General features: G+C 40.6%; 1 protein-coding gene across 1 annotated transcript; it reads left to right on the forward strand.

Moving 5' to 3' along the window:
- Window positions 1-5,015: 5,015 nt before the first annotated feature.
- On the forward strand, window positions 5,016-42,638 carry LOC100553195 (interleukin-1 receptor type 2). The gene is made up of 9 exons (XM_003224291.4): window positions 5,016-15,835; window positions 20,073-20,203; window positions 20,315-20,573; window positions 31,221-31,395; window positions 33,050-33,224; window positions 36,291-36,356; window positions 39,257-39,392; window positions 40,974-41,119; window positions 41,667-42,638. The coding sequence occupies exons 1-9, from the start codon at window positions 15,822-15,824 to the stop codon at window positions 41,798-41,800; spliced, it is 1,236 nt and encodes a 411-aa protein (XP_003224339.2). The 5' UTR covers window positions 5,016-15,821; the 3' UTR covers window positions 41,801-42,638.
- The last annotated feature ends 18,033 nt before the right edge of the window (window positions 42,639-60,671 follow it).

Genomic DNA, 60,671 nt, shown 5'->3' on the forward strand with positions numbered 1-60,671 from the left:
AGAAAAATTGAGGGGCCTATGGTTCTCCAGATGTTGGACTCCTGTTCCTATCATCCCCAACCAGAAAGAAAGTAGGGAACGATGAGAGGAGAAAAAGGAGAGGTTCATATTTGGAGGATCAGATTCCTTGCTTTTAACATCTGAGATATTTTTACTTCTACACTTAGGTATTTTTTTCTGTGATAAGTTGGGGTTCTAATGCTAACGTAACTTTACCCTTGACTCCATGACTATTTATGGTTCAATATATCTGTTTCTTGGCAATTCTACCCATTTAAATGTATTTTAGAAAGAAAATTTAAAATCGGATCTTTATTCGTTTTTTTGGTGTTTCTAATCTCCTCACACCTCCTAAGTTACCTTTCATTCACTGAAAATGGTATTTTTTGTGGTAGGGAACTGATTGTAAGATTGTGTAAAAAGTTGTTTCTTAACTGTCTGAGTAACAGTACACAACATAGACATGTTGTTCCATTACAACATTTCAGGGTTTTGAAACTCCTTTGTTTGGAGTTTGGTCTGCATGGAAAGAAATGAACATTTTGCTTCATCTACTGCTTTCAGAAGTCAAAGCCAGTCTTCCTTTTTTAAAAAAAAAATCTGATTAAATGGGGCCAGTGAAAGCTTAGAAACTATGTGATGATAACTGATTAGTACAATAAAAATGATAGAAAGGAAGTACTAATACTACAACCAACAATATTGCAATTGTAGAATCATTTGGAGTTTTTACTCCTTGCAAGCTTTTTTTTTTTTTAACAGACAGTTGCATTGAGAAAATCATATTGAATTCTATAGGATCTCAGCAAACAATGTAATGTTTGGATTGCAGAAGTGGATTCTATGAATAAGAAATGCAACAAATGCTACATCTATGATGCCCTTAGAGCTGTGGAAAAAAGCATCAGCCTTGCATTCAACTATTTAGATTTACTTGTGTGTGTTCAACAGATTTTGGAATAGGACTACAGATTTTTTTAAAGCATGAAAAATAAATACAGTAGAGTCTCACTTATCCAACACTCACCCAACGTTCTGGATTATCTAACGCATTTTTGTAGTCAATGTTTTCAATATATCGTGATATTTTGGTACTAAATTCACAAATACAGTAATTACTACATAGCATTATTGTGTATTGAACTACTTTTTCTGTAAAATTTGTTGTATAACATGATGTTTTGGTGCTTCATTTGTAAAATAATAACCTAATTTGATGTTTAATAGGCTTTTCCTTAATCCTTATTATCCAACATATTAGCTTATCCAACGTTCTGCCAACCCGTTTATGTTGGATAAGCGAGACTCTACTGAATAGCCATACTTCTGAGGCTGCATTTGTTGTAGGCTGACTCTACACTTCGGAATTAATGCAGTTTGTCACGACTTTTAACTGTAATGCCTCAATGCAACAGAATGTGGGATTTTGTAGTTTGGTGAATGAAGCACTCTGGCAGAGAAGGCTAAACCACAGATCCCATGAATCCATAGCATTGAGCCATGGCAATTAAAGTGATGCCAAATTTCATTCTATAATGTGTAGATGCATCTCACACTCAGGGAACAAAAAACAATGAAGAGCTGGCTTCCACTTCTGAAGACAGGAAGTTAGCTTGAGCATACTCTTATCTAGCCTGCTTCTCTGCTAGACAGAAAAAGTAAGGAGAAGCACAACATTCATGTATTAGCTAAGCTAAAAATTTCAGCTGTGTTCCAGATAGGAACATCAGAAGCCAAATGGGGTGCAGTTATCTAGCATCTGGAGGAAACAGTCCTTCCAGTCCTTCAGGTGATAAAAAATAAAATTAACTGAACAGTAGATTCTGCCCTGAACTAAATAATTTCCCAAGACACCTAGGCCCATCTAGACTGCCGTATAATGCATTTCAATGCAGTTAAACTGCATTGTGAAATTGCATTATATGGCAGTTCAGATGGGGCCTTACATGCAAAAATAACCAAATACTGGTCTGCAAGGAATTAACCACTGAACAATTTGTTTCCAATTTTTTTTTTTTTTTGGCATGTGTGTGTGTGTGGGGGGGGGGGGGGTCATATCACATGCGACTTGCAAAATTGCAAGTAGCTTCTGGTGTGAGAGAAATGGCTGTCTGCAAGGACGTTACCCAGGGGGGTGCCCGGATGTATGATGTTTTTACCATCCTTTTGGGCGGCTTCTCTCATGTCCCTGCATGGGGAGCTGGAGCTGACAGAGGGAGCTCACCCACTCCCTGGATTCAAACTGCCAACCTGTCGGTCAGCAGTCCTGCCGGCACAAGGATTTAACCCATTATGCCACCAGGGGCTCTGGGGGGAGGGGAGTAGGAAAGGTAGAAAAACACCACAAATTAATCTCCATCTTTACCAGTAAGATACTCCTTTAGGAAGCCAAGACCCAACTACTGGAGGATTCTAAGCTGAAGGTAATGCCGATCTCTTAGGACTTCATCCCATGCAATTAAATAAGTGTTTCTACACACTTCAAAAAACTGCCACCAATGATGCCATTTACGTGACGCAAGCTTCAAAAGGCTAGCAGAGAGAGTCAAATAAGAGAAATAATAATAATAATAATAATAATAATAATAATAATAATAATAATATAATTTTACCCCTCCTGTTTTGAATTCTTCAATGTAAGAATAACCACTTGTGAGTTTTTTGGGTTGCAAGTTGGACTCCCAAGATTAGAGAGAAGACTTTTTTAAAAAAATGGGGGAGGGACAGTGGGGGAAACAAAGTCTTTACTGTGTGATGGCAAATCAAACAGATAAATCTTAAAGCAGAGAGAAGGATTAGTATGATGGGGGTAGGAAACTCTCCCATTTAATTTTTAAACGACGTGGCGAAGCTTAAGGGAAAACCAACTCTCTGAGATGCTTAATGTATACTGTGGGATGAAGTCTTTAGATCAGCATTTCTCAACCTGTGTGTCGGGGCCCCTAAGGGGGCTGCGAGGGGGTGTCAGCGGGGTCGCCAAAGACCATCGGAAAACATATTCACATTTGGACATATTGAGTATTCGTGCCAAGTTTGATCCAGTTCCATCACTGTTTGAACTCTGGATGTAGGTGAACTACAACTCCCAAACTCAAGGTCAATGCCCACCAAACTGTTCCAGTATTTTCTGTTGGTCATGGGAATTTTGTGTGCCAAGTTTGGTTCTATTCCATCATTGGTGGAGTTCAGATTGCTCTTCGATTGTAAGTGAACTATAAATAAATCCCACCAACTACAACTCCCAAATGACAAAATCAATCCCCCTCAACCCCACCAGTATTCAAATTTGGATGTATTGGGTATTTGTTCCAAATTTAGTCCAGTGAATGAAAATATATCTTGCATATCAGATATTTACATTACGATTCATAACAGTAGCAAAATGACAGTTATGAAGTAGCAACAAAAATAATTTTATGGTTGGGGTCATCACAACATGAGGAACTATATCAAGGGGTCATGGCATTAGGAAGGGCGAGAACCACTGCTTTAGACAATTCTAGTTACATTCTCTTTAACTGGAATTTTTGGTTTTTCACATAAAGCACATTATATTAATCAGGACCAGATGTTCCCTTCCTCTTCCTCATATTTATATCCCACTTTCCCCCAAAATTGGAACTCAAAGCAGGTCACAATTTAAAAGAACATAATTAAAACATATAAATAGTAAACATTAAAATATAATTAAACTAATTACAATACTGAAACGATTCAGATCTGAATAAAAGAATGTCATGTAATTTTGAAAAAATAAACAGCTATTTAAAACAGCTCAGTTAAAACATTACAGCCCACTGTTACACAGATCTACTGTTACACAGAATAAGAGAATTCTCTCAGGCGGCAGGTGCTGAATGATGGTGTTAGGACAGCCAATGACACCAACAGGAGAAATGTCATTGGCTGTTTCTCCTTATTGGTAAAACAGACTGTATATGTCCCAGACCATCAGATTTGCAAGCCCTAAACTAGTGCCCTTTCACACCACATTATTACAGCACCATAGTTTCAATTGAACTGTCAGGAGGACTGCATCTTATGGAATCCAGAGATCTCTGGAAAACTTCAAATCCTAGGATTCAATACAACGTTGCCATGACACTTAAAGTGAAATCAGAGTTCTATAATCTGTAGTGTGAACGCCTGTAGGCTGCTTCCCGCAAGTGAAATGTAGGAATCTATCCAATTACCAAATGTTGGAGTCATCAATTACTAATCTGGCCAGCTTCTGGATTCTTTTTATTTCTGACAGCAAAATATCTTGGCCTGATCATGATGGCAATCCAATGAGAGATTACCAAAACGTCAGTGATGGGGTTGTTTGTAAGAGAGGAAATACAAAGCCAGCAAACAGCTCCATGCTAGGAACCTTCTCTTTAAGACCAAATTAGTTCAGCCAACATAGCCAATAATTCTCAATTTGTTGACATTGTCTGACTTTATGTTGTTTCCAGCTTATAATAACACTAAGGTAACCTATCATGAGAACTTCTGGGGCTGGGAATATGTGAGTCACCCAGAGTATACCGGTGGTTTCAAGAGCCTGTTGGGGCCTTCCTCAGTTGCTTTATGTGGGGGAACAAAAAGGCAACCTTGCAACATCTCAGGTGGAGCAACAATCCCTCATGTTCACCTTCTGGGAATTTACTTGAAAGGTGCAGCAATGATGCCAGATTTGAAATAGGTCTTCAGACAGTCCTGGAACCTTTAACTTAAATGATGGTATCTGAAACCACAAGAATCAACTGCTAAGTTGATGGAAAGTAATAGAATCATGGACCTTCTGTAAATCTTCCAGTGAAGGTCACTCTAGTTTAACAAGGGCAGATTTTCTGCCTCAGACACTGAAACATGATACCCTATCTGGTTTATCTGCATGGACAGAAAGAATAAAGTGGAGTCTGCAAATGCCTGAGAAAATCATTAAGAGATTTTCAGGACTGCTGGTTTTATCACTATGCTTCTTGTTTCCCCCCCCCCCCCCCCCTTGGGAAAAAATATGCTGTTCCAGCATTGTGAGCAAAATGTCTTAGGCCAACGCTGGGTATTAGATAATGCAAAAGAAAATGGTGGTTGATCCTATGGGACAGCTTCTGAGACGTTGCCTTTCAAATAGTCCAGATGCTGTTATTTGTGTTAATCCACTGTAATCTTTGAAAAGATTGACCAAGTCCACTCTTAATTATTTTTGTGATTCTGTCAAGGTTTCCATCCTCTAGGTCAAAAGAGGTTATCAGACTACATAGCTTTAAAGCCCAGTGTTCTCCAGTAAATCCAGCTGCACGAAAGTCTCACCAAAGAAAAGAAACAGCAAGAGACTGTAGGAAACCTAATTTTTGACCACTCTGGCAGAGCTGTCCATTTTTTCTTCCTCATTCAGTCTAAAAATATCACACAGTAGAACTTGTTTATGTATGAAGGAAAATATCAAGGGATTTCTTAAAGGTCATGAGGACATTCTGCTTCTGGTATCCTTATGGTTAAGACTGGTTTAGATAGGTAACATATTTAAAAGTTTCCAAAAAATTCCCATGACAGCATCTACATATACAAGGAGAGAAGGGAGATGAAACAAACCGCACAGAAAATGGGCTGGTTATATAAATGTATCAGACACTGTCAAATAAAAAAACAAACCAACAGCAGATTGGAGGCAACAGCTTTTTATTATTATATCTGTCTACCAATCATCTATCTGAGTATTTATATTTTCTACTTTAGTCAATAGAGTATCAAACCAGCTCACAAATTGTTAAATTGACAATTCTTTGCCCTCAGATTTACGATTAGATTCTTCCTTGTGGTCTCTGTGAATGCACACATGTGGAGTTTACTGTGCCTGCGCATGCTGTGTTCTTTCAAATTTTAGTGGTAACCCTGCCCACTCCTCCCCAGGGCATAAAATGCATCCTGGCTCTGTATGACCCAGTTCCTTTCTTCCGCCGCTGTCACAGCTCTCTCGGAACTTTGTCAGACTGTCGACAACTCACTTCAAGCACTGTATCCAGTGTGCACTGAAGATACCAGACTGATATCCATGTCAAGTGCCTCTGCCTGGGACAAAGCCATGTGATTTGCTCGTGTGGCCATTGCCAGGCCTTCACGGCCCAGGCAAGACAAAATAGAGCTCCTAGGCTGAAAGCCTTGCTCTATCAGCATCCTAGTGACACCAGCCTGACCAAAGCCAGGCTGGTACCCAACCCTTCTCAGCATCTCCAGTTCCTGCCCCTCCCACATCTCCTCTTGATGGAAGAAGGGGGGACTCTGCACCTAGACATGTCCTCCGTACACCTGTTGGCCCAGAAAATATGCCTGTAAGCCAGCTATCACCAGGCAGTGCACAAACCCTCGACAGCGAAGGCCTACACCTACAAGATTTCCCAGTTCCAAGCATTCCTTTGAACCCAAGAAGTCCCATCGAATGTCCTCGACTTCTTACTCACCTTGTCCAAAGGCCTTGTGCTCTCGTCCATCAAGGCCTACTTAGCTGCCATCTCATGCTCCTTACAGAAACAGGGACACCCGTTCCTCTTTATCGACTACCTGGTCAAGACCTTCTTAAAGGGGTACAACAATCTCCACCCTCCAGACTGACCCACACGTCAGGCTGGAGTCTCGAATTTATACTCTCCCAGCTCTCTAGGGTCCCATTTGAGTCCCTGGCCATGATTGACCTCCGGCTCCTTGGTGGCCATTACTTCAGCTCACCACCCCTCCGAATTGGTAGCGCTAAGGGTCGATGAGCCCTACCTCATCTCAATGGCTTTTTTAGTGGAATTCCACTGGACTCCATTTGCAAGGCAGCTATCTGGGCCAATCCTCTGACATTTGTCTATAGGCTGGACTCCAGGTCCCACTCAAATACTGCCTTCGGCAGGTCCATTCTGGCCTCCATATCTTGACTGAGATTCTGTTCAGACTCACAAACATATGTGTGTGTGTGTGTTTCCCCCCCGTATAAACAGACACAAAAGATAATATACACTGTTTATGTCAATTTCAAGCTCTTTATTGTTGGAAAGACAGAATGAGTCAGTAACCTGTATTATCACTATGCTTAAACAATTCTGGTCATGGTAGTCCCAAGGTGATGTTTCTTCTCAAAAGGTCCTCTTAAGGTTATGGCTCTGCCTACTAGGTCTAGCTGGACAATGTTGATTTTCTCTGTCCTCTTAGGTAAACAATTGGCTCATAAGCCCAATGCTAATGTACCTTTCTGTTCTATCAGAATAAGTTTGCTATGTGTTTATTTGCACTTCCATGCCCTTGCCTTGTCCAAGCAATATGCCTAATGTAATTTGTTGTCCCATGTAAAGGATCGTTACCTTGACGCGATGCTGGGGCTTGCATGCCTTGATGATGCCATGAGCTATATCGTGCAGGGCCACCCAAGATGGGAAAGTCATGGAAGAGAGGTCAGACTAAATACAATCCCTGGAGAAAGTAATGGCAACCCACCCCAGTATTCTTGTCATGAAAACTAAATGGATCAGTACAATCAGAGAAATGTCGGTATACCATCGGAAGATAGGACTCCTAGGTCAGAAGATGGTCAAAATGCTACTGGGGAGGAACAGAGGACTAGTCCAACTAGCCCCAGAGGTGATGACGCAGTTAGCTCAAAGCTTGAGGTGAACGACAAATCCGAAGTTCTAAAGATCAACAACACAATTTGTTGCACCTTGAACTTTCTTGCACTATAGGTACTGATATGTGCAATAAATGCTTCTTGATTTACTTAACTGGTGTCAGTTTGAAATGTCGGTTACCACCAAAATTTGAAAGAACACAGCTTGGGAAGTTTCCCTTAGAGCCCGTGCAGGTGCAGTAAACTTCATATGTGTGAATTCACAGAAGACCATTCAAAGAAACATGGTTACAGGTAAGCAACCTGTCCTCAAGACACATAAGAAAAATGTAATGTCAGTGTGGGAGGAGATTAATTCCAGCAGACACTGCCTCATCTCTCCCTCCAAGGGCAGGACAGTGAAAGTTGGGATGGAGGGACAGCCTTTTCTCTGCTTCTGGGTCTGCACTATGGAGTTGTGTCTGCGTCTTCTTCAGTTCCTCAAAGGTCAAGGCAGTGGCAGTTAGGAGCATGAAACTTTTTTTCATCTGTTCCTGGGCCTAATGGAAAATACCCATACAGTATAATTATTATCCAGATCGAAATAGGTTAACATGAAAGGGAAGAATATACTACAGGAAGTATTAATTCAGTTTCTGTACATGTGGAGGTCAAAGCTCCCCACCTGCAAAACTTATGACTTGCATGTGGGAGTTCTGCAAAAATCTGGAATATACTCCTGTAATGAAACCTACCTTCAGCTAATACTAATGATCTGTCCTAGTGATTCACAACTTTTGAGGTTCTTTGATAGTTTCAGAATAGAATTCTTTCTATTGTTCATGCTGGAAGAAGTGTAAAAATAACTGGAGAGCCAAGGTTGGGAGCTACTGATCAGCTTCAGATTTTAAAACCAAGAAAAAAGTGAAAAGCTATTGCTTAAAAAGAAGGCGGTACTTCAGATAAGGAGAACCAGCATGGTGTAGTGGTTTGCATGTTGTACATATACAACCTTGTCACACGGCTGCCAGTGTCGCTCCACTTCATTGGGGATGTGGGAAATCCAGCGCCTAACACCCTGCATCACCCAGCTTCCGCTGAGGGCAATCACATGGGGGGAAGCGTGGCAACATGTGGTGGCTGCATGTGCCGACTCTGCCCTCCCCACGAAGCTGTGCCAGTTTTGTCCGATGGGAGCTGGCCAGCTCGATGGGTGACCTGGGCTAAATTGGTACATGCTGCCGAATTTAGCCCTATGTGAAGAGGTCATAGGACCCTGTTCCTCCATAGATGCCCTCTGGGTGTCCTTCAGCAAGTGTCATCCTCATAGTCTTAGAAAGAGACAGTGGCAAACCTCTAAATAATTCTTGCCAAGATAATCACTATCTGTCAGAACTGATTTGTTGTTATGTGCCAACAATTTTACGTAATGTGAACTGAGTAGGGATCATGTGATTCTCCAGTTAACAGTAGATTACAACTCCCATCTGCCATATCCAGCATAGCCAATGAAGAAAATGCTGGAGCTGCATTGCACAACATCTGGAGGGACATATAATTTCCACCCTCAAAGCAATTAATGTAAAGAGTTTTTCTATTAAAAAGCAATGAAGAGAAATCATGTTTGACATTCTTAAAAAATGAAGGAGGGCAAAGCTGTCTTTGTGTTTTATCAGTCACCTTCTAGTAGATGAGCACCGTGCTGCCTGGCCATGAACATGAAATACTCCACACCGAGTAATCAACACATCACATATTTCACTTTTAATTCTTTTCTCATACGTTTAAGCAATATCCCTGCATCCTGTCTTTCTAGTGTAGTAACTCTGAACTGAATAATGTAAGAAACTTTCTGGATCAGATCTCAGAAGAATGGCATGAACTCAATAACCCTCTTCTGAGGCTGTTCCCCAGCAGCTGGTGTTCAGGGACATGTTGCATCTGAGTATGCTAGTAGGATAAATTGGAAATGAGACAGTATTACTCAACTCAACTTGATGCATGGGGACAAGAGGGAGAAGACCTACCGACCTTAGATTTCCTAGATTAGCCTTTACCTGGCCTACTATGACCACCTTTCCAATTCTAGACCGATACTTCTAACATTGCTGAGAACACTTCCTCCCTGTCCATTACTCCAGCTTCCTCATATATAGAGACATGTCTTTCATTTCCTCCTGAGAGGCTGGAGACAACTATGACACCCTTAGATAGCTAGAACTAGGATAGCTATCTTCTTTCTCATTTATTTATATTTACTACAATACATACTTGTCTTTTCTTTTTACAATACATAACTGATGTATCATATTTCACTTACCAACCACTGTACACACCCATACTTTGCTGCAACAGACTATATAGCTACCAGACGTTAATAACTATATATTAATTCTGAAGTTGTATCTTGCTAATAATACAAAACTATCTCAAATGACAGAAGACCATAACTGTAGTTCTACACTATATAAAGATAGATACCCAACATGTGTCTTGACAGCCTCAATCAAAGGGTAATATTGCTTTCAAAATGCATGTGAAAGTTGGTGAAGAGCAGTGACTTGTTCAAATTCTTCCTTGGCCATGTACTCCTGGGATGCCATAAAGGTAAATCATTATTCTTTAGTACGCCATGGGCAATACTGTCTGATATACTTACAAGTGCCTCTAAGAACAGCTGAGTTAAATTTTATTATTTATTTGTTTATTTAAGATTTATCTATCTAACTGGATGTTAAAGACAAAATAATGGGTACATGTTTTCCATAGAACTATTCCAAATCTTTAATGTCTTCTGCTAAGTATGATGTCATGATGTTAAATTGTTGATTTTCCTTCCTCCAGTTTTCATGCCTCCTTCCTTGGAGTATAATCCTGATTTATGGATGATACATTCAATGTAACTATTAAACAGGATGGAAAAATTCAGCCTTGCCTGACCCTTTTGTCCCCCTGCATACCATTGGAGTTACTGGAGCTACTGCTATCTCTGGTGTCCCTTTCTTGGAGACTGGAATATATACTGAGTGTTTCCAGTCTGCGGGCCAGTATTTTGTTTTCCATATTTATTGATGGATTTTACCAGTAGTTTGAACTAGAGTGGATTCTTCTGTGTAGCTTGAAGCAGCTCCAGCGGTATGTGAGAGAACAAGGGACCCCATCTGTTTCTCCTAATTCTGTCCTAATGTGTCAGGGATTCCTCTTCTTCAGAAGAGGAAGGGGAGCAGGTTCTTGAATCTGAGGGTGAGTTGGAGTCTGAGGAGGAGACTTTGCTAGTACCCTTATTCCAGGAGAGGCGAAAGGAAACAGAGCAGAGACATTGTTCAGCTAGATTAGCTGCCAGAAATGCAACTGAGTAATTAGGAACTGCCCTAGCAGCTGTGTGGGGACCCAGGGCTATAAAAGCCGAAGCTGGTGCAGCCAGCTCTTGCTGGTAACCAACTGACTCTAATGCCTCCACTCTCTGTGTGCCTGTTCCAAGTCTGCATCTGGATTTATGCCTGTTTCTTTGTCTGAAGTAAGACTTCCAGGCTTTCTTTTGCATTATCTCACTGAGTGTACTGTACTTTACATTTTGCTGAAGTAAAGCAGTTTTCATTTACTTACCACAGTGTTTTAAGGCTTTTCTTGAAAGATAAAACAGGACATAATGATAGCCTCTTGTCCTCACTACTGGTTATGCATAATAATAATAAAATGTGATGGCGCAGTAATTTCTTTGCATCATCTACAAAATATGCCTATCTTTTAAGGCAGGGTTGGTGAGGAGAACTGTGGCAGGGAGGAATCCCTTTTGATCCCACCGCTGCCACCAATTGAAGAGAGCCCAATTTGTGGTACTCAACTCAGGCAGGGGAAATCCTTTTTCTAAATCCCACTGCTGCCTCCAATTGAGGAGATGTGCGCGCGTGTGAGAGGGAGGGATGGAGGATGTGTGAATGTATGACAGGGATGATTTAGTGGATAAGGAAGGATAACGGAACTGATTGGGTTTAAATGAGTAAAGATGGTAACTTATATAGAAAAGTACGGTAACTGCCACCAACGTGAGGTAACAGGCTTACAGAGAGGCAAGGAGACTTATCTTTATGAACAATAACAAAATGCAAGTTTATTTTGGTACATAAGCATGTGTGGTTTCAATCAGTAAACGTTCCGGATCTTAAGTTACAATGCCGTCTTGTTTGAATGGATATTTCTTAAATAACTTCTCTTAAAACAGTATACTAAACTCCCGGTCAACTTGTATTCCCAGCCTTTCCCCTGAGTGACCATAAGCTGCCGTCCTTAGCCAGAGCCGGCCCTAGGTATTTTTCAAGTGTAGGCGAACAGAATTTTGGTGCCCCCCCCCCCAAACCAATCACTGAAAAATAAAAGCGTTGGATAAGCGAAAATGTTTGATAATAAGGAGGGATTAAGGAAAAGCCTATTAAACATCAAATTACATTAAGATTTTACAAATTAAGCACTAAAACATCATGTTTTACAACAAATCAACAGAAAAAGCAGTTCAATACCTTGCGGAGGCAGGCCGCAGGAGACAGGAGTTGCCTCGATGGCGCCCCCAACAAGATGGCGCCACAGGCAACTGCCTAGTTGGCCTGGTGGTTGAACCGCCTCTGTCCTTAGCTGATTTCCCCAGCTCCTTATCTTTCCAAAACCTAACCGCAACACTTCTTCTCAAACCCCTAACAGCCACTCCTTTTTAAACCCTCACAGCAACTGAACTTTTATAAAGGAATATGCTCCAACTGTCATCTTAGCCACGCCCCTTTTCTCCCAAGGGAAGCTGTGTTACCATGGCAACCTACCAAATGCTGCTTCCAGCTAGTTTCCATGTTAGGCTTTTCCTTGCTAATATATAACTCTTTTTTTCCCTTAACAAACAAATAAATAAAATCATATCAATAATCTCTGTTTAACACATAACATCCTTACAGTTGGGAATTCTGAAATTCTCTGGTGCACTTCATTTTTCAATATATGTTTGTAATATGATCCCTAGTGGCTCTTGCTTTCCTGAATCCTGCTTGGACATCTGGCAGTTAAAGTATATAATCACAATAAAATACATTCAATAAAAACCATATTAAAACACATTTCTATCAAATACATTAAAATACATGGGATAAACATAAAAATATAATGGACATAGAATGTGAATTTAAAATTAATAATTAAGAACAAACTGGATAAAGGGTATTCATTGTTTCTTAAATTCTGACAGCTGGTTTAGTTGTTGAAGCTCTTCTGACAGATCATTCCACAGTTGTGGGCAGCCAATGAAAAGGTCCTCTGAGTGATGGTTGCCAGTCAGATTCTGGCTGGATGAAGTAGCCTCCCTCCTCTCAGAGGACCTCAGTGTCCAGGGCTGATTATACAGGAGAAGGCGATCCTGTAGGTAACCTAGACCCAAAACAGTAGAGCTTTGAATGTCAAAAACCACACTTTGTACTAATTGGAAACCAGTGGAGTGATTGTTTACTCCTAGATCTTCCCGTAATTAATATTTAGACATCTAATGCTCCGCGTTTCATCATTTCTGTTTCTATGTTTGTGTGGAACAACCTTCTTGATATTTGTATTTGCCACACATCCTGGCATTTCCCTTTTTGCTTGGTTGTACCTTCATGCTTGCTGCCAGCAGTCGCGTGAGAAAGCAACCACAGGTCTCCATTACTACTGGTAAATAAATGCCTGTGGTAGTGACAGTCCATGACAAAGCAAACTAGAGGTTTAATCAGTCAAAAGATTCCCACAGTGTGCAGAAACAGATGTGGCAAGAAACATTTTATCAGATTTCTGAGTCATTTGGGGGCAATGGTGGAGTTCAATGACATTTTGATTTCCTGAAACCCCTTCTTCCAAAATTCTAGCTCAACAATTTATCCTCTTTAAGAATATAGTCAAAATTTCAGTGAAATTATATTTAAAATGTTATTCTGTTCTATGGATCATAATTTAATTATTCCTATGAAATTATGAATGGCCACACTTTGAAATGACAGGCATAGAATTCACTGTTACTTCTTTTCTAGAATGTCAAATATGCCTATCTTTTAAGGCAGGGTTGGGAATTATGTGATCCTTCAGATGTTGTAACACTCCAACCTCCAGCATTTCTCAGGCTATGCTGGCTAGTACTCCTGGGACTTTCAATCCAGTCTGTGATATTTTTATATAGCAAGGAGTATTTAAATGTTGGGTTTTGAAACAAATATTTGACAGATAATGAATCCCACTAGGTCAATATTACATAAGTTTCATTAAATCAACAGGTTGGGATAACCAATTAGATCTAGGCAATTACCTGTACATTTCCAAGTATTTATTTACAATTAAAGAAACTGGACAGCTTTGATCCATTGCTTTACGAAGTGGTAAAATCTTCAAATGATAAGAACATAAGTGCAAAGGGCCATGTTGGAGGAACCAAAGTCTGCCAAATCTATCATTTTGTTCATATAGTTGCTGGCCAGCCAGTGATCTAAGTACCTTTCTCTGGTACTGGGCAGGGTATGTATATCTATTGTGTAACTACTCCAAAATGACAGCCTGATTGCCCATGATTTTACTCATTTTTCTTCTAAAGGTTAACATCCATACATCTAGTCTCAGTGAATTTCAGTTTATGCATTGTGTGAAGGAGCACTTCCTCTTCTCCTTTTCTCCCACCATTCAGCTTCTTAACTCTAGAATGAATACACTGTAAAAATAATGCTGCTTAAAACTATTTTAATTGCCATTTTACAAGGAGCACATATACAATGATTCCTTTGGTCAGTTTGGAACTGGTTTGGCCAAAACTTGTTTTGCTGTGTGGATAATTAGTTTGCCATTTCTGGAACAGGTTCAAGGCCAGGAAGGCAATGTTGGAATGTGGTCTTAAACCAGTTCCAGAATCTACAGTGTCTGTAGCTTGATAGTCACCAGAGCTGGTGTTTTTTTTTTTTTTAACCAATTTCTGGGCAAGATGCACACCAGCACTCTAGAGGCATAGGAGGAAAGAAGGAAAAGTGATATTAGTAGTGGAGGTAATCAATTACTTGTTCCAGGAGGGAGGGTCAATTAGGCCCCTGCTGCCCAGCCATGCCTCAGGGTGTGTTTTTTTTGGCATCTTTTAACTCCATGTTCTGAATTTTACAGTGTGGACAGGTGTCTACAATTAGCTTTGCATTCTGCAGAGCTGATTTTGCTACATAATGTGGTTTACATTTAGGGATCACTGATGGACAGTCAGGGGCTTATCTTGGACTTTCTCCCAATTTTGTGTGATGTGCTTTCAAGGCTTTAACCCATGCTGCAGTGCACTTTGGCATCATGCATTTTTTAGCCACTGCAGATTGAAGCTAGCTTCAAAATTGTATTATATGGTCAGCGTAGCTAAGCCCCAAGTTAAGCAGCTCCTAAGCTTTGCTTTTATTCATACTTCTTAGTCATTTTGGTTCTTTATTTCTAGATCTGGATATCCTTCTTTTCAGTATGGTTGCATCATAGATTTCTCTAAAGCAGTGGTTCCCAACCCATGGGCCGTAAGAATGAAAATCTAGTCCACAGACCTCCTTCCACTTTATTTTATTTTATTTCCACTCCTTTCTGCAGAGCTGACCATTGGGCAGACAGCATCAGCTCTAGATGATTAAATATAGTTTTCTGTGGGCGAGCAGATGGCGATTACTGGGCGGCATATGTTCTGTATCAGAAACTAGAGCTGATGTGATCTATTTAATGCAAATTTCTGAATCAGCACCCCAAATAACAAAACCGAATCTAAAGTTGACTAAAAACTGATCCCTTATCAAAGTTGGCCCTGGTAAAAAAAACCCACTGCTCTAAAGACAATATGATATTAGCAATTTTATTTTCATCTGCATTTTTTATCATAAATTTTATTGCAATACTGGTTAGTAATAGCAAAGACAATTGGCCTGAGATTAATTGCAACTTTGTTCCCTTTTTGGAAACAAGCAGAATCACAAAAAGGGAACTATGTTTGTGTATATATTTAGCAGCAATTTCCCCTTATTTTGAGCAATACGCTCGCACAGCGTCAATGTTATATTTTTTCCCCCATAGCTACAGCTCACAGCAAAGGTGTTCTTCAAATTTCCTTTGTTCTCACAAATCTTGATTGGGCAAACTGGGAAAATTCCCCTTGTGTTTTAGAGTTGCATATAAAACCATTTACTGGGACCCTTCCATTCAAAGATTATGTACTTTACAGCTCTTCAATAAATTCCTAGACAAAAGAATGAGGAGAGACAGGTATGTGGGAATGGGGAAATGTTCTTTTGGGAGGAGAAAAACAGCGGAATGCACCTTTGTGGAGACAACCTGGGTAACAAAGGATGGGGAGTTTATTTGTTCAAAGATTTAACAGTCATGTCAATTATATGTAGCAAGCAAGGCACAAAAAAGCATGGGCTGATGGATTCTTTTACTTATTTAAAAATTATAATAATAACTATGTTGAAACCTTCATAGCACCTTATTTATATAATATTAATGTTTATAATATGAAACATTATATGACTATAAATTCTGACATAAGATAAAGGTTGGTTTTGTTTTCATCAGATCAAATATTATGAACATTAAGTGATGTGTGAAATTATTTGTTTTTGTTAAGAGGTCAAAATAATTGGAAATTGTGTACTCTTGGTAACGGTCATTTTGGATTATTTAATGGATTGTTGGGATGATAGTACATGGGGAAGAGAAAAGAGTACTTTTGAAATTAAAAGGAGAGACACAGACTTTTAGTTTCATGTCTGCTGTCTCATTGACATAAAAGTTGTCTCTGAAATGAAGAGACTTTGCAGATGTAGATTAAAAGTATATAATGAAAGTAATGCTGTCGGTGTAGATTAGAAGTATATATGTAATGAGAGTAATGCTGAGTTCATTTGAGAGGAAAAAAGTGTAATTCCAGAAGTACAGCTGCCTAATAACATTGTCTCAACAAGATTTTAGCCTAGGTTTTGATAAATAAATTACCCGTTATCATTTTGACTGATGACATGCGCAAATTAATTTCATATCTGGAAATCCAAATGGAAGATTTCTGTGTTTTTCCTCTCATCTGACCATTTGTTGGAACATGTTTATAAACATGTAGATCTGACCTTTCTGTGAATTCTTCCTAATATTGCTTGCAGATGCTCAGTGGCTATTCCATTTTTATCCTATTGAAACTGAACAAGTGGCTGGTTAATTATGCCACAGTTCAACTTTTCTTTGTTTGTGTGCTGTTGATTTGTTTCCTTTCTTTTTTCCTTTCTTCCTCTTCCTCCTCATTTTGTGAGTTAGTGCAGTTGACAAGCTAAGGACCTCATGACATTGAGGTCTGAATCCGTGGGGCAGTGGGTGGGTGGGGGGAGAGGGATTCACCACACAGCGTGACAAATCCATGGGGCAGCAGAGGGAAACTTGCCCCAGACCCTGCATTGTCTGCTGTATCCCATGCTTCATCCGATCGGGGGGGGGGGGGGGGGGAGCTTCGCAGCTCAGCTTCCCCCCCTTCTTCTCTATGGAACATAGGAAGCCTCCCGTGTTCCCAGGGAAATGCCCTAGCATGCTACCAGGACGCTTCCTCTATGGAGCCCCACTGGAAGTTGCCTTAAGTTGTCTGATGGCGTCCGGTGGGCTCCATAGAGAAAGTGTCCTGGCAGCGTGTTAGACGCTTCAATCTATTGATGAGGGTGTAAGAGTGCAACTTTACAATAGAATGAATGCAGCATGACACCATTTTAACTGCTGTGGTTTAATGCTCTGGAATCATGGAAGTTGTAGATTTCCAAGGTCCTTAGCCTTATCTGCCAAAGAGTGCTAATGCCTCACCAGATTTTAGATCTCGGGATTCAATAACATTGAGCCATGGGAATTATAGCGGTGCCAAACTGCATTGATTCTACAGTGGAGATGCTCTCTGAGCTGCAAAGTTAGAGACAAAAAAGCCCCATGGACTTTTGGCAGAAGATGCAATCAGTTGTCAGTTCCACTAGCATCTCCTGAGGGTATTGGTGCTGAGGTTCCCATACAAGGGCTTTGGATAAAAAGATGTTCCCTTTGTGAAGCAAAAGCAAACATTGCATAAGCAGGAGGCCAAGTGAATGTCACCTGGAATACAGGGATCTATCGTGAATTCAAAGAACTGAACAGGAATTGGAATTGCCAGATACTGGGAAGATAAAGTGGGGAAGAGGATAAATGCATGCCACACAAACTGTCTTGAGTTCCTTAGAGAAAAGATTGTCTATAAATACCCGGTTGAGTATCTCTTATCCAATGCAATGCATCCTGAGCCCTGCCACATGAACAATGAAGGACCTTCTTACAGCGACACCAGATGCATTCCGAGTGGTCAGCTTCTGGTCAAAGGACATTTAGAATAATGCCAAGTTTTTAACTTTGTGGTTTTAAATACATTATAACTGTACTCTCAATTTGCTTCTGACATGCTAAATACATAAATCTCTTATCCAAAATGCTTGGTATTTCAGATCCCCCTCCAAGATTTTGGAATAGCTGTATTTGCATATATGAACATAATCAGATATCTTGGGCATGGGATCCATGTTTAAACACAAAATACATGCATGTTTCATATACACCTTAAAAATAGCCTGAAAATAATCTTATACAATATATTCAATAATTTTGTGATGAAACAAAGTTTGTGCACACTGAATATAAATATCAAATGTGTTACTATGTTAGCCATGTGGGCGGTTTTGGATTTTGGAGGAATTTGGAGTTTTGAATTCCAAAAAGGGAATTATCAACCCATATAACAAACCAAAGATGATGGTGGTGAAATACATTTAGGGGCCACACTGTGATAATGCTGAAAGGCATTTGAGACTGATGCCTATGCAGTCAAACAGTTTTATTTGCCATCTGACCTGTTGACCTATTCTACCCGCCTTTCTTGTAATTTTATGTACACTTATTGTTTTCATTAGATTTATAAATCACACAAACCTAAAATTCCAGGGCTATGAAATGAGTTTAAAATACATATATAAAAGCATACAGATTGGATGTTTGCCTTTCCTTCTGCCAAGACTTCACAAAATCACTGGAAACAAATTGATTTGGATTATTTCATCTAATCATCTTAATGCCAGGAAAACATTTTTCATAAACTAGGGGATAAAAATGGTACAGTTCATGGTACAAAATCCCTTCCTTGTGAACAGTAAACTTTTAAACATGCAAATGAAGAGATATCATGTGATATCTTTATCAGCTTAATTCAGAGAATGACACTGAACTGTACTTCCATGTTTTTGGGTCTGATTTATATCATGGTTTGAATAACATGAGTCAAGTATCGTGTTGCAAATTCAAATCACAAACTTTAATGTACAAGAAACAAATTATTACAAGTAACTAAAATGTAGAATTGTGAATTATCAAATCCCTAAAGATTGGGGGAGGGGGGATTTAGTTATTATTTATTTAATTCAATTCATACCCTGCCTTTGTCCCAACATGGGATCCATGAAAGCTTACAAAAATAATATGAAATTAGGTAAAATACATATTATACAAATTAAAAAATTACATAATATTATTAAAAACAGTTAAAACATTTAAAAACGGAGGTTTTTAGACTTCTCTGATGTCAGTCACAGCACCCAAGAGCAAAATCGGTGGTGTGTTGTAGCTGGTAACCTAGTGAATGTGAAGACAGATGTGTAGTTCCTGACCAGAACCAGACACAAAATATGGCAGTCCCCTGTAATCTACAAGGGGGATGACAAGGGACTGCCATCTTTTCCTGAGCCTGGTGAATATGGGCTGGCAGTGAAGACAGCTTTGTCTGGTTCTGGTCAGGAACTACACACCTGTCTTCACATTCAGTATGTTGCATTTCAACTACGGTCAGGATCTCTCCTCCAACTTAGGTTAACACAAGCAAAGGTTGTGCTAAAGTAGACTGGCTCCAGATTAAATCAGATCAACCTAAGTGATCAGGGTAGATGCACCCTAAGGCACATTCAGATGTCAAAAAAGAGAGAGATTTCACCTAAACATTAGACAGAACTTTCTTGTGGTGAAAATGGAAAATCTTACCTTGGAGTGCGATGGAGGTTTTTAAACAGAGGCTGGATGGCCATTTGTCAGGAGTGCTTTGACTGTGTGTTCCTGCATGACAGATGGCCTTTACTGTCTCTTCCAACTGTTTGATTCTCTGATTCTATGAAAACATGAGGAGAAAGCTAGTTCACAAGCAATAAGAGTAGAGCCTCAAAAACCAGCTGTGTCATAGGCCGTTCTCCATATTTATCTTTCACTCCAGGTTTGTACCCATCACCTCTGTAGACTAGAGGCAAAGCAACTGCAAGGTAGGGCTGACAGTGATACTCCACCATATGTCACTGCTCACCAGACAGTCATTGCCACGTACTTTGCATTTCAATTGTGATAGCACATTTTTACTATTTGTTTAAAACATATCAATTGTATCCAATGATCCTGTTCTTTTTATCTGCAGGTTTCAATGGCTCATCCCCCATTGTTATCTTTCCTGTTTTCTATGGAACATGGTGGCCAGGCTCCTATATATTTTCAGTGCTAATACACTGGATACGTCTGCCTTTCGAATCCAGCCTGTGAAAAATTCAGGTGAAAACGATCATCATCATGATCAAATCTCGGTTGAGAATGTTCCAATGTTGCTGTTTCTTCTACTCCCCTTTCCTCTCTTTCATACAAAGTAATTTTGTTTTTATATAGATAACTGTCAAGATCACACCATACATTTCATACAGACTTTTGCACTGATAGGAGAACCCGTGGTCCTGAATTGTCCTCCTTTCAGATATAAAAGCATGGATGCTTCTGGTCTGCTCTTTAACCTCAGCTGGTACAAAAATGGTTCAACAGAAATGATTTCTTCAGAAAGCACAGGAAACAGAATATGGTCAAATAAAGATGCTCTTTGGTTTTTACCAGCATCTCTGGAAGACTCTGGGGAATACATCTGCATGCGAAGGTAGGCATCCAAGGCATGAGAATATCAAGCTAAGTCACACATTAACTATCAATTGTGTTACTGATTGTCTGCAAGAGTTACTGAGGACTTACTAGTGATGAATTTTTATAGCTGTTCTGTCATACTGTATTATGTGTTGTTTCCCCCCCTGTGGAATAGCTTGAAGAAGCATGATTCCTTCAGTACAGATCGTTCTTCTACAGATACAGATCATGGGTGTTACATTTTCATAATATGTTCTTAGTTGCTGTGGCCAGTTCATCACCTTCTAGCCCACCTCTGTTGATGTGCTTGAGTTGAGTGTTTATAAATTTAGTTACCCAAAGAAAAGAGTTAGGCAAAGTTACTAAGGAAATTAACTATTTAACAGCAAATATAAGCATTTCAAACATAATTTTCAATGACTCACTCTCTGCATTACAAATCCCAGGATTCCATTGGATAGTTAATGTGCCGTCGCGCCTGGGGCTGTACTCTTAGTGAAAGAGGCATGGACGTGACATCTTTCCCCAGGGGATTGCTTCTTGCCCTCCTTTAGGGAAACTGGAACTCCCAAGGACCAAAACACTGTAGTTAACTCAAAAACTGGGTTTATTCTTCACAAAGGGGGTAAAAGAAAATATACATTACAGTCTTTGGTTGTTTAAGTCCATGAAGCTTGTCCAGATCCCTCTTTCTCTGGCTGTGACTGCCGGAGCAAACTCAGCCTCAATCCAATGACCTATATCTGAAGACAAGAGTCTTCCTCTGTTGCCAAAGGACTGATGTGAAGGCGCTTGAGACTCCTCAACGTTGTTCAGGTTGGCCCTGAACATGAAGTGTGAGTCCCAAGGGTAAGAACCTCAGAATTGGTGCTGAGAGGTAACTTTTGAAGGGCTTTCAGAGCCAAGCCTCTCTTTCACGTCCATCCGATAGAGTGGAATGAAAAGGAGGAAACACAGTCCTACTCCAGGAAGAGGTGGAGCCAAACAGTTTTGCTGAGTGAGCAATGTAACAGGTACAAACAACATTGATTGACAGATATAAATAACCAATCCAACTACATTTACAGGGTAAGGGCAAAATCAGGCATGATACAGCAATTCAAATCTTGAAACTTATAGTTTGACATATAAATGGCGCCACTCGCGCCGTCACACTCCCGGCCTAGATTTCCGGACTTTCGGAAATCTAAACAAAATGGAGTTAAATACCTTTAACTCTAATAACTTTAAGACTGTATGTCTTCTGAAAATAACACAACCATGTCGCTGATAGGCCTGTCAAACAAAAAAAACCTTTTCGTTAGAGATGACCTTAACCTGGGCCTTGCGCACTCTATTGTCAGAGCTAGGATATAATTTTGACACAATACCCTTAGCCCATTGGTTTCTAGGAGCATCCTTTGTTTAAGTAACACCAAATCCCCAACCTTTAAGTTGGCACTTAACAATCCAAAACCCATAGTTTTTTAGGGCAGACTCAGTAATTGACCTTCCTTGGTGTTTAACCTTTGCGTGGAAATGCTGTGTCAACAGCAGAGCTATGTGGCTATGGTGTGGCAAAATAACAGGATTTTTAACACAGGATCTAATCTTTGCTCTCTTTAGTCTACCTCCAACCCTAAAGAGACCCTCATTGTCCAGGAAGGGGTTCAAGTCTTTTAAACAACTATTTTTGGGCAAGGATGCTTTTCTTTCTAGACAAGCTATTTCTTCTGAAAAACACGGTCTTTGAGTGGATCTCAGGATGACTGTTGAGGCTTTTGAAAGATCTTGGGGCTGAATTGCACCACTGTTTTTTGTAGTGATGTAATGTATGAGCCTGGCAATGGCTGCCTGAAGTCTAGTCCGTTTTGAAAGTCTTTCAAACTTGGCTGGATTTAAACCTTGCCTTGATAAGTCTTGGCCATCGATGGTAGATTTGCAGGACTGAATTTCTGGCAACTCAGTGTCTTTGAGCACGGAAATGCTTTCTGGAAAGGAAGGATTTTGAAGACATTTGGGTCCAGTGATCCAGGATGACTTGGACAACTTTGCGGCTGATGTTCCTCGGGATGTCACATCTGCCGGATTTTCTGAAGTGGATATGTAATGCCACTGCTCTTCTCCCTCTGCACACACGCTGGCTGGTTCAGCGTAGTTGCTTCTGAAGAGGTCTTCCACAAACTGGGTGATCTGGGTCTTTACCTTCGGATCCTTTAGCATCCTTCTTCTTAAGGACAGGAGACGATGAAGGGCAACATCTCTGTTGTTGGGTAGAGATGGTCTTTCCGGCTTGAAAGGTAAAGGTGCTATCCAATTACCTTCAGAGACTTGAGTGACTTGGCTGTTCATCATCTCAAGGAACTTCTGTTCATTTTTAGAGAAGGCTGTTTGCTCATCTCTCTCTGTGACTTCGATGATGGAAGAGTAATTGGGCAATACTCCCTGGCAGCAAACTGAGATGTGGCTGGCACATCCTTGCATTAGTGAAGGCCTTTTAGTGACAGGCTGGAACATCTTGTTCAGGCAGACTGGGCCTAACACCGTCCATCCTAAAGGCAACTGCTGGGCTATGGGTGATCCCTTAGGACCTTCAATCTGGTTGCTAACACGGAACAGTGTGGGACAATTTGCACCGATAAGCATTACGATGTCTGTTTCTAAGTCCAAAGCTGGAATTAGATCTTGAATACCTTTGAGATGAGCATGGGCTTGTACCACCTCCTTCGTGGCTATCTGTTCTTTGTTCCTGGGAATCAGGCTGCATTCTATAAGGTCAGGAAGATCGTACCTGGCCTTTTGTCCGACAGGTGAGATTTTGAACTTTGTTGCAACTCTGCCATTCATCTTATTCTTTCCAGAACAAGTGGATATGGTGTAATCTATTGTCTCGGTATGAAGGTTGAACATGTTGAAGAACTCTGGGGTTGCAAGAGATGCGTCACTTTGGGCATCCAAGGCGACGTAGACCCTTTTCTTATTCCACGGCTGCTTGTCTGGATACACCTCTGCCAGGCAGATTGGGTGGCAAATCCTGGGCTTGTGGCTATTTTGACAAAGCTTGGTGCAGGCAACCGCAGGAGCCTTGAGGGCTACCTGAGGTTCTGTAGGCTTTTGGTCTTCTTTGGTTTCTTCTTTGGTAGGAGAATTTGACTTTGCTTTGAATTGAGGGGAATCGAAGTTGTGCATTGCAGAGCAATGCTTGATGCTGTTGCAGTGTTGGCATTTAACCTTTTCTTTGCAGTCTTTGGAGAAGTGAATAGTGGCGCCGCAGCATCTAAAGCACACCTTGGCCTTTTGAACTATTTGGAGTCGTTCTTTGTAAGGCTTCTTTGCGAACTGTCTGCATTCAGCTAGGCTGTGTGGCCTTTGATGAATGGGACAGAATATGGTGTTGTTGCTGACTGGTTGAGAAGAAGCTGCAGGAGTTGCGTCTGTCATCTTGACACTCAGGTTCCTTCTAAGATCTTTGCCCTGGGCTTTGTCTTCTTTGGAGGTCTTTTCAGGCTTTAGGTCTTGGTACAAAGCGAGAAGACCTGTTTGAGGGTCATTCCTCTCACGGGCTGCTCTTGTGACGAAATCCACCAAAAAGGTGAAGGGCGGGTATACATTTGCATTCTCCTCTTTGTATTTGAACACCTGTTTCCCCCAAGCTTCTCGAAGAGGAAAAGGAAGTTTGCAGAGAATGGCACTCTGTGACGTGTGCTGGTCCAGACATGCTAAACCTGGCAGCTCTGGATTTCCTTTGGCTGAAGCTAGCTCTAGTAAAAGATCACTAAAGTCCCAAAGCTGTTTGCAATCTTTCATCTTCAGTGATGGGAACCTGTTGAGTCGATCCATGAGGGACGCTTCTATGTCAGTGCTCGCACCGAAGCGCTGGTCCAAGCGAGACCACGCTGTGGACAAAGCTCTTTGGGGGTCTGCTACATGAGCAGCATAAAGTCTTTTTACTTGCTCGGCTGAGCTGGGTCCAAGCCACGCCATAAGAAGGGACAGTTCTTCATCCGCTTCTAGCTTGAAATCTCGAATGGCCCTCATGAAGGTGATTTTCCACAGAAGGTAGTCATCCGGTCGGTCAGTGAATTTCTGGACGCCTTTGTCTCTGATGTCTCTTCTTGGATTTCGCAAGAGGGAACCCAATTGAGACTCCAGTGTGTAAGGATACATCTGAGTAGTGTGATGTGGCGTGACAAACTCAATGTTCTTCGGTTGAACACATCTTGTCGCGATGGTAGGCGATGCTGGGTTCAGCAGATTGCTGGCAGGCAGCACCTCTGAAGCTTTTATCTTCAGCGATGGGAGAATTGACTTGGTATGCAGGGATGAATGTGGTGGTTCACTCCCGGCCATGCCTTGCCAATGTGAATGGACATCTGGATGTTGTTGAAAGACGTCATCCTTTCGTTCCCAAGTAGACAGGTGGTATCTCTGAGGCCTAAGTAGAGGAATGGACTCTGACAGAGATGGCACTCTCCCGGCCGTGCTTTGCTGTACTTCTGAGGAATGGGCTGGCCTTGAAGTCGCGAACACTGGAACAGATGAGCGATCTTCAAGGTGGCAAAAGGAGATATGACTCTGCACTACAGGTGGTGCCAGTTGCAGGTGTGCTGAAACCTTTGCTGTAGGCTCTTGTGTTGGCAGGAAACTAAGGTTTTCTTGGGTTAGTTCCTGTGATAGGGCTTTGGCTAGAACGTTAGCTCTGACTATCTTTTGTGCTGTGTCTCTTTTTACTTGAAGCAGATCTAGATCCCGTTGCAGTTCATCTTGCTTGGCTTCAGCCATTGCAAGCTCTATTTCTCTCTGGGCTCTGGCCTGTGCTAGGAGCAGTTTCTGCTTGGCTTTAGCCTGTTGAAGGAGGAGTTCCTCTTCATTGAAGGCAAAGTCTTGCCTAGCCATTTCTGCAGACGCCTCTGCTTCTAAAACCTCTTTTCTAATTTTCAAACGGACAGCCTCTCTGTTGTAGTGGGCTGCTTTGGAAGAAGTACTGATGAATGAGTGTGTGGATTGGGAGGAACTGCTATGCCTAGATGAATGCTTGGATTTAAGGCTAGCATTAGATGGAATCTTGAGCAGACTGGATCTAAGGCTTACACATGGGGAGCCTTGAACCCTTTCTTCTGCACCTTCTACAAGGGGGGATTTGACCCTTGTCTGCAAAATCTCATTGCTATGACTTGACATTCTGTGAAATTCAAAAGGAAACTTATCCCAAGTTTCAAACAGTACAAAATGCAATACTATATAACTATACAATTAAAGGCACACAAAAGGGCAATGCAATACTTTAAACAAGACAATTAAAACAGCTGCTTAACTGGAAAGTTAAGCCTGGGCTTTCATAAACTTGCAGCAGGCTTTGAAGAAAATGGCAGGAACTGCAGAAGGTTGGAATTTATTGCTTTGCAAACTGGTTTCTGGAAGAGGCTTGGTTGCTGTAAAGGCTGGCTTCTGGAGAAATGTATCTACTTTGCAGAAACCTGGATTTTGCTGCAGTTGAAGAGCTGAATGTAGCAATTAGCTGGCTAGCTTGGGAAACAGAAAAGGCGGGAAACCTAGCCAATGTTTCAATTTTGCAAAGGCTTGGCTTCTAGCAAAATGTATCCACTTTGCAGAAAGCTTGATCTTGCTGCAAATGTCTCAATTTGCAAATGCTTGCTTCAGATGCAAAAAGGGCGGGAAAACTAGCAAAATGTATCAACTTTGCAGAAGGCTTGAACTTGCTGCAGCTGCAAGAGCTGAATGTAGCAATTTGCTGGTGGCTTGAGATGCAAAAAGAGCGGGAAAGCTTGCAAATGTCTCAATTTTGTGAAGGCTGAGCTTCCCTCTGAAGGCAAAGGCAGGCTTCTTTTGACTTCTTTATCTTTAGGAGACTATGGGCTTGGCAAATTCAAGGCCCTTCCACTCCTTCTTTCCCCTTCTTAGCACTTCTGGAAGGCTTCTTTCAGCACTGCTGGAAAAGAAGGGTCCTCTCAGCACTGCTGGAAAAGAAGGGTCCTCTCAGCACTGTGCCGTCGCGCCTGGGGCTGTACTCTTAGTGAAAGAGGCATGGACGTGACATCTTTCCCCAGGGGATTGCTTCTTGCCCTCCTTTAGGGAAACTGGAACTCCCAAGGACCAAAACACTGTAGTTAACTCAAAAACTGGGTTTATTCTTCACAAAGGGGGTAAAAGAAAATATACATTACAGTCTTTGGTTGTTTAAGTCCATGAAGCTTGTCCAGATCCCTCTTTCTCTGGCTGTGACTGCCGGAGCAAACTCAGCCTCAATCCAATGACCTATATCTGAAGACAAGAGTCTTCCTCTGTTGCCAAAGGACTGATGTGAAGGCGCTTGAGACTCCTCAACGTTGTTCAGGTTGGCCCTGAACATGAAGTGTGAGTCCCAAGGGTAAGAACCTCAGAATTGGTGCTGAGAGGTAACTTTTGAAGGGCTTTCAGAGCCAAGCCTCTCTTTCACGTCCATCCGATAGAGTGGAATGAAAAGGAGGAAACACAGTCCTACTCCAGGAAGAGGTGGAGCCAAACAGTTTTGCTGAGTGAGCAATGTAACAGGTACAAACAACATTGATTGACAGATATAAATAACCAATCCAACTACATTTACAGGGTAAGGGCAAAATCAGGCATGATACAGCAATTCAAATCTTGAAACTTATAGTTTGACATATAAATGGCGCCACTCGCGCCGTCACAGTTAAAGTGGTGTCAAAATGCTATAATTCTGCAGCATGGATGATAGTTGTCCCACTGAGTTAAAAATGACTTGGGGATTGGGGATGTGAGTTTTTTAAAAGTAGAAAACTGATAAAGTAACAGACTTCTTCTCTGTCCCACATCAATCTCCTTTTTCAATCAACCCCCTTTTCAAATGGCAGCCTCTGTGTGTCCACTGAAAAGGCTCATACAAATCATGGATAATGGACAGCAAAAGCTTTTTTCATGAGTATTCACTCACACATTTATCGATCATTCATCTATCTATCTATCTATCTATCTATCTATCTATCTTGTCAGAAGTGAACTGAGGGTACAGTTGTAATGTGCATGTTCCAGAGCTCAGACAGCATCGTAATAGGCGGTCTGTGGTTTGCTCTTCTCCACACTCACATGTTGTGGACTCCACTTTGTGGCCCCATTTCTTAAGGTTGGCTCTGCATCTTGTGATGCCAGAGTGCGGTCTGTTCAGCGTCTTCCAAGTTGCCCAGTCTTCTGCGTGCCCAGGGGGGAATCTCTCACTCGGTATCAGCCATGGCGTGAGGTTCTGGATTTTAGTCTGCCACTTTTGTAGTAACTTGCAACACTCATAAATAAAGTTTGGAGAAAGCTGCTTTTTAAAGACTACAAGTTCTTGAATCCTCTTGCCGACCTTGTTACTGGCCTTGTTGGCTGGGAGAGTCTGAATTTTTTTTTTTTTAACTATAAGTAAGCTTTTTCAACTTCCGGCCACAAACAGTGAAAACTGAGGATTTCATTGCAGATGGATAGAATCAGTCAAGAAAGCCATGCCTCTAAGTCTGCAGATCTGAGCAAGGCTGTTGATGATAAGGTGACTTGGAGGTCTCTCATTCATCATAAGTTGTGCTTGACATGACGATAGTTAAAAACAACAAACCTTTATTCTGTCCATGTTTTCTGTTCAGGATGTCTGTCTAGGGAGGCTACCTGAAGCTTAGAAATGGATGTTAGACTGCTAGTCCATTACTGCCATATGTTTGAACATCTTGAAGTGTACAGCACTCGCAGGTTAAATGTCATTTCCACAAGGAATTCCCACGACATTTACCCTTCTGACTGGAAAGAAGCTGAATGTGAAATGTTTATTACAGGGAATAGAGGTACACCATCAACTAATTTTAAAGGGATAATTGTAAATAGCAAATGGAAAACACAGTACCCCACACATTATCTTTGGTGAATACCGATAGTGATGAAACATTTAAGCCAGTAACCTCTCAGCTATGTTCTAGGAGGGCTACAAGGTCAAAAAATGGTTACAGGAATGGATATTGCAAACGCTGTGGCACAGACAAATAAGGATTTGCTCAGCCTCTTGTGGGGCTATAAAGTATGCAATGTAAAGGAAAGATTACCTCACTAACCTCAACAGAACATGTGTAAAGGAACGTACACAAGACTTCCGTTTAAATCTTGGGGGAAGGATATGTGTTGGAAGGATTTACTGAGAAGTTCCACTACTAAGACCAATTCTGAACAAACATTACTTCCATTCAGTACTTTCCAGGGACGTTGTTTCCTAATGAAAAGTTCAAGTTGAGTCTATGCCAGTAATTTCATAGTTGCAATGAACAGGGGGGGGGGGGGGGGGGGGGGATACTTCCTTGGACCTAGTCATCAGTACCCAGAAAACAATATACTGTAGATACCACAGACTTAAGCTGGAATTATATTGATTGCCTTTTCTCCAAGGATCTCTGGGAACCATAATTTTACCAGAGTGTCTGAGATTTAAAAATCTCAACACATTTATCAGAACTCAGCTCCTAGAATTTTGGGGAGAAGAAATGATAGTTAAACTGGTATAGAAACCAATCTAAACACGCCCTGATAGACATAGGTATGTATATCTGCACTGCACATTAATGGAGGCATTTTAGTTTGTAATAAAATGCTGGTTGGATTGCAGTTCCACACATAGAATTATCTACCTAGAAGTATCTCCAACTGAATTTAGTTCAGATTGTTTCTGAACAGTGTTGTAGTGGTACATCTTGGAGAGTTCATCTCTCTTTCTCCAGAAAGGGTGCATGTGCAAAGAGCAGGAGTGCATAGAACAGAATAGTTGCCCATTTATCAGTGTCAGTTGAGAATCATGAATTGGCAAAGGACCATGACATAGCCAGCATGTTGGATTTAGGCTGGAGAGTCTCTGCTTCGACAAACCTCTGATCCACTGTGAAGTAAAATGGGTGATGTCTGAGGCAGCTCACCTCATAGGCTTTTTTAAATGAAGTTAAGTAGTTGTGTGCCATCTTGTCTTGAATGGAAGGAAGGCAGGACACAAATGTAAAGAGGAACCGAAAGCAATGAACCTTAGTGCATAGACTACAATTGCTTATGGCTGGTGAAGTTGATTTTGAATATGTAAGGTCACAGTACAATTTTGCAAATTTGTAAGATATTTTTAAAGTAAACGACAACGCCCTTTACTTAAAAGACATGGGTAGTACAGAAAAGAATCTTCCCAGGTAACTGTAAGCATACAGCATTGAGTAAAGCTCAGAGCAGAGAACCCTAAACCCATGAGAGATTCCTTTTTGTCATTTTCTCTTCAACAACAGACAGCATGATGACACAGAAAATATTCAAATGCCCACTAGATTCGCAAAATTGTGTAACTGATGGCCTTGATTTATTGTCCCAGATAAATATTTTAAATGGCTGGATTTCCTAAATTGAAAACAAATGGTTTCAGATTTCCTGGGATTTTCTGGGATGGACAGCTAGAGACAGGAGGTGGCCCCTTTTCTTAAGGTCAGTTCTGCATCTTGTGGTGCCAAAGCTCAGTCTGTTCAGCACCTTCCAAGTCACCCAATTTTTTGTGTGCCTGGGGCAAGTCGCTCATTCGGTATTAGCCATGGCTTGTGGTTCTGGGTTTTAGCCTGCCACTTTCGGACTCTCGCTTGCTGAGGTGTTCCTGCAAGTATCTCTGTAGATCTTAGAAAACTATTTCTTGATTTAAGGCATTGGTGTATGGGCTGATATCCAAACAGGGGATGGGCCAGAGATGTCAATGCCTTGGTTCTTTCATTATTGGCTGCTACTTCCTGACAGATGTCAAGTGGTGCAATACCGGCTAAACAGTATAATTTCTCCAGTGGTGTGGGGTGTAGACATCCTGTGATAATGTGGCATGTCTTATTAAGAGCCACATCCACTGTTTGTATTCCACACTGGGCATGCATATTCAGCAGCAGAGTAGCAAAGTGCAAGGGCAGATGTCTTCACTGTGTCTGGTTGTGATCCCCAGGTTGTGCCAGTCAGCTTTCGTATATTATTTCTAGTGCCCACTTTTTGCTTGATAGTCAGGCAGTGCTTCTTGTAAATCAGAGCACAGTCCAGGGTAACTCCCAAGTATTTTGGTGTGCTGCAATTCAGCAGCAAAGTAGCAAAGTGCAAGGGCAGATATCTTCACTGTGTCTTTGGGCAAGTCATATACTCTCAGCCATGAAAATCCTGTTATAGGGTTATAGGGTTGCCATGAGTCAGAAATGACTTAAACACACACAACAAAAACACCCATTTGACATGCCTGTTCTTTATTCTAAATTTCACTAAATGTGAAATATGGTCTCTCCAGTTATTTTAGGCTCAGGAGAGATATTTACTTTAATTAGGAAGTAAATTGGAAAGAGACTACCAAATTTTACCTAATTAAAAAAGAACACTTCTGAATTTAAAACACCTGGAAAGATGTGGTGGAAATTCTCCCAGTGTCAACTAATATTTTTTTTAAAATAAACCTTCATCTCTGTTTTAGGGCAGGTGGTGGTGCTGGTGGTGGGAGGTGTGTGCACTTCGACAACCTGGTCTCATGTCTAGCATTCATTTTAATTAATTTTAAAATGTTAAATGTTAATAGAAAGGAACGATTAACGCTGAAATGTTCTATTTTGTTGTTTGCTGTAAGGCTCTCCTCTTCACCTTTTCCCCCTGCTTCCTGCAGGAATTCAACATATTGTTCTGATGTGTCACTTCATCTAACCATTGTTGAAAAAAGTGCTGTACAAGCTATTTCCTACCCTCAGAAGGCCACTTTATTGAGTTCTGGACATCTTGTTTGCCCTCTCCTGGAAGATTTTATACAGAATAATACAGAGTATGAACTGAAATGGTACAAGGTACGACTGTGACTAATTTATTTGAGGTTGTGAGAAACATGTCATGTGAAGAAACGCTCACAGATATAAAAATGCTTTCTGCTTGTGTGTTTAAGGCAACAAAGCACAGCCATCCCACTCAAGACTTAGCCATGTATGTGTTTATTTCTGAGACTGGCAATGGCTCCCACATCCACCCATTTCCTATGTATAAGCATCCACGTGATGCACGCTCCAACTTTAGATCTGCAGACTAAAGAATAATGTTTTAGTTTGAGATTTTATGTCTCAAAGTAGGCCTGTACCCTGACTTTGTTTCAGTGTCAAGTAAAACCATGGTTTTTTATGAAGTCTTCGGAGTTTAATAATTTCTTTCCTAGTTTACACATGTGCTCATTATTGTTTTAAATTGTTAATGTTTTTAGATTAACATTTTTTCTACTATTTCACATTTTAAACTGTGATCTGTGGCTAGGAGGTGGCATTTAACATTTAAACATACAAATGTCTGAAGAGGCAAACCAATGACCATCGATCAGAGCTTGCCCACAAATTAGCTAGAGAGAAATGGCCACTGAGGCAGCAAATGACATATGACAGCAACCCTATTTCCCTTCTGTTCCTTAGCTTTCCTGTGTGTTTTCCTTAGTTGGAAGATAGAACTGCTGCTTGCCACATAGTCTATGTACCTGCCCTGAAGTGGAAGACATATTAAAGGATGATAGCCCAATATATGTATGTGCGTCTCTTGACATATGGATTTCAGAGTGTTCTTAGGCAAGAAATAGCGTCTAGATCAAGGGAAGTCATGCTCCCCCTCTATTCTGCCTTGGTCAGACCACACCTGGAATACTGTGTCCAATTTTGGGCACCACAGTTGAAGGGAGATGTTGACAAGCTGGAAAGCGTCAAGAGGAGGGCAACTAAAATGATTAAGGGTCTGGAGAACAAGCCCTATGAGGAGCGGCTTAAAGAGCTTGGCATGTTTAGCCTGTAAAAGAGAAGGCTGAGAGGAGACATGATAGCCATGTACAAATACATGAAGGGAAGTCATAGGGAGGAGGGAGCAAGCTTGTTTTCTGCTGCCCTGCAGACTAGGACACGGAACAATGGCTTCAAACTACAGGAAAGGAGATTCCACCTGAACATCAGGAAGAACTTCCTCACTGTGAGAGCTCTTCGGCAGTGGAACTCTCTTCCCCGGGCTGTGGTGGAGGCTCCTTCTTTGGAGGCTTTTAAGCAGAGGCTGGATGGCCATCTGTCGGGGGTGCTTTGAATGCGATTTCCTGCTTCTTGGCAGGGGGTTGGACTGGATGGCCCATGAGGTCTCTTCCAACTCTACTATTCTATGATTCTATGATTCTATGAAATACTCAGAGATGGTTTTTTCTATTTTCTTCTTCTGAAATATAGACTGTTATTCATTGTCAGTCTCCCATCCAGATACTAACCAGGGCTGACATTGCTTAGTTTTCCAGTACTGAAATAAGATTGGGCTGACAGTTCAGACAGCTTCTGGACATGGATTGCGGATGAGTTGCCTAAGGGAACGAAATAGAATGAGCTGTTTCTGGGTATCAAGGAAAAGTTCTCCAGAAGAGAAACACATTTGGGGTGTTATTTTAAAAATGAGATCATCATTAAATTTGTGTTATCCTTTTCATTGTTATTTTAGGATTCTATACTTCTGAAAATAGACAACAAGAAGTTTAAAATGAGAAGGGGCACAAATTATCTCACGATTCCTTCAGTGTCAATGGATGATTCAGGCTTCTATACTTGTCAAATGACCTTTAAGTATGAAACAATGAAATACAACATCACCAGGACCATTCAGCTACAGATACTTGGTAATGAATTACTACTACTTGTGCTGTTGGCGTGTGCTGTGTACCCTCTATTATTTTTTTTTTCAAAAATAAATCCAAATTTTATCTATAGACAATTTGTGCTTTCCACCAAGACAAAATTTCATTTCCCAGGATTCATATGAGGGGCAGTTGTTCATTGACAGTGTATGGGCTTTCAAAGCAAGAAGCCCTAGGTTCAAATCCTTGCTATTGCTGTCTGGGTATTTATATGTGATATACATGCTAGAAAATGAAAAAAGAGATTGCAAAAATAACTATGATACATGAACAGAACAGCATTGCTCTTTTTACAAAAATGATGAAAAGATAAATGGTAATGGCATAAGAATATATATACAGGCAGTCCCCAAATTACAAACAGCTGACTTACAAACAACTCCTAGTTAAGAATGGGGTGAGACAACAGGAAGTGGGAGAAATCTACCCCTTGGAAGGGAAATTCACTCCTGAAAGAGTTATCATGAGGGAAAGGTGTCTCCACTGAAGTTTTATCACCAATCCTTGTTTCCACAACATGCTAAATTTTTCAAAATCCAATCAGTACAGGGAGAGAAAGTGAGGTAAAATCTTCTGAACAGAGGTATAGACAGCAAAGTAAACACCACAGGAGTGTTAATTCTTCCCTGTGGCTGGGGTTACACTTAAAAATGTACCTGTTCCAACTTACAAACAAATTCAACTTAAGAACAAACCCACAGAACCTATCTTGTTTGTAACTTGGGGACTGCCTGTATTTGAAACCTTAGACAGTGGCTACTAGTCAGCACACACTAAAGATTGAGAACATGTGGCCACCCAGAGATTGATGTCTGTAGTTCCCATTATATTTCCCCAGTTGGTTGTGCTGCCTAAGACTAATGGCAGCAATTGGCCAACCACATATGGAGGGAAACATATTCTTCACTTCTAGTGTAGGTAAGCAGTGAATTGCAGGGATACAGCTTTGTTAAAGGGCAACTGCCAAAATACAGGGTGCACCTACAGTGCAGAATCAATGCACTGCTTTAATTGGCGTGGTTCAATGCCATGGAATTATGGGATGTGTAGCTTTTATAGAACTTTAGCCTTTTCTGTCAAGGAATGCTAGTGCCACATCAAACTGCAAATCCCAGAATTTCCATAGCATTGAGCATGGCAGTTAAAGTTGTGTCAAACTGCACGCATTCTACAGTGTAGCTGCACCCACAATCTCTTTCCAGGGAGGGGTGTGCAGGACTGGATCTACGATCCCAATAAGTTCCCTGCTGGTGGGCATGTGAACATTCCAAAAATAGCACGGTCTCTATACAAAAAACACATATTGGATTTTGAGATTTCACTGGCCAGCGATATCACAATTCTATAGCCATATGTAAACTTTGACATTTTAAAACACAGCCCTGAGATTTATAGTTTGCAGAATGTGTGACCCCTGTAAAACCCTGTACTTTCACAGAGAAATTACAAACACGTGGGATATACACATCCAAGACTATTAATACGGTTCTCTCTGTCATTGAAATATGCACAAAAGAAAAAAAGAAATCTCCAACTCTTTCTCAGTATTACAGCTGTCAATGTTGAGTGCTAAGCACTTATCCAGAACAACATTCTAGTTCTGTCCTTCCAATAAAATGCATTTTGAAATTGTACTATGGAAGACAAGAACTATTTGCTAACAGGTCAAGGGCACTGTTGGGAACCCTCTGCCCTTTCGAGAAGGAATTGAGGTTGTTCTGCATTAAAAAGATGTGTCTGATTACAAAAGCAAAGAATTTATTTCACAAGAGACTCCTTCAATGAAAACATTACTTTTCCTCTTCTAAGACTTTTGAGTTCTTTTGATTTTCTTGTCAGCTCATGTGCTGGCCAGTAGATGGCATTGGCGTATTGGCTTTAGTGATTAAACAGCATATTTTTATTTCCCTTTCAAACAAGTTGAGAACTGAGGATAAACTAAAACTGACTAGATGATCCCACATATACAGTATAGGGTGTATGCTTAGCAGAGTTTGGAAAAGTTAGACTTGCTGAAGTCATCAAAATGTGCAAAATTTGACAAGATCCTCCTCTTGTATATTTGAATTTGTATCAAGATGATGATTTTGCTTTGAAAATAATTGATTTGATAGTTATCATATGCTTTAGGTCTCTGTTACCAAAGGTACTAAACCATGATACAGAAATTCAACACCAAAGCAATTCTTCCTGTTCCATGGGCACATACATTGGCTACATGTATATTTCCCCTTTCCGTGAATAAGGTCATACAGTACCTTATACACTACACAACTTCCTCTCCACATGATTCTTACAACCCTGAGAAGTAGATCAAACAGAGAGAGAATATCTGTCCCAAAATTATTAATGAACTGGGTTCAGTGGGGAATTCAACCTTGATATCTGAAGTACCAGTCTAGTGTTCTAACAATACTACACTGGTAATATGTATTCAACCCTAATCCTAACCCTAACCCCAACCCAGAGTAGCACAGTCTGTTCTGAATTTCTAATTCAGAACAATCACCTCTCCCCTCCACACACAGACAACATGACAAGCCAGGGACCCCACTTCAATACAAATGATCAGAGTGTGTTTTAATTGTTGTATTTTGCTCTTTTATTGAGCTGTATGTCCTCCCTGATTTGTTCCACACCCCAACAAAACAAAAGAAGCCAAAAACAAACCCTGTATTCTTTCCCTAGAAAAAGAAAACCTAAAGTTGTATGCTTCACTTCAGTGAACCAACCCTGGAATGAAGTTTCATGTTTTGTTTTGCTGTTCCTATTGAAATTAGGAGTGACTGGTACATTTTACCACGTTCCTTGCTCATGACATGTCAGCTTTTCTTGTCATGTCATGTGAATAAATCACTATGTTTACTTAGTAGACTGACAGATCGATACTCAAAAGGAATTATTGGACGTAGCCTTACAATGCAACCAGATTTTTGATCACGTTGTATCTTCGTGTAGTGAACAGTGGAGGTAGTGTGTATATTATGCTGAGTTGATAATATATTGACAGATCTAATGAACAACTTTTACACTATGAATTCTCACTAGGTCAGAAGAAAAAAAGCAGACCTGTGATTGTCTATCCAAATCAAAACATTACTTTGGCAGTTCTCGGTAAGACCACATCCAATAGATTTTTAAATGCCAAGTGGTGTTAATGTTTAATTACTTAATATAATGTCATTCTTTTTAATGGGAGCATACCATTAGAATTATAATGGGCCACACTGTCCATTTAAACAGTTAAGTTGTTGAACTATCACTCTTATCCTGGTTATGAGTCATGTTGAAAAAATGCCCTTAAATTGCACATCATCTGTTGTGATGGTTGCCATCCTCTCCTTTGATGAACCAGCCTGGACACAGAATACTATTTGAGAACACAAAAATGCTGGACCATTCTAACAACTATAATGTCAGACTACACAGAGAAGCCATTGAAATCCACAAGCATGTGGACAACTTCAACAGAAAGGAAGAAACCATGAAAATGAACAAAATCTGGCTACCAGTATTAAAAAACTCAAAAATCAGAACAGTAAATAAAAAGCAATACTCTGAAAACAGAGGATTTCCAGACATGAATCAACCAAGGGCAGTTAACGACTCTAAACAAAGGATGCCCCAGAGGCAGGAAGAAGACAGCAGATAAGCTTTTCAATGCTAATTAAAGTGATTAACTACACAACATTCACACTGACCTCTCTCACCCTAGACTTTCCACAGATATATATTAACCTCTTTGCTTAGTTTTCTCCATACCTCACAACCTCTGAGGATGCCTGCCATAGATGTGGGCGAAACGTCAGGAGAGAATGCTTCTGGAACATGGCCACACAGCCCGAAAGACATACAACAATCCTCTCCTTTCTTGCAAATAGCAAGATAAGCAAGACTATATAAAGTTCACCTCAAGTCTTAAGAGAGCTGCCATGAGAGTCCTCCAAGCTCCCATGAGTTTCTGATTCTGTAAGAGCCTGGGATTCTTGTGAGTGACCCTCTACTCCTGAGATTGGAGCAAGCTTTATATAGACCTCCCTCATGTGTAGTGGTTGGTTGTGAGCTGGCTTGGCAAATGAGAGGGTCATTTTGAATTATTTGTAGAACCCGGTATAACCTACGGCCCTTATGTATACTATCAACTATTCCTTTTACTTCATTTCTTGGTCTAGATCTGTATCCTCTTCCTTTCCTCAGAAACAGATATGGCATGTAGCAAAGGATAAGCACCATGCTAAACTAATCTCTACTATAGATTTTCTTAACTGGAATTTTTTAAAAAGGTTTTGAGGAAGTAAGATTGCTGAATGTTTTGCATTAGAATCAGGTGACGTGAGACAATTGTATGAAGGTTACTGAGGTTTTATTTTTCATACCTAAGCCAATTTTTCTTGTCTTTGCCTCTTTGGGCATAAGAACGAGAGTGCCTGATGTTTTTTTCTGAGAGCCATCTCTAATGATAGCTGTAATTGTAGAGGGCTGATTACATAAGAGTCTGTGCTGATGTCACAGAAAGTTCTTATGCAGCAATGAAATATTCCCGGACACAAACAGTTGCACTGACTCACGCCAATCTGGATTATTGGAATGCAGTCCTGACTCAAGAAGGATGTGGTTAAACCCATAGTTGCTAGCCAAGATAAACAGAGCAGGAGGTCAAAGCAACTATCTTGATATGTCTGCCATAATGCAATGCAGAATGTATAATTGTTACAGACCTAAACAACCAAAGTTTTATTGCACCTTTAAAAGTAACTGATTTTTGTTTCGCATATGCTATTGTGGACTGTAGTTTATTTCATTATGCATATGTTCAAACAGATTTTAGCACACCGAAAGCTTACAGAAACATTTTGGTTGCAAAGCTGTCCCCAAACCTTGCCACCTGCTAGCATAGTTCCCCTTTCCCTATCTCACAAAATTACGGCTAAGGGCCCATCCAGACAGACTCTCACACTTTTACTGGAGGTGTCCAAACGACGCCTCCGATAAAAGACCAATTACTTAGATACTCCATTAGACCTGGACCTTCCTGAAAGGCCCGGGTCTAATGGAATATGGGCACTGTGGGGACAGATTACTGGGTAGTCTCAGCACAATTCACTTCTTTGGGCCTCTTGGGCCAGACGAAGCAAAGAGGGAACCCACTCCTCCCCAAATCACCCCTAAAAGCTTTAGAATAAAATAAAAATTTACCAGGCCACCATTAGGCTTCCTGGCATGTAACAATATTGCACTAGGAGGTGTGTGTGTGTGGGGGGGGGGGGGGGGGGAATCGCTCCCTCCCGCTTTCTGGCACAACATTGGTACATGGCAGGGAGCCTCTAGAGAGGCCTAATGGTGGCCTGGTATGTTTTTTTAAATTTTATTTTAAAGCTTTTGGGGGGATTCGGGTTATCCCCATTCCACCGCAGTACTTTACCATGCTGCGATGGGGACAACCCATGGGAAAACCCATTTGTTTTCCCGGGGTGTGGGGACGTAAACCCGGCACAAAGTGCATTTAATATATGTCTGGAAGCGCACTAAAGCAGCTTTCCAAGTCCAAATGCTGATTTTTCCAGCCACTTACCATCATTTTTTCATATTCCTCTTATTGGAAAAGGTTGACTGGACAAGTGTTGATCCACATAATAGATTTATCTGAAAGAAATCTGTGTGAGCATCCTGTGCTCTGTATTTGAAAGCAATGAAACTGAAAGCAATTAAACTGATGGCTCATGATCCTTCTGGGCTGAAATAACTGTGTGTCCCCTTGATTTTCAGATCTATCCTTCTCATTTCCTTTCTAACCATTAAAAACATAAGCACATGCAATTAAAAAACCCAATGTTGCCTACCTTTACTTAGTCTTGCTTTTGGAATTTCAGGTCAAAGAATAACATAGGACATTGTGTTCATATTACTTCTGGATATTTCTTAATGAAGTGTGAAAAATGAATGAGATATGATATTTGTTACTGTGTAACATATTGCTCTGTTGTTTTTAACCTTTGCATTTATTTTTAAAATAGATTCTCGACTGACCATCCCATGTAAAGTGTTTGTTGGAGCAAATAGTCATACTTTCACTGATGTCTGGTGGCTAGCCAACAAAAGTTATATTGATGTAGTATATAAAAACAAACGTGTTACAGAAGGAAAACCTCAGTAAGTAGAGCTAAAAGCTCATGCTATGTTTTCCTTCCCAGTTGGTAATTTTATAAAGGACCTACAAGTAATCAGTTTCAATAATGTAGGTACAGCGTTTACTTCAGTGAAATATGGAATAAATCCCATTTCAAAAGAATGGGGAGAAAATGGTACTTGTGACATCACAAAATAACATTTGTGATTTCTTTAAAGAAATATTCAGATTAGAATATGATTCAATTAGAATATAATAGCCAATGTTACTCCATTATGTACAGTGGTTTTGGTGTTGGACAAGGTTTTTCAAGATTAGGCTTTGGAGACCACACTTGGTCACGGAAACCTTGGCAAGTCACACTTTTTCAACCTGCATGGAAGGCAAGGAAAAATCTCTGAATAAATCTTGCCAATAAAATACTGTGAGAGTCTTGACTTAGGGTTGCCATGAGTTGTAAATGACCTGAAAGTACACAACAACAGCAAGAACAACATAGAATACAATACGATACTTACTTACTTACTTACTTGATGATGGCCCTCCAAGTGTACTGTCTTGGTTGTGGATGCGTAGGTGAGTATAGAGCCCTATTCTTAACCTGCATGTTCTTCCACAATGAGGGCATCTTTTTCCAAGTGGAAGGCGGTCCCGGACAGGGTTGGCTTGATGCAGCTTCTTCTTGGCACGTTTCTTTCTTAAACCCTCCATTCATGCCTCTTCGAATTCTGCAGCAGTACTGGTCACAGCTGACCTCCAGTTAGAGCGCTCAAGGGCCAGGGCTTCCCAGTTCTTGGTGTCTATATGCAGTGAGGGAGGGATTGTAGCTGAAAGACAGAGTTCCTTCTTTCCATTCAGAATTGTGCAGGTTTGATTTCTGATATCCCCAGATGTTACTGGAAAAACTCTGTCTTAAATCACAGATGCTCTTGAAACTTGCAAAGCTCCCAGACCCCACTTCCCAATTCGCCCAAACAGCTAATGTCCATCACAACATGTCATTTCCAACACAAAATATATCAGTTTCCCCTCTCAAGCCTCCCACATTCCCAGTGCTGACCTGTCTGCAACCCTGCAATATAGCTCCAAAAGAGTGATAGTAAGTATATCCAAGGCTACCCCTTTGGACTTCATCCTTGCATGGGATTTTGAACCTTTTTTTCCTGGCTGGGGATTATGGGAGTTGTAATCCAATATATGTGGGGGAGTTCTGATTGGGAAAGGTTGTTCTAAGCATTCCATTACATTGTGGGTGCACTTACATTGTACAGTTAGTGCAACTTGACACCACCTTAACTGCCATGAGTCAATGATATGGGAATTCTAATTTTACAAGGTCGGTAACCTTCTCTGCCAAAGAGTGCTGGTGCCTTACTGAACTACATTTCCTATGATTCCATAGTACTGAGACATAGCAAAGTGGTGTCAAACTGCATGTATCCTGACTCACTACTGAAAGTGTGTCAAGTCAATTTTTCTCACTGTTTTGAGATATGTTTAGAAGTGAAATAAGTTTACTGCCCTCTCATGCAGTGTAAAAGCACTGGAGCTATAGATGTTGTCATCATTAAAATAATCCTGTAAATTGCACTTTTTCATTTTAGGAAATTTGTAGAAAATGGTGACAGTTACATTGAGGTGCCACTGATTTTTGATCCTGTCAAGAAAGTGGATTTCAATACAGATTTCACATGCGTTGCTCAGAATAGGATTGGGCATCAAGTGCAAGCAACACATGTCAAACAAGAAGGTAACTGTCTTTGCAGAAATACAATTGTTGCCACAGCCAGTTTATTAATGAATATTCCAAGGGGCTTTTTTACACGTAACAGATAACTTGGAAGGATTCATGAGAGAAGAATTTGAGAATATATCACTGGATTTTCAAAGTATAATAATCCCACTAAATATTGCATAATTACAATTTCTATTTATTTATTTATTTATATTTAATTTCTCAAGTGGAAAGATGTAATGAAAAAGTTTCTCAGGCAAAAAGAATTGTGAATTGGGGGGAGGGGGGAGTGAGCAGGGGAGCAGTAAGAAGCCCTGCTGTAGAAGACTACTTTTGCTCTGATCTAGCTGGATTGCTCTGGTTTCATATTCTTTTACATATTAACTAAACATCTTTATGCAAGGAACTTCCTGCTTTTTGTTTATTTTTCATGTAACTGTCACTTCTGGGAAGATTTGAGGGAGTGCAGGAGATTAGACAAATACTACTCTTGCACTCTGTTAGGTGGAGCAATGTTCATGTCCTAATTTATAATTCATTTTTTCTTGTATTTTTTTCACAGAACATTCTTTCTCTTGGTACATGGCAGTCATTCCTGCGGCTTTAGCTACTGTGATCATGGGAGGAGTCTGTGCCTTTACATGCTGGAGGAAAAGATCTTTCCGAGGATATGTTCCAGCACCAGTTCAGTCATAAAGAAAATATTTTCGCTTCAAAAAAACATATCAAGATACTAGAAATCCTGAAAAAATGGGTAATAGCTCTGTCAGAACATCCAAACACTATTTATTCCCACGATAACAATGTAATAAACTTTCAATAAATGGCATAACCTGCTCGCATTTTAGTATCTCCAAATGTGGATCATCTTTATGTCCACCAAGATGCCAACTTCCTTTAAATAGGTGGATTTGGTTATTTTAGGATAAATGCACTACTACCTATTATTAGGATTTCGGGTAGAAACCATCTATTCATGCAGTCCCCAAGTTACAAACATCTGACTTACAAATGACTCCTTGTTAAGAATAGGGGTAGAACAACAGGAAGTGAGAGAAATCCTACCCCTCAGAAGGAAAATTCACTACTGAAACAGTTATCACGGGGGAAAGGTGTCTCAACTGAAGCTGTATCACCAATCCTTGTTTCCACAACATGCCAAATTTTTCAAAATTTAATTATCACAGGGAGAGAAACTGAGGTGAAATCTTCTGAACATGAGCACAGACAGCAAAACAAACACCACAAGTCTGTGTGTGTGCGTGTGTGTACGTGTGTGCGGCTGGAGTTACACTTTAAAAATGCTCCTGTTCCAACTTACATGCAAATTGAACTTAAGAACAAACCTACAGAAGCTATCTTGTTCGCAACTTGCAGACCCTCTGTACTACCTCCTTCTCGATCATTCTCTTTCCTTTCCTATGCGAAGAACATTAACAAAAGAGTTTGAAGCTTACATTTCTTCTAAAAGCCTTTTATATTCAAAATGTTACACCATTCATAAAATTATTGTAAATAAAAAGGATTAATTGCTCTTCTTGGAAGTCTAAAGGAGTGGTGGTAGACTGTTACAATGTCACAGGTAATCCCTGTCCTATAAACATTTTAAAATATCCAGCAGAATTCTGTATGACCCATTACTTTTGATATATCTATTTATGATGGGAACCTTCCTTTTTTGCCTTCTGAGATCGATGGATTACCAGAGGTGGGAGAATTAAACACGATTAATTGTCCTAGAAGCCAGAGAGGGAAGTGGCTGATGACAAATGCTTGGCTGTGCACATTTGATAGATCGCAATGTCCCAAATCCCTGAATGACATTCATTCTGAAAATCATAACAACCTCTCCATGGAGGTCCCATAAGTCAGAATTGGTCTGTACTGTAAATGTCTCAAACTGTGTTGCAATCCCTGCAACAACAAAAAAAAGTGCTTCAATAATCAGGCTCACAGATTTAAAAATAATGTTTGCCTTCTAACCAGCCATCACAAAGCAAAGTATGCTAAACTTAAGACATGCAGTAGAAGATAATCCTGTACTTTGACCAACAAGTGTTTTTTAGTTTATTTGGGGAAGTACTTCCAAAAAAAGTACTAAATATATTGTCTCATTTGATCCATAGCCTGCTGCCTCACATGCAGTGGAGTATCCTATCTTCAGTGTTGAAGGTAACGTTCAGCTGCCAGCCCAAATGCCTATGAAACAGGAGGTTTCATTTGCATCTTGCCTCAGGCAGCAAAATGTTCAGAAAGTGATGTGTCAAGCTAGAGTCACCTTTATTTTTTAATTAATTTATTTATTTATCGTGTCAAAAGTGAACTGAGGGTACATGTTTTAATGTATTTGAGAGGTCATCCGGGGTTTTGGAGTTCGGTGCCATCTCTACGCAGATGACACTCAACTCCACTACTCCTTTCCACCTACTTCCAAGGAAGCCCCTCGGATCCTAGACCAGTGCCTGGCCGCTGTGATGGGCTGGATGAGGGCCAACAAGCTGAAGCTTAATCCTGATAAGACAGAGGTCCTCCAGGTCAGCCGTTCAACCGATCCGGGCATAGGGTGGCTACCTGTGCTTGACGGGGTCGCACTCCCCCTGAAGGCGCAGGTCCGCAGTTTGGGGGTCCTCCTGGATTCATCGCTGTCACTTGATGCCCAGGTGTCGGCGGTGGCCGGGAGGGCCTTTGCACAATTAAAACTTGTGCACCAACTGCGACCGTACCTCGAGAAGTCTGGCTTGACCACGGTGGTCCACGCTCTAGTTACCTCAAGGATGGATTACTGTAACGCACTCTACGTAGGGCTGCCCTTGAAGACGGTCCGGAAATTACAGTTGGTACAACGGTCAGCAGCCAGGTTACTAACTGGAGCTGCTTATAAGGAGCGGTCAACCCCCTGTTCAAGCAGCTCCACTGGCTGCCGATAATATTCCGGGCCCAATTCAAGGTGCAGGTTATTACCTATAAAGCTCTAAACGGTTCAGGACCTGCCTATCTTCGTGACCGCATCGTCCCCTATGAACCTACGCGCTCTCTGAGATCTTCCGGAGAGGCCCTCCTCTCACTTCCGCCTTCCTCACAGATACGTCTGGTGGGGACGAGAGAGAGGGCCTTCTCGGCTGTGGCCCCTAGGCTCTGGAACTCCCTCCCCAGGGAGATTAGGTTGGCACCCTCCCTACCATCCTTTAAGAAACAATTGAAAACCTGGATGTTCGGGCTGGCCTTTGGAGAGACAGCCATTGGATGACCAGCCTCATTATAATTCTATCCTGAATGTTATTAGGCTCCTTTCATCGGGGTATTTTAATCTAATGATTTTATCTTATATTGCTGCTATAGCCCCCCCCCCCCCCCCACCTTTGAAGTTGACGGATTTGCATTGGTGGTTGTTTGACATTATTACTATTATATAAACCTTTGTTTTAACTTCTGTTTTTATCATCTTCTTGTGTTTTAAACTGTGTATATTGTTTAATGTATTTGTGTTTTAAACTGTATATTGTTTAATGCTGTTACTTTTGTAACATTGTGAGCCGCCCCGAGTCCCCACGGGGAGATGGTGGCGGGGTATAAATAAAGTATTATTATTATTATTATTATTATTATTATTATTATTATTATTATTAGACAAAGTTTGTTTTTTTAAAAAAAAATCTTGGCATTATACTAAATGTCTTTTTACCAGTAGCTGGCCACTTTGAGTGCCTCTGGTGTTGCTATAAGAAGGTCCCCCATTGCGCACGTGGCAGGGCTCAGACTGCATTGTAGTAGGTAGTTAGTGGTTTGCTCTTCTCCACACTCACATGTGGTGGACTCCACTTTGTAGCCACATTTCTTAAGGTTGGCTCTGCATTTCATGGTACCAGAGGGCAGTCTGTTCAGCACCTTCCAAGTCATCCAGTCTTCTGTGTGCCCAGGAAGGAACCTCTCATCCGGCGTCAGCCACTGATTGAGGTTCCAGGTTTTAGCCTGCCACTTTTGGACTCTTGCTTGTTGAGGTGTTCCTGCAAGTATCTCTGTAGATCTTAGAAAACTATTTCTTGACTTAAGGTGTTGGTGTGCTGGCTGATATCTGAAAAGGGGATAGGCCGGAGATGTCAATGCTTTGGTCCTTTCATTGCTAGCTGCTACTTCCCAGCAGATATCAGGTACAATTCTGGCTAAACAGTATAATTTCTCCAGTGGTGTGGGGCGTTGACATCCTGTGATAATGCGGCATGTCCCATTAAGAGCCACATCCACTGTTTCAACGTGGTGAGGTGTATCCACACTGGCATGCATATTCAGCAGCAGAGTAGCAAAGCGCAAGGACAGATGTCTTCACTGTGTCTGGTTGTGATCCCCAAGTTGTGAAAGTCAGCTTTCATACAATGTTATTTCTATTGCCTACTTTTGCTTGATAGTCAGGCAGTGCTTTTTGTAAGTCAGAGCATGGTCCAGCGTAACTCCCAAGTATTTTGGTGTGCCACAATGCTGCAGTGGGATTCCTTCCCAGGTAATTCTCAGAGCTAGAGATGCTTGTCTGTTCTTTAGGTGAAAAGCACACGTCTGTGTTTTAGATGGATTAGAGATCAGCTAGTTTTCCTTGTAATAGGCAGCAAGAGCACCTAAAGCTTTGGAGAGCTTCTGTTCAACCATTTCAAAGCTCCCTGCTTAGGCAGTGATGGCACTATCATCAGCATAGATGAAACTCTCTATCCCTTCTGGCAATAGCTGGTCATTTATGTAAATGTTATACATTGATGGAGCAAGCATGCTCCCCTGAGGCAGACCATTCTTCTGTTTTTGCCATCTGCTTCTCTGGCCCTGGAATTCAACAATCTGTTCTGTAGCAGATTTCCTATGAAGCAGGTGAAGTGCTAGTCATTTGTGATATTATATTTTTTTTACTCAGGAGAAGGTGATGATTTACAGTGTCATAAGCTGCTGACAGGTCTATGAAGACAGCTCTTGTAATCTGCTGTCTTTCAAACCCATCTTCTATGTGCTGAGTCAGGTTCAACTCTTGTGATGTGCAGCCTTTGCCTTTCCTGAAGCCAGCTTGCTCCGGAATCAAACATGGGTGTATGTTTTTCCATACTTCTACGCAAAATCAGTCTCTCCAGAACTGTGTAAAAATGGCACAACAAGGAGATTGGTCTATAGCTTTTTGCGTCATTACGGTCTTTGCCTGGTTTCAAGATGGCTATGATTCTTGCTTTCCTCCAGTTTTTGGGAATCTGACAGGATGGAATGCAGTTGTTCATCAGCCAGCACCTTGATTTTGGGGCAAAGTTCTTAATTTGTTCCATCCGTAGATTCTCCAGGCCAGCTGCTTTGCCATTTTTACATTTATTGAGGGTCATGTCCAATTCAGCAGATGTGAAAGGTTCATGAAGGTTGTTGTTCTCATTATCTGGTTGTCTGACTATTGGTTTCCTTCCTAATTTGGTGGAAAGGTTGGGTTTCCCATTCATCAGAAGTTGATATGCTATCTGATTTGCCTTTATGTTGGCATCGGTATTCGTTTGTGAGGGATCATTGCTCAACCATCTTAACAGCCTCCATGCATTCTGACTGCTCCTATGGTATGTTCTAAATACTCAATGAATTTTTTTCAAAATTGCTAGTTCAAAGTTTTCCCTCAACCAAAGGTCTCTCTCCCATGTGTAGATTGCACCTCAAAAGTATGGAATTTAGTGAGTGGGTACAATGTGTGAACTTTATCTCTTCCTCATGTAGATACATGCACTGGCTACAAATTTTAAAAATATGTTGACTGGCATTCTGCTAGTGTTTGACACACCTTTAAGTTCTCCTACTAATGCGGTTGTACTTATTTACTTATAGCATAACATCTGCATTCAGTTTCCAAATGTATAAGGAGAGTTCTGCAAATGTAACCATTGTATATGCAGTTGTACATTTTGGGATGTCGCATAATTACTCATAGGTGCCTGCAAAACCTTCATTCACTGGAATTGTGGATACAGTAGCTAGTTGTACAATGTTGGTATTCAGAGGAATATAACCATGACTAAATTGTATGACTAAAAAACAACCATGACTAAAATACATACATAAACATGTTGTAGGATCTCCGCTAAAATTTTCACTGAGTGTACAAATAAAATATTTGTTTTCTAAAATAATAGAATGATGTTGGCCTTCTAACAAGGGTGATCTAGTTATTATGATTCCCTTTAACTGAATGAGATTCAAGATCCAGATTTTGAATAGCAGGACTCATTCTATATAATCTGTTCAGTTATATGCTTTTACTTAGCAGTCCTTGTCCCCTTTTTTCTTTCCTCCATTCATTTTGAGTTCTATAGCAATCAAAGTTATAAATAGAGATAGTGTAATGTACTAGTTTGAATGATGGACTAGGGACCTCATCACTTGGAGGTCCTTGATGCAGGGGACAGCGGGGTGAATCTGTCGCCCAGTGCCCTGCATTACCCGTTTTTCCATAGCACGCCGGAAAGCGTTACTTTCCAGTGTGCTCCTGCACTGTCCCCATGATTTCTAGTCTGAACACAGGTAGTCTCCTCTGTTCAGAAGTCCCCTCCGTAGAACACTTTACTGATGCAGTTATCATGGAGCCCTGCCGGGAGTAGCTGTACATCATGTAATGGGATATGGCGGCATCCATGCTGGCTGAGTTGGCAAAGTATTCTAGGATGAGTAATTTTACAGATGTGTGAGAGCAGGGTTTAAATAACCGTACAGCCATGGAAATTCACAGAATGTTTAGCCATGGAAACCCACATCATTAGGACTGCACCAGGTGACACCATCAGAAGACATAATAACAAAATGATTGTCTCACCGGGAGAGCGGGGGACACCTTCCATGGCCTTCAACCTGCTCCAAGAGTCAGTGGTGATGGTGAGGGTCTCCCCTGCTCTCATCTCCTATTCCTCCCCTCTCCCCAGCAGGCCTGCTGTCCCTCTGACATGATGTCTTTTCCTCCTGCAGCTCCTGGGTCCAAACTAGGCACTGGCCCAACACTGCATCATTATTTAAAGTATTACTGCTGCCAGTGAAAGGGGGACACTTCTTGTTCATAGGAAGGGAAGAAGACCTCTGTATGGGACCTTTCCTTCTGCTCGGACTGCCTTTCTGACTAGTGCTGGGACTACTTTGTGGAAAAAGAAGCAGCAGATTGCTGGGTGGCCTCCCCCAGCTGGTGAAGGAGGCTGATACCATGGAACCCAGGGCTGTGTTTGCTATTGGCTTCCCCATATTGGGTGATCCAAACCCTACTGAGGCCATTGCCCATTAGCTGACCTTCGGCAAGTCACAGTCTCTTAACCTCAAAGGAAGGAATAGGTAAACCCCTTTGAACAATTTTTGCCAAGAAACTCTTGTGATACATTTCCCTTAGGGTTGCCATAAATTGGAGGTGATGCGAAGGCACACAACAACAACGAAGTCATGACTATCACATGTTCATCATCATATTTGTAGCTCACTTTCCTGAAATTGGTACTCTAAGTAGCTCATAATTTGAAAAAAATAAAGCAAGTTAAAAAAAATAAAAAGTTAAAATTGAAATAGAATTAGACATATCTAAGTATTAAAATATGTCACATCCCAAGTTAAAAGAATAAGATACAATTAAAACCAATTCAGCTAAAAACATCCCCTAGTCTGTTCTTGAAAACCCTTTGATTTTTAAAGTCTGTGATTTTAATCTGCAAATGGAATGACAAGAAAGAGGCCACCCTGGAAAGGAAGTTTCAGAGTTTAGGGACAGCACCTGGGAAAGTCCTAGTAGTAGACAGAAAGATAAACCCAGGGTTAAATCTATAGAGCTCAGAGTCACAATGAGCAACACTGATGAGGCTGGGATCAGATTTTTGGTTTCTAAAATTTGGTGGCTACCACTTAGACTACCAAACATATAAAAATATAAAAATGGAAACAGAAATGTCTGGAATTTTTTTAATGATATTTTTTGGGTATTAAATGGTGGTAGGGGAGCCTGTAACCCGATCCTCAGGATTTCCAGGAGCAGCCGTTCTCATTGTTTTCCTAAAAGAAACATTGATGGAGTGTCCGAGGACTCAAGAGCTTCAGAAAGGACCTGGAAGGGATTTGATGCCTCTTATCAGGCTGTATTTTACCAGTATAGAGTTATGAATGTTATTTTTTTTTAAAAGAAATGGCACAAGGAGGATGTGGTCAGAGCACTTTTTATGATCTGGAGGAGAAAACAGTAACCACAAACTCATAGAGATTATGTTCTCACACAGTATTTGCATATTTTCTTTATAACTTCAACCAAGAAAAAAATGCAATGATTCAGAGGTCATCTGCCAATGATTGTTTGCATGTGTTACTTAAACAGATTTTCTTCTGGCTACAATAACATGAATCTTGTTCTAAACTTTCTCTTCAAATCACCTCATTCTGTTTTTTAAAGATTGCAGCCCCTTTGAAGCCTGGGTAAAGATATTGCTTTCTTTCGTCTAATAATATTGGATGTCTTCAATGTGTGTATATATGCATTGTTCGTATTTTGGATGTCATAGCAAATCACGGCTCCTTATGACATCAGTGCACACATATTCTCATTAGGAGAGTGAGGGATGTGGATCACAGCAGATGACACTCTCAGAAATGAAGAGCCTCCAACCCCAAAATCAAGACCTGGTTAAGAAGTGAGGACATACTGGCTGCTTATTATCCTAATGCTGTTGCTCCTGCTTCGCTCCACCACATTTGTACAGCAGATATTGAGAGACATCAGCCCCAAATGATCTGGACTGGAAAGAACTGGAGATGCAGTGGACAGGGTTCTATCTCTCTCAAAATCTCTTTCTTCCAGGAGGATGGAAGGAAGCTCCACCCCAAAAGTTAGGGTGGCTGTTAATGGGTGGAATATCATGAAGAAAACTCACGATAAGTTCATCTTAGGGTCACTATGGGTCAGAAATGACTTGACGGCGCATAACAACAAATGTTCCAGGATTGATGGAGGCTTTAGCACATTCTTTCTGGGATGTGAATCCCATTTATGCCAGTTTAGTAGTAGATTCACAATGTCTTCATTGTTAGAAACAACAACAACAACAACAACAACAACACATAGCAGTAAAACAAATGAAACATCTTAAAGCAATAAAATTATTTCAATAAGCTAAACTATATTTTGCACCATAATAAATTTTAAAAGATTTTAAAATGTTTTGAAACTAATTACAAGTATTTTGGAGAAATCAAGACATAAATCCTTTACAATCATAGTATAGAGTTGAAAGAGATCGCATGGACCATCCAATCCAACCCCCTGCCATGCAGGAAAAGCACAATCAAAGTACCCCTGACAAATGGCCATCCAACCTCTGCTTAAAAACCACCAAGTAAGGAGCTCCCATCACACTCTGAAGCAGAGAGTTCCATTGTTGAACAGCTCTTACAGCCAAAATGTTCAGGTGGAATCTCCTTTCTTGTAATTTTAACCCATTGCTCCGAGTCCTAGGACCTCTTCACACAAGCCCGTAGTGGTGGAGGACGGGCCTTTCAGTACCTTCATCCCTTCATCCTTTCAGTACCTTTGGGAGGAATGTGGGTGGGGCTGCCGTGCATCGTGTGATGGCACACGGCGGACTCTATCCTTGCATGCAACAAAGCAGCAAAATGGGGCAAAAGTGCCCCATGTTAAGAGATGGTTAGTCTCCAGGGCAGTAGAAAACAAGCCTGCTCCCTCTTCCTTGTGACATCTTTTCACATATTTATACATGATTATCATATCTACTCTCAACCTTCTCTTCTGCAAGTTAAATATACTCAGTTCTTTAAGCCACTCCTCATAGGGCACGGTCTCCAGACTTTTGATCATTTTAGTTACCCTCCTTTGGGCAAGTTCCAGCTTGTCAATATCTTTCTTGAATTGTGGTGCCCATAACCAGACCCTGATGAACAGTTGTAATCTGCTTTTCTCTCCTCACGGTGAGAGGCTATTAAATCTAAATGAGATTAATGTTGGTGCCAAACAGGGGCCAATTCAAAAGGGTGGACCGGCCACAGTTGGGGTGCCATGGCTGAGAAAACCCTCTCCCATATTTCAAAACAATGTATTAATCTCATACTTTGAAACTGTACTTGAGAAGGTAAAAAAATGAGCAAGTGCCATTCAAGAGTTTGTCTAAGTGCACATGCTAAGTTGTGCAACTTTCTTGTTTTATGATGACAGCTTCTAGCAATGCGACCAGCCAAAGTTTCTGACTCAATTCCGAATGCTATATGCTCAATTCTGGAGCATATAAATACATTGTGAGTGAAGCAAACTGCTAATGCCAAATTTTCTTTATTATCAGTGTTGTTTTCAAATGCAGAGTTCTTAAGAATAACGGGAATGTCACTAGACAGATTCCAGACACTAAATAAGAGAGTCAACTGTTCACTGCTGTTGATGGGAAGTTATTTTTTAATTACTCTCCCTGATGGCTTCCAAAATAAAGTGAAATAAACAGACAGAGCATGTTCTCTTGGCCAAAGAATGTTCCAGTTCTGTGCCAGAAAACTGCTGGTTCTTCAAATTTTAAAAATACATATTTTTTCTTCCTTATTAAAAAGATGGTCTTTTCATAGCACAGAAATAGTCCACCTTGCATAAATGAACTGGAGGCTTTAATGTTTTTGGCTCATTGATCAAACCCCTTGTGTTGCTGATTCTTAGACTGAATGAATTTGTTAAGCCTGGGCTAGTGGTATCATGTCATCCTGGCAAAGCATTCAGTTCACATTGCAAAATGAATCACAACTTGCAAAGCTTTCAAGGGGTTTTTAGGAGGGACTGGGAGTTTTAGGACTAATAACCAATGGCACTAATAATATGATTGGCATAAGTGCTATTATTTTAATGTGGAATTCACATGCAGGCATGTTTGAGGCTAATATTAATCAACACTGGAGGGGGAAAAACATGCACTGGAATAAATGAGGCCTCTCCCCCCCCCCCCCCCCCGCTTTGAAACTAATTGCCATATGAGGCACATCTTATTGGACTGTCAATTTTTTGTCTGATGGCCTTCTGGTCTAGGTTAATGTTTTCAAGAGCCTGCTATGCTATCACTTTGAATTACTGAGGACTACTAATTTGGGAATGGGTGGACATATCTTTTTTTATCATCTCCCAGCCAGCATTTCAGGACATGGACTTAAAATGCACACCTAAACAAAGAACTTCGAAAATATGCAAATGTCAGTAGATCAATAGGTACCGCTTCAGTGGGAAGGTGACAGCGCTCCATGCAGACATGCCGACCACATGACCTTGAAGGCATCTATGGACACCCTCGGCACTTTAGATTAGAAATAGAGATGAGCACCAACCTCTAGAGTCAGACACACCTAGACTTAATGTCAAAGGAAAACCTTTTCCTTTACCTATAAGGATTTTGTCATTTGGAATCCAAGAATAAATTCAGATTGGCTCTATCATGTACATTTTTGTGTTTACTTTTGCCTTGACACTTTTAATATGTAATGTTAGGCTGGGTTAGATTTCTTTAAACATAAATAATAATGAGCTAGAAAGGGCTTAAAGTCTTCTAATAGACTTTCAAAGGCTTTAATTTGCTGATATATAACAAAAATTAATTTAAAAGCACAAAGGAACCTAGCGCCCACTATAGTAAAAAACTGAATAACAATTGTATTGATTAAAATACTGAAATTGTGAAAAAAATTGTGTGTGGTGCAACATTTTTATTATATTTTGCAAACCCAGCAACCAGAAATATATTAAAAACAGCTTCAATTTTGAAAAATGTTTTTAATCACATGCCTCTATTATCTGTCATCTCAATTAGTATAAATTACAATAAATTTGTTTCTAGTATTGCAGGTTTTTTACCTGAAATGTAATGCATTTGCTGACATACATTTAAAGAGATGAAAGGCGGACACAAGTCTGTGCTGCATGAGGCAAGTTTAGAAAACACAATAAGCCTGTGTTTTTTTAGTTAAGAGCAGTGTGCCCGTTTATGCCTGTTTTCAGTGGTTGAATGGCAGTTCCCAAAATGCCTCACCAATTCCCATATTAGTTAATACTGCTGGCAGTTTCAATCGAACATTTGGAGAGCCACACAATTAGATTGTATATCTCAGGGCACATCCACACAGCACCTAAAACATGCTTTTACCTTTTTACTTTTAAACTCGGGTCAAAAAGGACTTTCCCCCTGTGTGGAATCACCTCAATGTCAATGTACCAGGGCACTAAGACCTTCAGTGAAAGGCTTTCTGTCATGGTGGATCTACACTGACCCTATAGATAAAAGAGACACACTATCTAAAATACTTTTTTCATTGGTCTGATCACTGTTTTTAACAACCCCTATCTTTGAAAGGTCCATCTCTTGGCACGGTCAATAGTCTTTTATTTTAAGGAAACTATGGTTAGCCACGTAAGGACAAAAATGTGACTAACTTCACTAGTATTTTGATCCTATGCCATAGCTAATTTTAGCTGGATTAAAACCTGTGCCTGAATTAACAATCCTCCAGACAAGACACAGGCAGCCCCTGAGTTACATACATCTGATTTACAAATGACTCAGAGTTAAGACAACAGGAAGTGAGCTAAATCTACCCTGAAGAAGAGAAATTCACTCCTGAAAGAGTTTTGACAAAAACGTTTGTTTTTTTGAAGCCACAGCCGCTATCTCATTGAATGTCTCTCATATTATCCAATACAACTTTAATTTAGGGATTTCTTTCCAGCCCAGCACTGATTTACTTACTTGTATTGAAGTATCAGTCAGTCCTCCTCTTTGCAGATTCAAAAATGTATTGGAACTCTGGCTGCTGCTAAGAGGGAAAAATACCTCCCCTATCCTAATTGGAGTTTTCTGATGCTGAACAAAATTCTGGGAAATATAATTTAGGGCAGAACCTTTTGAATTCTCTGCTATAGGGCTCCTTGCCTTCCCAACCTACATTTCCCATAATTCTGTGCTTTTTCGGTCTCTTTCACTCAGCTCGCTCCGCCCTGCTGCTTTCCTCTCCTCATGGCGAGAGGCCATTAATATAAAGAGTGAAGCCTTTTTGGCTTCACATTGCTTGCACTGAAAATGAAATTAACTTTGATAGGCTTCCGAGCATTACAGAATTCAAACAAAAAAGGAGTTTTGATTTTTAAGTTTTTGTGTGGGTGCCCCCCCCAGTTTTTTATATCTGTTCATATATGAAAAACTTACAAATTAAATACAACTTACTAATTAAAACGAAGGTTTGCACACCCCTAATACCTGTACATCTCCTGATCCAGGATCCTAGACATTATCATCAAAATAAACTTATAACAGTATATGATATTTCAGCTGTACAAATTCTGTCTACCCTAGCCAGTATAGTCAATAGTAAAGGATGATGACAATTGCAGTCCAACAACTTTGGGAAAGTGACACGTTCCTAAATCCAGCTTGATGAGTCTCACTTATCTATCACACTAGACATTTGGAACTTCTGAGCCTATTTATTACATGTATATCCTAATTTTGCATGAAGTTTCCAATGACCTCTCAGTCAACATATCAGTAACCTTTTCTTTCATGACGGAGCATTTTATTTTTCCTATCTGCTGGGTTTGCCCACTTGAACTATCCTTCATCAGCCTGCAAAAATATTTGAAGTATCCCATGCTTTCATTCTTTGTAGAAGTGAAGCCAATATTCACAAATGACCTTTTAGGTATCATGGAAACCCGGTAAAGAAGCAAAAACCAATATCTGAAAACTCATATGATGATATGTCTAAAAGGAAATGCCAGAACCAGGAGGCAATCTTCCTTTCTCCTTGTTAGCAGGATATGCATGAAGACAGATACACTGCAATAACAATGGCTTAAAACCACACAATCCAAGATGGACTCTGGCTGCAATCATGAGGATCATCCACGGAAAAACGGAAACTGTGTTCACAAGATAAACACTTCAAAGCTCTGGTTTTTCAACAGTGTGCCTTTTGAGCAATTCATTTTTAAAAGTGTATTGTTGTCTGCAAGCTTTATCACTCCAAAATGTCTTACATGTCTCATATGTTTGCAAATGTCTAGGGCAAGCCCTATTTCCTATCAGGAAATGCAAAACAGCAACAATCTATCTCTATTCTTATGTAGAAACATTACTGGACCTCAACTATATTTACATAATATGCTAGCTGTGCCCGGCCACGCGTTGCTGTGGCTTTTTGGATTTGTTTGTTGGCCAGTGGAATAGCAGCGAATAGCCTTGCAGCCGTGAAGTTTGGCCGTTTTCTTCCTAAGGGAATCCTAGTTTGGTGAGCTGGAATACACTGAATAGTCTCAGTGCGGCAGGTATGCATGCTGTTATTAGTCACTTTAAATTAGCATGTAATGGCCCTGCAGCTTCCAAGCCTGCCTGCTTCCTCTCTGGGGGAATCCTTTGTTTGGCTGTGTTAGCTGGCCCTGAATGTTTTCTTTCTTGAATGCTCTAGTTTTTATTTATTTATTTATTTATTTACATCACTTTTACCCCGCCTTTCTCTCCGAGGAGACTCAAAGTGGCTTACAGTAAATGGCAAAAATTCAATGCCTAAAAACAATGTAAAAAGAACAATTCATATAAAACAATCTACAAAACAGTTCATATAAAACAGATTTATAGTTTTCTGATGGTTCCCCTTTTATTTGTTCTCCTGATTGTATACATTATATTGTTTTGTATTATTTTTCCTGATTGTTTCCTGTGTGGAATTTCCCTGTGTTCATAGTGTTGTTGTTTATTTAATGTCCTGGATTTATTGGTTTTTAATCCTGGGACCTTGGTTTTGTTCATTTGCCATCATTTGTTGGATGGTGTTACTTGGCCCTGTTTTCCATGTGTTCATAGTGTTAGTGTGTTTTCACTTTCTTGGTTGTAGATTATTGCAATATTTGGAGTGTGTTGTTGTTGTTTTTGATTGGATTTCCCTTGCTAGGAACCAGACATGCATGCTGCAATGTGTCACCTTGATTATTATTTAATTGGTTTTTAGCGTGATAGGCAGGCCGCTTCCTGGGTGGTGGATGGAAGTTGTTAGCTGGCCCTGTGTGTTTCTTGTTTGAAATTTCCCAGTTTTTTGAATGTTGGTAGTAGTTTGCCTGTTTAGTATGTATTGTCTTGCACAATCTTTTTGTACTGTCCTGGTGTTTTGTACTTCAATGCCCATAATCCCAAATAGCCAGTTTAGGATTGTGGGAGTTGTATGGGTTCCCATTTTGTCAGAGAAGTGCTTGATTGTGCTTATAGAAACGGTCTTGCAGCCCTTCAAAGGGCATCTAGTAAACAAACTGAGGTGTTTCTGAAGTAATGGCGGCGTTGGTTTTTCCCTCCCGGCTTTTTCGCCCTCCCTCCCTCCTCCTGCCAGCGTTGCTTTCCCCTTTTCCAGTTTTTAAAAACGTATTTTCTTTGAATTTAGTCAGAGACTTTGTGAAAAGGACAGCGCGAATGCCAACGGCATCTGGTAAGCAAACTGAGGCATTTCTGAAGTAGTTGTGGCGTGGGTTTTCCCCTCCCAGCTTTCACCCTCCCTCCCTCCTCCCGCCAGCATTCACGCTATGTCCTTTTCACAAAGTCCCTGACTGAATTGCATCAGTTCAGTCTGTCTTGAGTTCGAGTCAAGTTTGAGATCTGTTGGAGAACAGATCAGTCCTGTGTTTGTTTGTCGTCTGCAAGAGTCTGTTTGTGCTGTTTACTGCTTCATTCAGTAAAGCTTTGTATATTGCTTTTACTGATGTTTCGAAATGTCGCTTCATTCTGCGCTCAATTGCTTTTCATACTACTACTGCTGCGCTACAATACTCTAACATCCTTCACCCTTTTCCCCTCCACCTCGTTCACCTGCACACTTTGGAGGACTTGCCGGATGTGGCTGTGTAGGCCTAATGTCCTCCTCCTTCACGTCATGCAATCTGCCAGCCCCAACCAGTGCAGTAACGGTTTTCTATGTTCGGTTGGGATGCTCGTGCGCTGCTGCCTCTCATTGATGTTGGTTTTCCAAGGGTGGGGGCTCCTCCGCGCATGCGCATAGTGCAGTATTCGGTTTTTTGAGGTTTTGAGTGACTTCCAATTTGAATGGTTTTTTATTTTTTGATGTCTAAACACAGCCGGGATGACCATGTCTTTTGTGGCCAAGTTTCGTGGGTTTGGGGTGTTTAGTTTTGCTGTTTACCTTAAAGCAGAAACGGTCAGAACATTTATATATATATAATATATAATATATATACTATAAGAAATATATTATTATTATTATTAATAAATATAATTTATTGTTTTTGCTGTATCATCTGCTTATGGTTATATGACATCAGATTGACTTTGACTTACATCAACCCATTTCTTGGAAAAATATAACCAGAGAAGGCTTGTCACTGCCTTCCTCTGAGGCTGAAAGAGTGTGGCTTGTCCTAATCCACCCAGTGTTTTTTTATGGCCATATAGGAATTCAAACTCTGGTATCCCTAAATCCTTGTCCAGCACCGAAATCAGTGCATTGGCTCATATATAGATTATTATAGGTTATTATAACACACTGTGGTGGCACAGTGTGTTAAAGCGCTGAGCTGCTGAACTTGTGGACCGAAAGGTCCCAGGTTCAAATCCCAGGAGCAGAGTGAGCGCCCGCTGTTAGCCCCAGCTCCTGCCAACCTAGCAGTTCGAAAACATGCAAATGTGAGTAGATCAATAGGCACCACTCCGGCAGGAAGGTAACGGCGCTCCATGCAGTCATGCCGGCCACATGACCTGGAGATATCTATGGACAACGCCGGCTCTTCGGTTTAGAAATGGAGATGGGAACCAACCCCCCAGAGTCAGACACGACTGGACTTAATGTCAGAGGAAATCTTTACCTTTACCTATTATATTTTCGCATGTGTTGAATAAATCTGTTCATGGTGTTTTTAACCTGTCTCTGGCTTTTTTGTCCTGAGATGATGATTCATCCCAGGAACTTCACACCAACGATGATTCACTTTTTGGAAAGTCGTGGCTTAATGAAGAGTATATTCATAATCAATGTAACATGTTTGTTTAGGATTAATGGAGGAAAAATACTTTGTCCCCAAAAAACTAACTGAAATAGACATATCTTCAATTGTGCTGAAATATATGTATGTATGTATGTTTGTATGTATGTAGTAGTAGGTAAAGGTTTCCCCCTGACATTAAGTCTAGTAGTGTCCGACTCTGGGGGTTGGTGCTCATCTCCATTTCTAAGTTGAACAACAGGCGTTGTCTGTAGATGCCTCCAAGTTCATGTGACCGGCATGACCGGTGGAGCGGCACCTATTGATCTACTCATATTTGCATGTTTTTGAACTGCTAAATTGGCAAAAGCTGGGGCTAACAGTGGGAGCTCACCCCACTCCCTGGATTCAAACCGACCTTTCGGTCAGCAAGTTCAGCATCTCAGCAGTTTAACCTGCTGCGCCACTGGACCCTCCTATGTGTGTATGTATAAAAGAACCTAAATGACTATACCCAGGTACTTGCATGTATGCAGTTTAGCTGAAAGAAATAATTCATTCAAGAAAAAACTGATTTACTGCTGTACTTCTTCTGCCTTCTGCTCTATAAGAGGTTAAAACCACGGAGCTCTCCAAATGTTCTAACGTCCTATCACCAGCACAGCTAATGGAAAGGGCTGGGAGTTCAACTTATGACAGCATCCTAAGGGCCACATGATGTCCACTGCTCTACTAAAAGTTCTCACACTCAAGATAAAAACCCATAAAACAGTTCAATGAATTCTGTAATATTAACATGGATACATTTTGGTCTCATCTTGCAGCTGAAAACCACTGAACTTTTTTTTAAAAAAATTAGGACTCATGATGGCTCACTCATGAATAACTAAAAGGGTGCAAGCAAAACCCGAAAGTTATAATATTAAAACACAATGTAATGAATGATACCAGTAAAACACAACTAAGCAAAGCCACTTAAAACACATCAAGCAAAAAAGGATAGCAATAAGAAAATACAGTGTTCATTCCTAATGAGCACCTTTTCCAGTAACTAGTCAAATGTCAAAAGGAAGAGTCACAATAATGAGTAGTACCCAGCAATTCTATAACAGTGATAGCCTAGTTATCACGGACAAGATTAAATAATGCTCGAAATGTCAAGCTATCTTTACACTGGTGATCACATCATTTACTGAAAGTAAAACAGTAACTAGCCAAGCATTTTCTGGAAACAAAGTTGGGTCTATAATAACATATTTGACTTCCAATCTTTCTTGATAGGGAAAATAAACAAACCCCTAAGTGTAACAATTTATGGCAATTGTTTATGCCTTCACTTTTATTAATGCAAAACCATTTAATGAACACTTGAAAAAAATGAAGTCATTGCAACATAGAGGTCACTGAGCAAATGTGGAGAGGCCTATGGAAAATACAAAGTTAATAAGGGGATATTATGACACAATATTTGGCATGATAAGAAAACCCTGCTTCTTCCTTTCGCAAAAACAAGTGTTGCAAAACAGGTCACTCTCCTTGGAACTGGTTTAAAAAACTTTGAATTCTGTAACCTTTTCAAATGTTAGAGTATAACCACTGGAGAACCTTTATGGCCTGAATTACTGAATATATACGTAGTTAAGACATATTATACACTTTCATTTTTCAACACTCTACAAGACCACACCATGCACATTTGCCAGGCCCCAGTTATCTGACCACTATCCAGAGGTGGTCCAACCATAAGGCAAAATAGGCATTTGCCTGTGGCGCCATCGTCCCGGGGGCACCATCGTCCTGGGAGGAGGGCACCACTCTCCACCTCCTTCTTTTTCGGGCCTTCCAGCGGCCGCGCTGGGCCTTCCGGCCAGCGCAGACCCACTTTCGCACCACGCAAGCCCACCTTTGGGGCCTTCAGAGATTGTGAGGTCTGTAGGAACTTGGAAGCTAGGTATGTAGGGTTTATATATCTGTAGAAGGTCCAGGGTGGGAGAAAGAACTTTTCTTTGAAGCAGGTGTGAATGTTGTAATTAATCACCTTGATTAGCATTTAATGGCCCTGTGGCTTCAAGGCCTGGCTTCTTCTTGCCTGGGAGAATCTTTTTTGGTAGGAGTTAGCTGTCCCTGATTGTTTACTGTCTGGATTTCTTCTGTTTTCAGAGTGTTGTTCTTTATTTATTGTCCTGATTTTAGAGGGTTTTTTTTAATACTGAGGGCTATCTGGGTTATCTAAGTCCACACTGCCCTATATCCCTGTTCAATGTTTAGTGCTAAATTTGCAAATATAGTAATTCCTACATAACATTATCATGTATTGAACTGCTTTTTCTATTGATTTGTTGTAAAACATGATGTTTTGGTGCTTAATTTTTAAAATCATAATGTAATTTGATGTTTTATAGGCTTTTCCTTTATACTTCCTTATTATCCAACATTTTCGCTTATCCAACGCTTTTATTTTTCAGTGATTGGTTTGGGGGGGGGCGCCAAAATTCTGTTCGCCTACACTTGAAAAATACCTAGGGCCGGCTCTGCCACTATCCCTAGGAAGAACCCGCATCTCTGTAAAATAGTATCTCTGGGACCCATCTCAACAAAGTGGCC

Source organism: Anolis carolinensis, chromosome 3 (genome assembly GCF_035594765.1).
Source record: "Anolis carolinensis isolate JA03-04 chromosome 3, rAnoCar3.1.pri, whole genome shotgun sequence".
NCBI lineage: Eukaryota > Metazoa > Chordata > Lepidosauria > Squamata > Dactyloidae > Anolis > Anolis carolinensis.

Excerpts from the sequence above, each read along its gene's own strand:
- LOC100553195 (XM_003224291.4), top strand. Across the intron at positions 20,204-20,314 it reads CCAGCCTGTGAAAAATTCAG|ATAACTGTCAAGATCACACC; the intron begins GTGAAAACGATC and ends GTTTTTATATAG. Across the intron at positions 39,393-40,973 it reads GTTACAGAAGGAAAACCTCA|GAAATTTGTAGAAAATGGTG; the intron begins GTAAGTAGAGCT and ends TTTTCATTTTAG.